Source organism: Lathyrus oleraceus, chromosome 7, assembly GCF_024323335.1.
Source record: "Lathyrus oleraceus cultivar Zhongwan6 chromosome 7, CAAS_Psat_ZW6_1.0, whole genome shotgun sequence".
In the NCBI taxonomy this organism is placed as follows: domain Eukaryota; kingdom Viridiplantae; phylum Streptophyta; class Magnoliopsida; order Fabales; family Fabaceae; genus Lathyrus; species Lathyrus oleraceus.
The window spans coordinates 322,859,693-322,931,781 of record NC_066585.1 but is presented as its reverse complement, the minus strand read 5'-3'; the positions used below and the strand labels follow the sequence as shown (position 1 = coordinate 322,931,781).

At 39.9% G+C, this 72,089-nt stretch overlaps 1 non-coding gene across 1 annotated transcript; it reads left to right on the top strand.

Moving 5' to 3' along the window:
- Window positions 1-37,538: 37,538 nt before the first annotated feature.
- On the top strand, window positions 37,539-37,645 carry LOC127109959 (small nucleolar RNA R71). The gene has a single exon (XR_007797200.1). It is a non-coding gene; the product is annotated as a small nucleolar RNA R71 (small nucleolar RNA).
- Window positions 37,646-72,089: the final 34,444 nt, after the last annotated feature.

The following is a 72,089-nucleotide window of genomic DNA, read 5'->3' as shown; positions in this document are numbered from 1 at the left end:
ATTGCCATTTTTATTTTTTTGAAAAAATGAAAACAAAAACAGAAAGACAGGGATCACAAAATTGTTTGCAAAACGTCCTTTATTAATGATAATCATTGAAAACATGATGAGGCCCTACAATGAACCACTACGTCTTGGGCAGAACATAGGGTTTTGTGCAAAATGAAAAAACAAAAGAAAATTACTCTGTTTGAAGAGTAACTTGGACCACATCTTCTGCTGTCCAATTGTTGATCGTCTCCCCTGGTGCACACGGGCGAACCCAGTTGTCGAGATCACAATCACTGTCACCATTTTCACTACTGGCCGCGAAGATGTCACCGTGATTCATCAGCCCAGCGCTGGTAAAGGTACTCGGACCTGTCTGCATACCCTGCTCTGCCTGCAAGGGTTGATAGCCAATTCCGAACTTATCTTCTTTGATAGGCAAATCCACCATTTTGCCCTAGCCTTTAGCTCTGCCTGAGTCGACAACTTCCTTGGCCTGCTTATACGATGCAATTGAGGCACCTGGCTTCTTCTGCTCAGCAAAAGCCACCCTCTCAAGAGCAACAGTCTCGAATGCCTAAGCAACACGTTCAGCGACGAGCCCGTGTCTACCAACACGTGAGACAAAACCGCCCCCTTGCACTCCATGGTGATATGCAAGGCCTTATTATGATTACGTCCCTCAGGCGTCAAGTCCAGGTCTGTGAACCCCACACCATGCCTGGTACTCACATTGGCAATCACTCCTTCCAGTTGGTTGACAGATATCTCTTGAGGCACGTAAGCCAGATTCAGCATCTTCAACAGAGCATTACGGTGTGCCTCAGAGCACAGAAGCAATGAGAGGATAGAAATCTTGGACGGAGTCTGATTCAACTGATCTACAATCTTGTAGTCACTCTTCTTGATTATTTTCATGAACTCCTCCACGTCTTTCTCAAATGAACCCTCAGGCGCCTCCTTCTGAGCAGGTTCTTCATAAACCACAGCCTGTTTGCCTTTAGCCTTGGCAAGAGCCTCGGCATTGTTGTCTCTTAACGGTTGCGGAGCAAACAGACGTCCACTTCTGGTAAAACCTCCTGGTCCACCAACATTGTCCACAACTAGACTTACAACCACAGGAGCTCTTACCGGCACACCAATAGTCACAGGCGCTTGATTCACTGGCCTAACCTGATTCTCAGCCCTTCGGTTACTGCGGTAGGCGTTGTCATATCTCCATGGCACAGCCCTACTGTCAACAACCCTTCTGCCCGGAGCAACAATAGTAGTCGGGGTACTGACGGTTACAGGAGCAGAGATGGTAACAGGAGTACCACTAGCTGCAGGCGCATTAACAACCCTCTGGCCACGTCCTTTAGACGGTTTGAAGTAGATAGTGACAGTTGACACCATCCCACGATCCTTAACAGCCCGACTGAATTGCAAACAACCCTCATCCATCAAACCCTGGATACCAGCCCTCAACTGATCACAACCGTTCTCAGATTCAGCACAATCTATACAATTCTGATCACAGCCCGGGAAGACTCCCCCATTCAACAAATGGCCCTTTACAACCAACAAAGAAGTCTGAACATCATCAACATTGAACACCAGATCTTCAGCTTCTACCCCTTCAATGCTGTTCACTCTTTGTGCACCATGTGGCGGCATAGGGTTGTTTACAACATTCGGCACAGGAGCAAAATTGATAGTTTTAGCGTCAATTAGGTCTTGGACTTTATGATGAAAATCCCGGCAGTTCTCGATGTGGTGCCCTGGTGCACTAGAATGGAAATCACAACGCACGTTGGCATCATACCCAGGTGGTATTTTTGTCAACGGAGCCATAGTTCTCAACTCCACAAACCCTAGTCTGAGCAGCTCAGGTAGCAACTCAGCATAGGTCATCGGTAAAGGATCAAAACGTCGATCAAGCATCCTCTGTCTAGGCTGATACGGACGTTGCTGTTGTTGTTGTTGTTGTTGCGGCGGTTGTTGAACTCTCTGTTGTTGATGTTGTTGACGTTGTTGAGGTGCCGGAATGGTCACGGCAGCAACCTGACAATACTGATTTCTATTCACACCCCTCCTACCGTGTTGCACAACACTGGTTTCACCCTCTCTCCGACGAGGTGCCCCAGCAAACAGCTTCTTAGAAGACGAGGACCCCACATCTTCAATTTTACCAGCTTTAATCAGGCTCTCTGTCCTCTCTCCACAGATTACCACGTCTGAGAAACTACCGAATGGGCAACTTCCCATCCGGTCCATGAAAACACCCTGCAGAGTACCGATAAACATGTCAGTCAACTCCCTCTCCAGCATAGGGGGTTGTACTCTAGCAGCCAATTCACGCCACCTCTGGGCGTACTCCTTGAAGCTCTCACCAGATTTCTGACAAAGACTCTGCAACTGAGTCCGGCTCGGCGCCATGTCCATGTTGTGTTTGTACTGCCTCAAGAAGGCCTCACCCAGATCCCTCCAATAGCGGATATAATCTCTCTTCAGTTCCATATACCAATCCAAGGAAGCCCCAGATAAGCTGTCCTAGAAGAAATACATCCACATTTTCTCATCATCGGTGTAAGCAGAGATTTTCCGATAGTACGCCTGCACGTGGGTGCGAGGGCAAGAAGTACCGTTGTATTTGTCGAACGAGGGTGCCTTGAATTTATAGGGAATCCTCAACCCTTCCACTAGACCCATGTTGGTCACATCAAAACCCAGGGAATTCTGACATTCCATAGCTCTTATTTTCTCAGCAAGGGCATCAACTTTACGGTCCCTCTGTTCGACTCTCCCCACAACTTCATCGTCTTCACTCAGCAGAGTGAACATGTCCTCTTATCTATCAACAATCGGAGCAGGATGACGAACAGGAGCCCGGGTAGCTCTAGCATTGATAGTCTCTGCAGCAAGAGGCTGTCCGTTGATTCTGATCCCCCTTAACTCATCACCCACGGCATAGTCATTGGCGGGAGCAGCAGCATTAACATTCTCATGAGCAGGTACACCCACTGGTGACGCTCGGTTGGACTGCGGAATCACGGTCTCTTGTCTTTGGGCTAAGGCACGCAGCTCCTCTTGCCCTTGCACAACACCTTGCATCATCGTCATAAACTGGGCCATGTTTGCCCTCATCTCAGCTAATTCTGCCTGAACCTGGTCCATACTTCTCTGATGGTTGAGTCTGGTTGAGTAGCGATGCGGTCTCTGATCAGCTATCCTGCCTGACACAGGAACCAGAGTGAGAGTCTCGAGCAAGAACACCTGTTATGCAAATGATATGGGTATGATGCTAATGATGCATATGATGCACATGATATGTTCATTTCTCAGGCATTCAAAGAGCCTAATTCATCTTCAAGATGGTAACCTGCAACAAGAACAACACAGAAGCAACAGAAACAACATACACAAGAGTGATGAATACAAGGTGAAACCAACAACCTCCTCTATAGATAAGAGCAACAAGATCATACAACAAAGATTCAAAGATCCAAGTAAAGTACAACAAATGAATCCCATCCAACAAGCCTGGAGGTGATTCTCAAGATAAACATCAGAAATACAAGCTTAAGACAAACGACTTCCAGGAATGAGCGTCTTCAAGTAGTGACACTGGTCTATCAACAGGTCACACTCTGAACATTCTGGCAAAGGAGTGATCTTCTCCTTCAACTGTCTTCTGAGCTCCACAACTTCTCCTCCAAGTTGGTTCTCTGATGCATGTCTCAAGTCGACTTCCTTCTTCAACTGGATGTCTTTGTCTCTGAGTTGTTTCTCCAAATCTCTGATCTTCTTCTGATAACTGGCTTCAACTCTCTGCAGCCTCAAACACTCACGGTGTTATGCATTCAGCAAGTTCTCCATCTCTTCATAAGATCTCTTCTTGCTCCTTACTCCACCAGAATCTACACTCTGGATATCTCTGAGTTGATGAGTCAGGCTCAACCTATCAGCTTGGGCTTTGTACAACTCCATCTGGGCATCTTGCTCTTTCTCCTTCAGGCGGCGATTCTCCATCAGGGCTTGCTTGTACTGCTCAGCAGGTACACTCTCAGCAAGGATCAAAGGTGGTTGAACTTGCAAGGGATTCATCCTATCATAGGGCAGCAACAAAGTTTCCACTCTCTTCTTGACCCACTCAGTGTAGTCAGGCATAGCAATGGCAAACTTCTTCCCTAAGACAACTCCATTTTTGACACCAATGGTCTTCCAAGCTCTTCCTATCTGCTCCACTCTGACAGGGTAGCTCCGTTTCTCAAAATACACACTCTCAACTATCTCAGCGTCAAGTGGTCTTCCATTCATCACGAACCCCAACTGGCAAAGAGAAAGAACTGGATTGTAATTTATGCAACCCTTAGTCCCTATAAGTGGAACATTACGGAACTCTCCACAACTCATAATGACATTACGCACATCCATCCGATAAGACTGCCACCTGATATCATATGAGGTAAGAGACATAACCCTCTGAGTCCACTTATGAGTGCTCTGAGCATCCACAAAAGGTCCACTGACTGGTAGGAGAGACAAGAACCATCTGAGCAATAATGGGAGACAGCATCTGATGGCTCCACCCTTACCATGTCTGCTATGAATAGCATAGTAAGTGTTAGCTAACAAGGTAGGAACTGGGTTTCCTTCAATGAAGATAGTGACTGCAGCATAGTCCACAAAGTTTGGCATACTCGGAAACAATACAATCCCATAGATCATGATGGCTAACTGAGCATGAAAAGCTTCCCAATTTCCCTTCTCAGCTTCTTCTCTAGCAACCCTCAACAAGAACTTCAAAGGCAAACCCACAATATCCCCACTGGGCTTCCAATTATCACTGACTTCTTTGATACCCAAATGGAGAGCTCTAGCAACAACTCTGAAATCAACCTCCTTAGGCACGTCCAAGAAAGGAACCCGATACTGGATAGGAACATTCAGCGGGATGGAGTACTCCTCAAGAGTAGGTGCCAACTGATAATTCTGAAAGGTGAAGCAACGAAGCTCAGGGTCGTAAAACTGTAGAAGAATCTGCAACGGCACTGGATCTACCACCATCTTCAACAATGTCAGAATGTCCCCATACTGATCAACAAACCCCTTCTGATTACCACTAGTCACAAGGTTGCTCAACTCTATCAGAGACGTCAAAGGCTCACGGTGAAAGCTGTAGGAACAAGTCTTCCGCTTCAACTCTAGGACTGTTGCCATCTCTATCAGTGAATAGAACTCCTGAATGAACCTGAGAAATGATATGCATGCAGAGATTAGTTTTTTTCTTTTCTTTTTTTTTCAATCTTTTTTATTGCGTATTTTTTTTGAAAATAAACATGCTATGATGCAAATGATGCAGACAAGACTGGCAGGCTGTGCATCTCTGAACACAGGATCAAAGCTTCGGCTTGAACTCGGAACCACAATTCATCTGAAACCCAAAGTCATCTGATAAACTGTCATCTGAACCCATAGTCACCAACAGGACCACAAGTCACCAACAAGTCACCGACAAGTCGCCAACTGTACCTGTAATAATGATCATCCCCTCCCCACTCACGGGTGTTATCTAGGCCAGGGTAAGGTCGAAAGAAACGCAACATAAATAACCCTTTCAAGAATATCATCCTGTGCACACCCGATGTATGCACCGATAATACCCCATCAGAGTCTGAACTGCTCGTGATATCAATGTTCCGCTAAGTGGCGCAATACCACCCACTTCCCATGAATCACTCTATTCCTAGGTGTCCTAGATTTCACTCATAGCCTGGGTATTGGGCCTTTTACCTCGAGTAACTCCCACCCCAACAGAGAGACAACACAACACAGCCAGATGAATAGATGAAAATGATGAATGCAAACATAAATGCAAACAATAATAAATGAATGCAATAAATGAAACAGCAAAAGCAACCAAACTCTAACCTAGAGAGCGCTAGGAGAGACTCGCTTAGGGAAGATGGACCAGCAAGAGGTCAACTTCTCTTTATCCCCAGCAGAGTCGCCAGCTGTCGCATTACGCGAAAAACCGGCGGGAAAACAAAACAACAGAGCCGCCACCGTGCGTTATTTATCCCAAAAGAGGGAAAGGAAACGCTCGAAGTAAACCTGGAAAAGACATGGTCTCACGACCAGAGAGAGATGGGATCGGGAGTCGGTTATGCGAAGGGAAGGTATTAGCACCCCTACGCATCTGTCGTACTCGACGGGATCCACGCTCAAAAGAAAGGATAAAGGTTGCTAAACACTGCTCACAAACATCACACACTGGCTGGAAAGAGACACATAAACGACAAAAGAAACTAACTCGGCAGGATATCGCATCCTGGGCCTACGTAGCCTGTCAGGCACAGACATCAGAGTCGACGTAATTCGGGACAGGGGGAAACGTGCTCGCTAGGATGTCGCATCCTATGCATACGTATCTTCTCTGACAGGAGAAGAATCAGAGCACTCGTAGCTCGGCTAACGCACGCCAAACAAAACCACACAGGAAATCGACTGCCAATCGCCGGACTTACGTCAAACTCCACACAAACAGGCAAACATGGAAACCGAATGCCAATCGCTGGACTTACATAAGACTCCGAACCAACAAACACACACTGGAAACCAATTGCCAATCGCTGGGCTTACGTCAGACTCCAACAAAGAAAATGGAAACCGAATGCCAATCGCTGGACTTACATCAGACTCCAACCAGAAAAGGAGAAACAACTCACACAAACAAAAAAAAGGGCGCCCGGAGAGATCAGCTCATCTCCTGCCTACGTACCTCATCTGGTATGAGGATCAGGGCGACGTAGTTCCCCTACGCAGGGAAAAAGGACTAGCCTAACCAGATACAAAGGGAGACACAAACTACTAGGGAGACTACGACTCGAGCCTAGAAGTTGTCATGCATACGATCCCTATGTTAAGGTTGCTATCTAACTTGCACAGGGAGCAAGCTATCCTAAACAGCACAGGCAAAGCAATCATACACACAATTAGCACACACTATATACAAACAAAGTGGGCTCACACAAGGTTAGGCTGTGAAACACAAGCCAACTGGAATCGGGTGAAGTTAGCTCTTAACCCTAACATTGAGAGTTAGGGTGAAGCAGATGAAATGGGAAGTGAGGGTAAGACCTCACAGCTCTTATCCCTGGCCTGGGAGAGCTTCAGACAAATGAAAGTGTGGGAGTTCAGAAAGTTGGAACTCTTCTCCACATATGACTGACTCAACAACGATCTTGGGTTAATATCCCCAATGCATCAACACAAGGTGTGTGAGCAAAGTGGACGACACACAGAATAGCAGGAGATGGATTGCACATCTCTTTTATCTGCCAATTGCCTCATAGAGGTCTTTTCCTGCTTGGCACAAAAGTAAACAAACACAAGCATTGCCTCTTAAGGAGGGCTTCAGACAGGTGCCTGCCCAAGTAACAGGACAGGTCTTCCAGACTACATGGAGTCAGAGAGTTATACCTCAAATGGTTAAGCAACCAAGCAAAAGAAAATGCAAGTTCAAAAGAACTTAAGCAACTTATGTACCTGAAAAAAATCTAACTCAATTAGTATATAAGTCAAAAAGTCAAACAGACAATCATAATCAATCAGACAGATAAGCAAGCAATGCAACAAGGTGCAAGGCACCAGCTCAACTCAAATGAGCTAAAAGCCACCTACAAAAAACTCAAGATTTGTCAACATTAACCAATTAGTCAACTCAAGCAAGTGAATCAATCCCATTATGGCCATGTACTCCTTAACCTAAAAACAAAGCTCAAACATGAGAGGCAAACCACTAGTTCAAGGCCTAGGGTCAAAGAGGGATAAAAAATTCAAAACAGAACATGAAATTCAACATGAATCAACCTCAATCAATTAAGAACACAATCCAAAAGGTCTCATGTCAATAGCATCAACCAAATTCATTTCATAAATCAATCATGGCAAGGCATGCAAGTTGAAAGCACATTGAAGCAACAGAATGAACAAATGCACATTAATTCAAAAATGATTCAATTAATCTCAAGAAAATTCATGGTTAAACAAAACACATGACATGATCAACACACAAAAAATTAGAGCAATTGAGCAACATTAGGCATGGTAATCAAATTCATAAGGCAAGGCAACCAAAACAAGCTCAAATGTGACACAATTTGGTACACCAATTTAGTACAAGCCTAAAACAGGAATGACAAAGGGTAAAGACTTCAAACCAAAGCCACAATAAACTTTAATATGTCTAGAAACCATGTGCAAAATTTCACATTCATATGATAAAGCACAAGCATTTCACAAATGATTGAAGTTCAAGACTATTCAAAAGCTCACAAATGATCATCCAGAAAGAAAAATCTCAAACAAATCAGAAATGATTCCAAAAATTCCAAGAAGATTCATGAGCATTCATAACATTCACAAGAAGCATCATACAGAAAATCACATCATTTGGAATTCATTTGGCATGGCAAAGAAATTCATCAAGTTGAGCAAGCAAAGGTGTGACACACATTGTCACATCTACATTCACATGATCATATCTCAGCAACCACAAATGATAAAAATGCAAACTCAACACTAAAATGTCCAGCATGATGTCTAGTTTAAGCATGTCAAATTTCAAAAGCATTGGATTAAAAATCATCATTTCACAAATGAAATAGTAGGGCAAGGTCAATAAAACATACATGTGAACTAACCCTAGGTCAAAACAAAATCCAGCCAAGCACAAATTGTGGAAAAATGCTCAAAAAAAACTAGAAACCATAAGGAGCATGATGCAAAAATTCCCACATTATTTGGATTATTATTTATTTAGTTATGAATTTTTAAAATGAAAGGAAAAATAAAAAATGCATGAAAAGTATGTATAGAATATCATGGAGGGAAAATGCAAAAATGAAATGCAATTTGAAAAAGTGCTGGAGTCAGGATTCGAAGCGAGGCTAAGTTCAAAATGAGGCGCGCTCGCACGTGAAACTCTACGTTTCACTTATCCTATGTGACCAAGCGCATCAACCGTGACCAATCAATATGCCATGCAACTGCTACGTGGACCAACACATGTCCAGCATTACCACAAACACATGCACAACAACGAAAATGCGCTAGGCAAGATCAAACTGAGTTCTGGAAGCATAACCCTAGCATCTTCATCATATTCATCATATTCTTCATGCTCAAGAACAAAAGTGCACAGAAATTCAAAATAATCACATCAATGCGTTCATCTCTCAACATACATCACTAATCCAGGCCTGGTTTGTTCTAATTCAACATGTATCAAGCAAATCGAACACATACATTTTCATACATCAAACTTAAATCTAACATATCTAACTCGTTTCTACGTGGAATTCAGTGATCTAAAGCTCAGTTTACTCAGTGATGCAAGATCTACAACAATCATATAACTAATTTAGGAATATAGGAGATCGATTTTTGACCTAGATGAAGATGCAGAAGTGGAACAGAGTGATTCAGGCCATGAGAAGCTCAAACAGATGCTCCAAAGCTCTTGTATGATTGAATGGATGGAGGTTTGATGTTTACTTGAGCTTGTTTCCAACAGAATTCTCAACTGCCGTGGATGAGCTTCAAGTTCCAAACAGCTTCCAATTGCACGATTTCCACTGAATCTTGCTTCAATAATGCTCCTCAATGCTTATGGATGATGAATGAATCAAGAACAAAGCAATGTGTGTGGAGAAAATTGATGAAAAGTTTGAGAGAAGAATTTGTGAAAATGGATCTAGATCTGAAAAAGTGATGTGTTAGCAGCAAAACAGTTATGCTTAGCTATATATATGCCCTCCTAATCATGTTGTTAATCACACTTAAGCCAATTGCCAATGGATTAGTGAGAATGGAGTGTTTTGGCAAATTTGATAATTCACCTTATGCATGAGATTACCAATGGAACAGTGCACGAATTCCCTTGGAAATTCACTTGAAATGTTGTGTGGAAGCCAAATGCAATGCTAGAATGTGAAAACAATGCATTATTTTTAAATTTGAATTTTTTCTCCAAAATTCAAATGAAAAACCAAGAAAATATGTGATGAGAATGCATGGCTTGTGATGCATGTTTTGGATAGTAGAGATCAAGAGAAAAATGTTGCAAAAAGAGCCATCTCATTTGGCCTTATGGTTTGAAAGTTATGCATGTTTGAAGTTCCAATTCACTTGGCCATGTTTGATCCATATCTTTTCAACCATACATGCGAAATTCATGATTTTGGACTTTTTGGAAAGGGGAGAAAAAGATCTTCAACTTTCATGTTGGACAAAATTTCATTTGAAGCTTTCTTGATGATGTAATCTTGAGGAGAAAACCTTTCCATTTTTGGCAATTTCAAATTACAGGTCACTTACTATTTTTGGAAAGTTTTGATCTGACCTCAAATTCTTCAATGTTGATGTTTGAAATGTCAAATGAGACATGTATGGACATGAATGAGGCCTCTCTAACCATCTCCCATCTTCAAATCCATGGTTGAACTGACAATTGACTTTGGTTGACTTTCTAGGGTTTAAGATGAATTGCATCTTGACTGATGAGCTTTGAACATCCAATCTTTGGCCAAATCACTTCAAAATGATCCTTGAATCATATGAACTCCTTGAACCAACCCTAGGGCTTTGATTCCATAGGAAATGCCCTTGCTTGCTTGCACAACTAAATCTCCTGACCAGTCTTGACTGATGACTTGGTAGACTATGCAATGGACAATGCAAATGTTAATGACCTAAAATGAAAATGTATATACAAAATGGGAGGTGCAAATTTGAGGTGCTACACCTGTGATTGACTGTTTCAAAATGCATATTGTGTCCGCGTGACGCTCGTCATAGGCTTGTGACGGCCGTCACAGTCTGGGTCGTGACGAGCGTCATGAATCTGTGACGGTTATCACATCAACAAATTCTGCATAATCTGGTTTTCTGCTCTTTGCTGTGCTTTCTCATCTGTTTCTTCTTCTCTTTCTTCCTTTTCTTCATTTTTCTCATTAATGCATGGAGATTTAAACATCTGCAAAAATAACACGAATACTTGCGCAATAATTGGGATATTAATAAAAATGGTATGATCTTTGAGTGTAAATCAAGGCAAATATCTGATGTGTTTTCGCGTTATCAAACTCCCCTAAACTTGAATCTTTGCTTGCCCTCAAGCAAATACAATTTGAAAACAAAGTTAAACGCGAATACATCACCCATTCCTACGTGGTTGTCAGGTTGATGGTTAAGATGGTCGATATTCGAGTAAAACACCAAGGGTACTGTGACGACACGAGCTTTCAGCTTTAGCGTAGATCTCTCCTTTGCACAAGCCGGTTCGAATCATGCTATTATAGCTCAACCTAGTGTCTCTGTTTCTATTTCACCCAGTTTCATTCTAGCGCAATCACATTAAGCCCTTTGCCTCCGCACACACTTAGTGAAGTAGCCGGTTAGTGACTTTGATCCTTTTCTTAGCACGGGGGTCTGGTAACTGGTGTGGTACCCCTTTTTATATCCTCTTTTTGAAGGTTGTGGGGGATCGAACCGTAGTTCTCCTTACCGAGTCCAGTACCAGGTACCTCTGGACTAACCAACTGGGGTTTCTGTTCCTTCTTTTTGTATATCTTTGCAACCTTTTGTATGGTTCGTTTATCAATTTCTTGATAGCAACAATATGAAGGAATTTCTTAATTTGTAGGCATCAAACACTTATATTCACCGGCTCTCCACGTGGTTTGCGCTCGAGACGGTGCTGACTGCTAGTATAAACTACTAGAGGTTAGTCTAGAATGGAGACTTAAGGTGTCGGTATAATGGTTATTCAAACTGATCTCGTAGAAGTGAGGGATCCAGGGTGTCGGAACGATATCAATCTTGTTAGATCTTTCTCAGTTTTCCTAACAAAGCCTCCGCAAGACAACCTATGTACTCGTAGGGTATGCATTTAATCTTAAGGAAAAAATTTTGTTATGCCAAAATATGTAAAAATGATTGATAAGGACAAGCAAAAAAAATTGTACTGCCTGAAAATATTAGCAATAGAAACAAGTAGAGGAGTGATAAGGATTTCCTCCCACATTTCAATAATGCATTGTCCTCAACGCAACAGTATACAGAAATAAAAAAAAATTCACTGCTCGTCGTTACGCGGCTGGCTTCTGCGTGCTTTGGCTCTTGCTCTTGCTCGCTCACCCCTTCCTCGTTGGGTAGGATCCAATCCTACATGCTGAGCGTACTCCTAGATGGCATCTACGCGATAAGTCAGGGCACTCATCTGGTATGAACGTTCCGCCATCCCCTGATCATGCCAGTTAGCATAATCGTGTTGATCCCGCTGCATTTGCTGGATCGCTTGCATCATTTCTGTTTGGCGGTCTTCCATTATTTGGTTATGTCGTAACATCTCGGCATAGATGTTTTCCATGGAGGCGGGTCTTCGTTTGCTTCTCCGTTGTCCTCGGGAAGAAGTCTCTACAGCGTGCTCTTGAGGTGGCTAAGGCATGCCTCTGTCAAGCTCCTCCTCGACTTCATCTGCACCATTACCAGGATTTCCATCATTTGGCTCAGGGGCATCCAGATCAAAAATCCAATTTGCCATTTCTCTCGGGTTTGTGCGGTTCCTGTTGGGCATGATGATGCTTCTAACTACTTTGTTTCTGACAACAGGATGATATTTCCCGTCATCTCTTGCTTTGATCAGGTGTGAAGCACGACAGTAGTCGATGTCGAGGAATTCTGCCTCCAGGGCTGGTAAGTTGGCTAGCTTATCTCCCAGGTTCAAGCCTAATGCTATGGAGGTGATGATTCCCCCACAACAAAACGCCTGGATGCCTCTCATGCATGCAACCTGGATGTTGGCTAGTAGAAAAAGAGTAACATTGAACGCAATTTAGGAAAACACACAGTGAAGAAGGAAAAGTTCCTTGGAGTTTACCTTATGGTTGCAGACTCTTCCAAAGACTGTGTGCCCCAGGACTCGGTGAAAGTATCTAATGGCTAGGTTGTGGGATGCAGCAGTGGATTCCTTCTCCATGTCGGAAACCAAGCATTCTCGCTATCTGGGTTTGATTTAGGGAATACTCGGTGCCGAACATTCTAAATATGGCGACACCGGTGAGATATTGGGTAGCGCCAGGGGGTGTGATGCAGGAGTAGGAACTCAGAAATTCCAGGGTCAGTGCTTCGTAGGTTGGCTGCGGCGTGGTACAGAGTTGCGTCAAGCTGGAGTTTGCTAGCATCCACTCCACGCCCTCCAAATGTCCTAACTCCGTCAGGCATTCATGATCAACATACCTCGTAGCTTGAACGGAGCGTTGGTAGAACTTGAGGTAGTTGCTTCTTTGGCGTTCACCGGCTTCTCCATTTCGGAAGGCGACAATTGATAGGTCGGGAGTAGCTCTTTCTTGACAGGCCATTTGTGAGGTGTATGGAACTTTTGGTATTGGTGGGTGGGATGGAATATTTGTGTGTTACGCACTTGAAGAAAATTGATAGAATTGAATAGATGGAGAGCAGAATGGTAATTGATGAGGAAGAAGAAAGAAAGAGCGTCTGCATTTATAGGCAAGCTTTCTGGAATTCGTGACGGTCGTCATAGGGGTGTGACGGTCGTCATGCGCAACGGATGCGTAACGGTCGTCTGTAACAGTCAGATGCTCGTAACGGTCATTTGCATGCCGTGTGACGATCGTGGCCGATGCGTGACGGTCGTCACGTCTGTGAGACGGGCGTCACCCTATATGTGACGGTCGTCACACTCTGATTTTCAATTTTTAACACAGGTTGCAGCAACATATGATAATGGCATTATGATAACTTTAACAATTTAATTAAAAAGAAGAGATGCAAAAATAGATAAATAAATAAATAAATAAATAAATAAATAAGCAGAAATAAATGAATAGCAATTGAATTGCTAAATTTAAATTAAATGTAACATAGAAAAATAATAGTAACGATAACATAGCAAACAAAAGTAATAAAGTAATTAAACAAAAGTAATGAAATAAATATGCTCCCTCCCCACACAAAACAAAGTAGTGTCCTCATTGCTTAGTGCGAGTAGGAGAAATCAGTGGTCAGTAGTATTAGCCACGGTTTTGTCCCAATGTAGCTACAACTTCGTTCAGGTAATGAAACTGCTCAATGGCTATATCCATCAGGCCTAAGACATCAAAGCGTATGAGCTTTATCTCTTCTTTCACAATTGTGATGTCAGCTTGAAAACCATTCAGTCGGGTAATGAGCATGGCATGATTATCAGCGTATGATGGAGGGACCGTTTCATCAATGTTATAATAGTTCAGAGGTGTTTCAGGGTCAGATTCTTCCATATGGATATGGTCATTGATACACTCATGTTTAGGCGGAGTCTCGGGAGGTGAAGGTGGATCAATAGGGTGTTCCTCTAAGTCATAAAGCCAATTATTACGGTTGTGAACACTCGTTTTCTCATGGTTAGGCAAGGTAAATAGTCGAACCACTTCGTTAGTGATTAGATAATCAAAGGTATCCGTTCGAATGTTTCCTATGATTCTATGGTTAAAGCAAAATTCGATATCCATGGGTCAGATGTTTCCAAATGATACAAGCTCATAAAGTGGGCGTACAAGTCCTATGGCATCTGCTATCATGGTTACTAGGCCACCTATTATTATTGGGGTATGTTTTTCTTAGCAAGGTGGACAAATTTTTCCATCATAAATGTCACGATATTGACATGTCGACCTTGATCGACATAGAGCAAGATGAAGAGCTCATCGCGGGACACTAAGGTGTTATTCTCTTCCTTACCAAATAAGGTGTGGGCTAGAATTTTATGAAAGTATCGGATAGCAGGGTTATGGATCTGTTGTGAATGCATCTCATTCGAGTTTGGGTTTGATTATCCAGTTATGCTACCCCAAAAGTCATCTAGGTCGATGTCATCGATTAGGTCCTCCTGGCGGGTAGTAAAGACGAAGGGCCACTAGGGAATCCTAGGAGGTCAGCAAGGTCTCGACTAGTATAGGTGAAATCTGTAACACCCCAAAATTTGCCCTCCTCATTCATGCATTCATTTAGCATTTCATATTGCATTTCATCATGTCAATCAGAATTAGATCCGAAAAAAAAAATGAAAAAAAAACGAAAAAAAAAAAAAATTTACAAAAAAAAAATAAAAATAAAAATAATAATAAAAAAATAAATAAAATATAATAAAAAAATTTTGGACTTGGGTCTCTCTCATTTGAGCCCACAAAAACCATGAAATTCAGTCTATAAATACCAAGGCTTCACTTGAGAAAAAGGAAGAGAAGCAAAATACTCTGAGGTTTCCTTGGAACAAAACCCTGGACAAAACCTGAAGAGAAACCTGACAGAGAACTCAGAGCAGCCTCCAAACCCTGAAGGGCCTCACGGGTGCAACTCAATTTCAATCAAGCACTCCAATCAGGTTTGCCTCATTCCCATGATTTTATGCTCTTAATTTGGATCATCTGAATGTATGAGGTATGATGGATGAATTTCATTATGTTTTTGCCCACGGGTTTAATTATGCATGAATGGGTGAAACCTATGCCTTGAATGTTTAATCACATGATTTCTGAAATGTATGCCACAGGGTTTGAGGTTTTTGAAACCATACTGTTATTCATGAAAAAAAATGCTTATCGTGTTTCACTAACCCTTTTGTTGAGTTTTTTGTGAGGGCTCACAGAGTCTTGCAGAGATGGTTTGCGTGGGTTTCCCACTTTATTTGTGAGATAACCCCTGGAGGTTCATTCCGATTACCTGTACTGACTCACTTTTCTTTGATGGCATTAGCTTGGGAGATCCCTGGGTTTCTTACTCCTTTGATTGCTGTTACTTCGGATCTTTATCCCTGTGGTACTTTTACCTCTTTTCCGCATTTTATCGCTTTCTTAGCTGGAAGACCTCGATAGGAGGCAATGTTTTTGTGTTTACTTTATGCAGGTTCCTTTGTCCAGGGTTAAGAGCTATGAGGTCTTATCCTCATTACCCTTTTGCATGCGCGTTCCTACAATGCAAACAAACCCTTCATTGATTTTTCTTCTCCATAACACACGTTTACTCCTTCTACTACAGGCGAGTAAGTCTCCAAAGGTCGAGCATCCGGTAGATTGCGTAGTGACGTCGTTCGTCCAAAACCCAATCCATAACCCCATAGTTAGCCGAACTACGTTTTGCTCTGATTCTCAGGCCAGATGAAATACGTAGGCATAAGACGCGATGTATTAGCGAGCTCACATCCCCCCAACCCATAGGTAGCCGAGCTACGAAGACTCTGATTCTCATATTCAGATGAGATACGTATGCAGTGGATGCGACATCCGCGCGAGTCATTTTCATTTAACCCTTTTTTTTTGGTAAACAGCACAAGATAAACTCACACCCTTTAGACGAAAACTACAAAAGTGGATCCCGTAGAGTACTACGGATGCGTAGGGGTGCTAATACCTTCCCTTCGCATAACCGACTCCCGAACCCAAGATTTGGTCTCGAGACCCCGTCTTGTCCTTTCCTTTTTCAGGTTTACTTCGAGCGTTTCTTTTCCCTCCTTTGGGATGAATAACGCACGGTGGCGACTCTTCTGTCTTTTTCTTTCGCCGGTTGTTTTTTTTGCGCACTGTATTTTTCAGGTTGCGACAGCTGGCGACTCTGCTGGGGAGAGAAGAAGTTGACCTTTTGCTGGTCCATCTTCCCTAAGCGTGTCCCTCCTAGCTTGTGTGATTTCTTGTTTATTGGGTGTTCATGCTTTTGTACATCTATTTGCTTACCTGCTTGCATGCATCTGTTGTATCTATTGGATCTGTTTGTTTGTTTGTTGGGATGGGATGTTCTATGAGAGATAAGCCCATTACCCAGGCTTGAGTGTACACACAGGTTTTAGAGTGGATGATCATGAGGCTTGCGTGGCATGTTGCTATGTTAAGTCGTTCGTGAAGAACCACACCCAGACGAGGTTTCTTTTGGATATATTATGTCCTACGGATGTTCCGTAACGACATGGTGTTCCTTTAGAAATCGTCGACTCTGGTGACCATTTCCCGAGAACTCAATCGAGGCCTCTCCTCTGAGACGTGATTATGTTAGCTCTGGTGGGCGCATTCTCGCTGATCAATCCGAGGACCCCGAGACTGAGAACTTGCTTTAGGATGTCCTGTTGAGGGGAGTCAGTGGAGGTCTTTTATCCCGTAATAATGCCAAACCTTCAGTGGTAAACGTATTATTCGCGACTGAAGGGCTGAAGCTGACGAACTTCTGTTTTTAGAACCTACCAGTGAGGGGTGGGCTAAATTCAGGAAACCTTAACCTCCAACCAACCCGGTTTTCTGGAGCAGAGTTTTGGTCTTGTATTATATTCCTCAGTGAATTTCTCTCCAGGAAGTGCAACCTGACAGATGTTCAAGCGGATCCATCAATTCTGATTGACATGCCTTTGCATTGCATAACATCATCTGCATATTTGCATCCAACATCTCATGCTTATTCATTTGCAGGGTATTCCCTTTCAAAACGGGGGTGCCTTAAAACTGAACAAGCAGTGCATCGCATACCATGCATATTAACCCTTGTCTGTTTTTCAGGTGTCACCGCAGTGTCTAATGTTTGTTCCTTGTATCAGGCAGTTATTGGTCCCAAGCGAGTTCACAGATACCCGACAAAGGAAAACCGTCCACGACTAGCGATGGACCAAGTACAGAAAGAGCTGGCTGATATGCGTGAAAGGATGGATCAGTTCATGACATTGATGACTGGTATGGCAGTAGGTCAAGAAAAGCTGAGGGAATTGGTTGGGCAACCGAGGCCTGAGGTGGAGATACTAAATGCTGAGGGAAACCCTGGTAACCCTGGGAACGCTGATAACCCTATGAACACTGGTAACGCGGGTAACGCAAATGCTGATGGAAACCCGGGTAATGTTGGCAACACAGGGAATGTTGGAAATGGTATTGGCGGAAGGTACAATGTGAATCAAGGAATTCGGATTAACGGGCACCCCGTTACTGAAGATTATCAGTGTGATCAATTTTCTTTGCACGACGAGGCCCTCGAGACCACTCGCCGTATGGATGAGCTTGCTGAGAAGCTCAAATCTTTGGAGTCTCAAAATTCCTTAGGCTTTGATGTCACAAATCTTGGTCTGGTTCAGGGAGTAAGGATTCCTCACAAGTTCAAACCCCCTACTTTTGAGAAATACAACGGGGCTTCTTGCCCACGCACTCATCTCCAATCTTATTTGGGAAGGTTGGGAGCCCACACGGAAGATGAAAAGTTGTGGATGTACTATTTTGAAGACAGTCTAACTAGAGCTTCTCGTGAGTGGTATTCTCATTTGTCTCGTACTACCATCAAGAGCTGGAAAGACTTGGCAAAGGCTTTTGTCAAGCAATATCAATACAACTTGGACATGGCTCCAAATCGGACCTTGTTGCAAGGTATGTCCCAGACTGCCAAGGAGACCTTTAAAGAATATGCTCAGTGTTGGAGACAGATTGCTGCGTCCGTCCAACCCCCTAAGTCTGAAAGGGAGATGGCGGACATGTTCATGAACACTCTCCAAGGCAATTATATTGAGAGATTGGCTGCTTGTCCGTCAATCAGCTTTACAGAGATAGTAATTGCTGGAGAAAGAATCGAGAGTCTGTTGAAGATGGGCCGAATTCAAGACAATAGTGTTTCCAACCCATCAGGTCCCAAGAGACCGTTTGCTGGTAACGGTCAGCGAAGAAAAGAAGGCGAGGCAAGCGTTGTGTATGCCGGCAGAAGCAGGGGTAGAGGACACCCTAATTATTATCAAGATCAAGTGGCCTCAGTCACTATTCCAACACTTGTTCCTCAACCGCAATATCATCCGCAACAACAACCCAGGTACAACAATCAACAACAAGGAGGTAATCCGGGTCAGTAGAGACACTATCAACAACGTCCAAGGCAGACGGACCTGGTCATCGAGCCAATCCCAATGCCTTATTCAGTATTACTTCCCAAGCTGATTGACATGAATCTGGTTACATTGAGAACTCTGGCCCCACCAATCAATCCCAATAATTTTCCTAGAGGTTATGATGTCAACGCCAGATGCGCTTTTCACTCCAACGCACCTGGCCATACTATAGATAATTGCAAGGCTCTCCAGTTAAAGGTACAGGATTTGAGAGATGCCCAGGCTATCAATTTTGCTCCGGTGCCTAATGTTATCCAGAACCCGTTGCCGGCTCACGGCGGGTAGAGGATTAATGCTGTTGATAGTGGGGAAACTTTGAATTTGGTTTCTGATGTGACTAAGGTGAAGACTTCACTATCGGTGGTTAAAGACCGACTTCTGAAAGGACAGATTTTCCCGGGCTGTGGGGAAGAATGCAGAAATTGTCAAGCTGCCGAAAACGGATGTGACAGTTTGAGAAGGGGTATTCAGCAGCTGATAGATGAAGGTTGTCTTCAGTTCGATCAGGCCCGTCCGGTGAAGAATGATGTATCGACGGTGACGTTTTATTTCACTCCTGAAGAAATATATGTTCCCGAGAGACTCGCTCCGACAATAATATATTTCCCAGAAAGTACAGAACCAGCAGCGGTGAACATCGAAAGTTCAGCACCAGTCGCAATTTACTCTGACAGCCCTCAACCGACTTTGGTTGGTCCAATCACCATCACGGTATCAGGACCTGTTCCGTATGAGAAAGACAGTGCTATCCCGTGGCACTATGGGGCTGATATCTACTGCCAGGGGCAAAAAGTTAACGAAGAAGACATTGACATTGGTAGCTCCGCTGTAGACAATGTTGGAGGGGTTGGTGGCTTCACTCGCAGTGGACGCCTATTTGCACCATCAACATTACGCGCGAATACTGAAGCCGAGGCAGCTGCCAAGGCTAAAGGGAAACAGGTATCCACCGAAGAGGTTACTACTGAGGAAGATCCTCCTAAGACCGCATTCGAGAAGGAAGTGGATGAGTTTATGAGGATTATCAAGAAAAGTGACTACAAGGTAGTCGACCAGCTAAATCAGACACCCTCAAAGATCTCCATTCTCTCACTATTGCTGTGCTCTGAGGCGCACAGAGCAGCCTTGTTGAAAGTACTGAATATGGCCTATGTTCCACCGGAGATAACTGTTAACCAGCTGGAGTCAGTAGTTTCCAATGTAAACGCTAGCCGGGGGCTAGGTTTCACCGATAATGACCTGACACCTGAGGGCAGGAATCACAACAAAGCCTTGCATATCACAATGGAGTGCAAAGGGGTGGTGCTTTCCCATGTTTTGGTTGATACAGGCTCTTCTCTGAATGTTCTTCCAAAGAAAGCCTTAACGAAGTTGGATTGCAATGACACCATCCTGAGGCCAAGTAACTTAGTTGTGAGGGCTTTTGATGGCTCTAAGAGAGCTGTTTTTGGCGAAGTTGAGTTGCCAGTTAAGATTGGACCGCGGGTGTTCAAGAGCACCTTTTATGTGATGGATATCCAGCCTGCCTACAGCTGTCTGCTAGGTCGGCCTTGGATTCATGCTGCCGGTGTTATTACTTCTACATCGTCACTGTATGTGGTGAAGAGGATATTTTTGTTAGCCACCTGTCTACATTTAAGTATGTAGAGATGGACGGCGAGATGCATGAGATGCTGTGTCAGGGCTTCGAAACTACAAACATCAATGAGGTTGCGCCCGAAGCTGTCTTTTCACCTGAGTTTGAGAAGGTCGGGACTTCTATCTCTTCATACAAGCAAGCTGTCGAAGTGGTTAAAGCTGGTAATGCCCAAGGCTGGGGCAAATTTGTGGAGCCAGTCATCAAAGAAGACAAGTTTGGATTGGGGTATGCTCCGGGATCTCAGAAGGATGAAACCGGTACTCTCTCCAGCAGGGGTTTGGTTTCCCCCCACATCGTCAATGCTACAAATGAAGACAAGGCTGACAGCGACTGTGACTTAGATAGCTGGATTCGCCCGTGTGTCCCGGAAGAAAAGCTCGACAATTAGTCGTCTGAAAAAACCGTCCGGGTTACTCTGCTGAAAGAGTGATTTTTATTGTTTTCCTTTATTACATGTATAATAAAGTCTTACACTTTTCCCAAGGTGTAACGGCTCATTTGTAGGGCCATCCATTTAGTTACATTTCACAATTATTTTTATCATCAATAAAGGACAGCTTTTGCAAACAATTTTGTGTTCTCTTTCTTTCAGTTTTTTTTTTACTGTTTACAAAAAAAAATGGCAATGTTTCTTTTTTCGTTTTTTCTTTCTTTCCAAAAAAAAATCTCTCATTCTAAGGAAAAGCATGATCCTCCATCATGCAGAGCCGACCACTCGGATCTCACTGCTAACGACACTGCTATGGCCAAGTATGACTTCGACAATCCTATCTATCAAGCCGAAGAAGGGGCTGAGGAAGATTGTGAATTGCCTGAAGGGTTAGCCAGATTGTTGAAACAAGAGGACCGAGCTATTACACCTTATCAGGAGGTGGTTGAGACCATCAACGTTGGTACCGAAGACGACAAGAAAGAGATTAAGATCGGGGCCAGTCTACAGGCCGAGAGGAAAGACCGTTGATCATGTACTTGACTATGTTAGAAAGGTCAATGGGTTGTGTGCTCGGTCAGCATGCAATATACTACCTTAGCAAAAGTTTACCGACTGTGAACAAAGATACTCATTGCTCGAGAAAACTTGCCGCGCTTTGGCATGGGCTGCTCGCCGACTAAGACAGTATATGTTGACTCACACGACTCTATTGATATCAAAAATGGATCCAGTCAAGTATATTTTTGAAAAGCCATCACTTACCGGAAAGGTTACTAGGTGACAAATGATACTGACAGAGTATGACATCCAATACACTTCACAAAAAGCCATCAAGGAAGTGTCTTGTCAGACTATCTTGCAGAGCAACCGATTGATGATTACCAACCTATGAGGTTTGACTTTCCTGATGAGGACATCATGTTTCTCAAATCGAAAGATTGAGAGGAACCACTCCCGGAGGAGGGGCCTGACCCTGAATCCAAATGGGTTATGATGTTTGATGGGGCGGTCCACGTCAATGGTCGCGGAGTTGGTATAGTGTTGATCACACCGGAAGGGGGTTCATATGCCATTTGGTTCCAGAATAACTTTTCCCTGCACCAACAATGAAGCCGAATACGAAGCTTGTATCCTAAGACTTGAGGAAGCCGTCAATATACAGATTAAAACCCTGGATGTATACGGGGATTCAACTTTGGTCATCAATCAAACCAACGGGAAATGGTATACACCTCAGCCTCATCTGGCTCCTTACAGAGACTACACGGGAAGATTGTTGACTTTCTTTTGAAGAAAACCAATTTGCTAATGCTTTGCTTACCTTGTCTTCGATGATTAAGGTGCTATGCTGGAACTACGTACCCAGAATTGACGTATCTCGGTCAGAGACGAATGAAGAAAGCATTTGGTCAGAAAGTGCGCCCTCGGGGGTATCAAGTCGGTGAATTGGTACTCAAAAGATTTCTTCCTCCCAACACAGATCACAGGGGCAAATGGACACCGAACTATGAGGGTCCGTACGTGGTTAAAAGGATTTTCTATGGCAGAGCTTTGATGCTAACAACCATGGATGGTGAAGACTTCCCATCCCCTGTTAACTCAGACGCAGTTAAAAAAAAATACTTCGCATAAAATAGACCCGCTGGACGATAAAAAGAATAGTCCAGGCAAAAAGAAGGGCATCCCGACGAACCAAAAAAAAAGAGAATAAAAAGGTTCGGGCAAAAATTAGGGATATAAAAAAAGAGTACACCCGGTGAGTCGAAAACCCAAAAGGGCGGCTCAGGCAAAAATGGGTATCCCGATGGATTGAAAACCCGAAAAGGGGGCGATCCAGGCAAAAGTTAGGGAATAAGCGAATGACTGTGATCTGAGTTCATCAGTGTTATATCACCGTTTCATTCAATCCGGCAATCTTCGAAGGTTAAAGATCGACTAATCATCCACTTCAGAAAGCAAGATGAGCAGAGCGTCTTGAGGACATACGAGTCATAGCAGAGTCGAAACTCAGTGGGACCCCGTATCCCCGTTGTCATTAGGATAGTTCTCTTTTTATAGCGATCACCTCTTTTCAGGGATCAGCTTCCTGATACCCTCGCCTATTCCTGGCATAAATTTTCTCCCCAGTAAGAGTCGAATAATTCAATTAAAGAGCCTCTTTATTTTTCATTTATCAGTGTTTGCAAAAATGTCCGAATTTTTGATAAAACATATTGCATATGAACATAATGGTGGCTTTTGCAGATGATTTGCACAGGAAAACATTTAAAATTGCTTTGAATGTGCTTAATCCCGAACGGTGAATTCAAACCGAGTAATTCCCCCGAGGCGTACGTGTAGTTTTGGTTGCAGGTCATAGGAACCGGATGCCAAGTCATGAATCCTCATCCCCAAGCGGTTAATAAAGGCTCTCCTCAGCAGAGCATGTTCCCCAACAGAGTTGACAGTATCCAGACTGTCTATCCCCAGTAGAGTTGGCAGTATCCAGACTATATATCCCCAGTGGAGTTGACAGTGTCAGACTGTATCTTCCTAGCAACAGCGGAGTGGTTGCATAACCAACAGATGAGAGGGTGGCGTTCCCAGTGTTCATCTCATTCCCCAGCAGATTATTTTTAACAGATTTGTTAATCCCCAGCTTGAGGGCGATTAGCAAGTTCATATCCCCAGTAAAGGCCGTTTCCTACGACATTTCCCCAAGAAGTGTTTTCCCCACAGACTCTCCTCACAGAGCCTCGCCGAACAAAGTTTCCATAGTTGATACTCCCCCCGCAAGGTCAACTTTTCAAGCAGCCAATTTATTTTTGGTGGCTCATTGGTCCCGGCAGACGAATCATTCCCCACAGAGCATTCAAGGATTGATACAGCGATTTGTTCCCTACCGGAGTTTGCTTCCCCAAGCAGATTTCTTTTTACACCTTGCATAACATTTGCATTTGCATGCATATCATATCAAGCATACATATAAGCTGATAAACAGGTTCTTCCAAGCAGACTGAAGAATTACTTTACAACCAAGGTCATGAGATCCAGCCAGAGGATCAAGCGTGAGTGATCCAGCCTGAGGGTCGTTTTGAAGATTCAGCTTGAGAATCGTTTTCCAATGATCCAGGTTGAGGGTCGTTTTGAAGATTCAGCCTGAGAATCGTTTTCTAGTGATCCAGCCTGAGGGTCATTTCGAAGATTCAGCCTGAGAATCGTTTTCCAGTGATCCAGCCTGAGGGTCATTTCGAAGATTCAGCCTGAGAATCGTTTTCCAGTGATCCGGCCTGAGGTTCATTTTGAAGATTCAGCCTGAGAATCGTGTTCCAGTGATCTAGCCTGAGGGTCATTTCGAAGATTCAGCCTGAGAATCGTGTTCCAGTGTTCCCGCCTGAGGTTCATTTTGAAGATTCAGCCTGAGAATCGTGTTCCAGTGATCCAGCCTGAGGGTCAGTTCGAAGATTCAGCCTGAGAATCGTGTTCCAGTGTTCCAGCCTGAGGGTCATTTCGAAGATTCAGCCTGAGAATCGTGTTCCAGTAAGCCAGCCTAAGGCTCAATTTGAAGATTCCCCAGTGAAGTCGCCTACAAGCTTTATTTCCCCAGCAAGCCCAAGTCTAATTGAGGAGTCGTTACAACATGTTCTAGCCCGAAGAATATGTACAAAGCCCAAAAGTGGAATATTCTCGAAGCTGCATATCTAATATGAAGGTTGGGTGTAGATTTCAAAAGAGGGTCAACCAGCGCATGCCTCAGATGCGGGATCCTAATGAAGGGAATTTATCATCAAAACAATCCAGATCTAGCCAGAAGATCGAAGTAGATTCAGCCAGAGAATCGAAACAAAGAAGATCTAGCCAGAAGATCGAAAATCGCAACAATTCAGATCTAGCCAGAAGATCGAAGTAGATTCAGCCAGAGAATCAAAGGAAATAGATTCAGCCAGAGAATCGAAACGGAGGAGATCTAGCCAGAAGATCGAAGAAGATCTAGCCAGAAGATCAAAATCGTATCCAGCCCGAGGATCAAAATTAATATCCAACCAGAGGACTAAATTGAGTATAGGTTCAGCCAGAGGATCGAAACTCCAGATTAAGCCAGAGGATCGGAAGAAAAATAAACAGCACGGTGTATTTCCGCGTTTTCGTGGTGTTCTTGGAGCGCAAATTTTCGGTCTGTCTTTGGTATTCAATCACAGCTCACCCCGTTTGTCTGATAAGCTGTTCGCTTTCATCCTACTCGGTTTAGCTGATGATTGAATAGGGGCAGCTGTAACACCCCCAAAATTTGCCCTCCTCATTCATGCATTCATTTAGCATTTCATATTGCATTTCATCATGTCAATCAGAATTAGATCCGAAAAAAAAAACAAAAAAAAAAAACAAAAAAAAATTACAAAAAAAAAAAAATGAAAAAAAAATATACAAAAAAAAATAATAATAATAATAAAAAAATAAATAAAATATAATAAAAAATTTTTGGACTTGGGGTCTCTCTCATTTGAGCCCACAAAACCATGAAATTCAGTCTATAAATACCAAGGCTTCACTTGAGAAAAAGGAAGAGAAGCAAAATACTCTGAGGTTTCCTTGGAACAAAACCCTGGACAAAACCTGAAGAGAAACCTGACAGAGAACTCAGAGCAGCCTCCAAACCCTGAAGGGCCTCACGGGTGCAACTCAATTTCAATCAAGCTCTCCAATCAGGTTTGCCTCATTCCCATGATTTTATGCTCTTAATTTAGATCATTTGAATGTATGAGGTATGATGGATGAATTTCATTCTGTTTTTGCCCACGGGTTTAATTATGCATGAATGGGTGAAACCTATGCCTTGAATGTTTAATAACATGATTTCTGAAATGTATGCCACAGGGTTTGAGGTTTCTGAAACCATACTGTTATTCACGAAAAAAAATGCTTATCGTGTTTCACTAACCCTTTTGTTGAGTTTTTTGTGAGGGCTCACAGACTCTTGCAGAGATGGTTTGCGTGGGTTTCCCACTTTATTTGTGAGATAACCCCTGGAGGTTCATTCCGATTACCTGTACTGACTCACTTTTCTTTGATGGCATTAGCTTGGGAGATCCCTGGGTTTCTTACTCCTTTGATTGCTGTTACTTCGGATCTTTATCCCTGTGGTACTTTTACCTCTTTTCCGCATTTTATCGCTTTCTTAGCTGGAGACCTCGATAGGAGGCAATGTTTTTGTGTTTACTTTATGCAGGTTCCTTTGTCCAGGGTTAAGAGCTATGAGGTCTTATCCTCATTACCCTTTTGCATGCGCGTTCCTACAATGCAAACAAACCCTTCATTGATTTTTCTTCTCCATAACACACGTTTACTCCTTCTACTACAGGCGAGTAAGTCTCCAAAGGTCGAGCATCCGGTAGATTGCGTAGTGACGTCGTTCGTCCAAAACCCAATCCATAACCCCATAGTTAGCCGAACTCTGTTTTGCTCTGATTCTCAGGCTAGATGAGATACGTAGGCATAAGACGCGATGTCTTAGCGAGCACACATCCCCCCAACCCATAGGTAGCCGAGCTACGAAGACTCTGATTCTCATATTCAGATGAGATACGTATGCAGTGGATGCGACATCCGCGCGAGTCATTTTCATTTAACCGTTTTTTTTTGGTAAACAGCACAAGATAAACTCACACCCTTTAGACGAAAACTACAAAAGTGGATCCCGTAGAGTACTACGGATGCGTAGGGGTGCTAATACCTTCCCTTTGCATAACCGACTCCCGAACCCAAGATTTGGTCTCGAGACCCCGTCTTGTCCTTTCCTTTTTCAGGTTTACTTCGAGCGTTTCTTTTCCCTCCTTTGGGATGAATAACGCACGGTGGCGACTCTTCTGTCTTTTTCTTTCGCCGGTTGTTTTTTTTGCGCACTGTATTTTTCAGGTTGCGACAAAATCCATGCTAAACAACCTAAAGGATATCAACCATTTGTTAAGTCCGTAACCATGTTCAGGGTTGTATACAAGGGAGCTAAGGAATTCTAAGGTTAGTTCACGGTACGTGACAAACCGTCTCTTAATGGCTGCATTCTCCCACCCAAGCTGGTTAAACATAAATAGGATGCTATCTCGGATGCCTAATTTATCCATGGTTGGTCCATCATAATATATGGTCAATGCCATATCCTTCCGGGCTAGATAATCATACCGCCTTCGTTGAACTCTGCCTCTGAAAACTGTCTCTATTTGTTGCATGATGAAAGTAATTAACTAACTAGTTAGTAATTTTTCTGTTTATCAGTATCCAATATGTCTAAGTTAGTTACTAGTAGCAACAAGAATGACTGCAAATAATTAAGAAGAGGGGAGAAAACAAATAAAGAAAGAAAAGCAAAGAAAGAAAATAGTTTGTAACAAAGATAACAGAAAAGGTGGGTTGTCTCCCACTAAGCACTTTGTTTAATGTCGTAAGTTCGACAGTAGCGTCGCGGTGTACTAGGTGTTGGGTTGAGCGGGCAGCTCTATGAGTCTGAGACTGTTCGAATAGTCTCTATTTTCGATATTATGATAATGCTTAAGTCGCTGCCCGTTTACTATGAAAGGGTCACTATTCCTACCTTTTATTTCTATCGCACCACTATTTAGGACTTTGGTGATCTCGAAAGGGGCGGATCACCGAGATTTAAGTTTTCCTGGAAAAAGTTTAAGTCTTGAATTGAATAGTAGCACTACGTCGCCGACTTAAAACTCCTTCCTAGAAATGCGTTTGTCATGCCATCTTTTGGTTCGTTCTTTGTAGATCCTGGCATTTTCGTAAGCATCCTGTAAGACCCCAATTTTGTCCCTAAGATCCCTCATGGCATCATAATATTGCATTGCATAGCCTCAAGGATCATTGAGCATCTTGGTTCCTTTTCCCTTTGGGTGGGACTTCTTGAGTGGTTTGAGATCACCAAGCATGCTTGAATTGTATATCATTGCTTTTCTTATTTTTTTACTAACCAAAAGCACAAAATATGTCACTAACATCTTTTGTTTGTAGCTTGAGCAATCACAAGGCCAAAAGCTTCAAGGAGGTCATTGGTACAAAGACATTGGTCAAGAGGAGATGAAGGCAAGCATGGTAATGGTTCCCAAGGCTCTCATCCATCAAATATGCCTCCCTAACATCTCAATTCATCATGTTTGATCAAAACAAGTCAAAGGGTTTGAGGTTTGTTCCCCAGAGAAGCCTTAATTCATCTGTGCACGACAATGCCTTGCTCATGAAGCAACTTCAGCCCATGGTCAAATACAATCAAGGGAAGTTCTTTAACTCTTCATTTCATGCATATTTGAACTTATTTGAGTATTCTCAATCATCAATTCATCAAGATATGAGTTGTGGACTTGGAAAGTTGATCAGTCAGTTCATCAGACTATTTTGAAATGCACCGAGACTTAACTTTTCGTGTGTTAATCAAATGGATATGGTTCCAAAAGAAACAATGTTCTTAAGGATAATATGAACAACTTTCATGTTCATCAAAATTTGATTTGAAACTTGGAAGACCATCTGCCATTCCAATACATTATAGGTCATTTTGACTGAAACCCTAATTTTGGGTCAACTTCCCAAGGACATAACTCATTCATTTTTTATGATTTTGAGGTTGAATTAAATTAATTGGAAAGCTTAAGATGTCTACTTAAAATGTTATTTTGAACAAAATTTCAAAATCTCAAAGGAAATACATGTGATAATGCAAGACATTATAGGTCCTTTTGGGACAAAGGCATTAAAAGTAAAAAAAGTCCAACTTCAAGTGCCCATAACTTCTTTATCAAAAATCCAAATGATGCAAAATTTAATTCCATTTTGATTTTATTGAAAAGTTCTACAACTTTGATGTTGGAGGTTTTTCCATTTGAAGCTTACATCATCAAAACAGAAGGGCTTGAAAGTTGCCCAATTTTGGAAACCTTGCCTTGACATGTTTTGCACATCACACTTTAAACTCAAATTTCATGAATTTCCACACTCAAAATGAATTTTTGCCCATCATAACAATTGTTCCTTACATCAAGACCTTTCCAACCATTACTCACATGATCATGTTTGGATTTGGCAAGTGGTAGTTTCGAAGAGGAGAAGTTTTAGGCATGATTATGCATAACATGTTGAAAGTCATCACACAAGCCAATTCACTCCAAGCTACACGTCCAAACCATCTCATATTCACTTAAGATTGCATTTGCACCAAGTTTTGGGCCTCACATGCGCCTGTACAGGCCCATGCATGGAGGATCCAATTCACATGCACACGAGTTTGATCATGCATTGCATCAACTCTTGCTATAAATACACTTGCTTGCTTCACTTGAAATTCAACCTGAAGGCGCCTGAACCTCTGCTGGATTGAATCCCCACCCTGACACCAAAGGAACTCTCTCTTTTCTCTAAAAAAATTCAGATCTAGAATTCAGTTTCCTCGACTGTTTTCTTTGATCAAAAAGTTCCTAGACCTTCCTCATATGATCAATTGAACTTCTGTTTTGCTAAAGGAAGCAAGGAGAGGAGCTTAGATCTTCACAATTCAAAGGTTTACTTCAACTGTTTTTTTCTTCGAAACTCCTTATTCCTTGATCTATTTTCTTGGCTATTGTGTTGTCTGAAGTCCTCTCTATAGAGGCACCATTGATGTATGCTCAATTTTCAAAATCAAGCAAGTTCATGATGAACACCATCAAGTTTCAACCTCTGATTTCTCTCACTATGGAGATCTAGAGTAGAAATAGATGGCATAGGGGTGATGTACATCACCCCAGCTTTAATTTGGTACCTGGATCGTGAGTTTTGGTTGAGTTTGGAGGACCTGCAACTCTGGCAGGAGCTTTAGAGCTCGCCGGAGAAGACGGTGGCGCTGCCCACCGTCCACCATGCCAGATTTAATCTGGATCGTTGGATGCATCTCCCACGTTTTAATCTCAGCCATGCATTTGGTTTACTTTTAATAATGCTGGATGTTTCTCATTAACTTGGACTTACCATGAGCGCGCGCCTGAGGACCTTAGGATTGGCCACGCCAATTAATGAGATTCAATCCAACGTTCCCTGATTTTTGCTATTTTCTAATTTCTGATTTAATTTCTTTTATTTCCATTATTTTCAAAAATTCATATCTTCTTCATTTTAAATCCAAAAATTATGGAACCAATTGCATTATTTCCCAAATAATTTCTAGTTTCTATTTCTGATTTTTAATATTTTTTATTTTGTCATTTGATATTTTTTGTGAATTTTCTCTTTTCTGGTCATTTTTAATTCATTTTAAATAGTTTTTGATATTCAAAAAATACAAAAATATTTTCCTAATCTACTTGAATGATGATGGCTCTATGAAAAATATTCTCATCAATTTTTGAATTGATTTGAGATTTATTTGAGATTTTAGTTCAATTAGGTTATTTTTATTCATTTTAATTGATTAAAAATAGTTTCTGACTTTTAAAAATGCTGAATTTTTTTGTCAAACTTGGTTTGACCTTGTTGAACTTAGGATAAATCACTTGGACCTTTCAAGGTTGATTTGAAGTGATTTTGAAGTTTGACCTTTCTTTAATATTTTAATTCAAGTTTATTTTAATATTAAAAATGCCAAAAATATTTCATTCATTTCTTGACTTCCAATCTTCATCTCACTTCTGTTTTTGATTGTTTGACCTTGACTTTCAATGTTATTGGTCAACATATGATGATTGGTACATGGTAATTCATTTAATGCATTCATATTTCTTTACTTTTGTCATCTCCTTTTCTCTTATTCATCTCTTTCTTCATCTTCTTCTTCTTTTCCTTTTTGATCAATTAGTTGAAGGTTGATAAGTTAGCATTGATTAGAGAGATTTAACATTCCTTAATTCAAATCTAATTCATCTTGATCCATTGATCAAGTGAATGACTTTGCGTTAAGGATATGTTGTCTTTTAAATCATGCAAATGACGTAAACCAATACAAGATCAATTCTCATTTTCTTTTTGGCATGGCAAGTTGTTGGAACTTGGTTCACTAATCAAGATTTCTAACTTGTGTTGTTGCCTACATTATTATTGACCGGCCTCAGATAGTTGTGACTTCTACATAAGTCCAATTACGATTGCTTAACATAGCGCTAAATTTGCCTTATGGCACACTAACTACTAACACTAACTATTGACAATTAACATTTACTTTATGCAATTTACTTTATGCAATTTACTTTATGCAATTTACTTTTATGCAACTTACTATTCTTGCACATATTATCCATTTATTTTTCTCTTTGCTCACTTGAGCACATGTTTATGTTAATGCCATTTGCCTTTTGCTCACTTGAGCATATAATTGTGTATATATTTTTGTGCTTGTGTTTTGTTTTGCTTGTTGTGGACCAAAATGCAAAGAAATTGACTTAGTTTCTAGGACCTTCCCTATGCAAAGAAATGGAGAATTGGACTTAGATCTTAGGACCTTTCCTTATGCAAAATTGGAGTGAAAGGATCTTAATGATGAAGATGGATTAAAAGGACCAAATCTCTAAAATCACTCTTGTCCATTCTTATTTTACTTCATGGAACTTTTGATGTGTGTGCTTTTGTGCTAGGAGTTCCCATTTGAGCTTAATTGAAGGACCATTGCCATGTTCATCTAAAGAAAGAGATGCCAAAGCCATTGAAGGATCCCTAGAAGCATGACCTTGTGCTTGATTGCTTGAAATATTTGCTTTGTGGTTGCTTTGTTCCAAAGGATGGGAACTACTTGGATCATCAATATGATCTCAAGAGAGGAACTCCTAGTGTGGTTTCATTTCTTATCCCTTCTTTTTATTTTCCTTAGGACTTAGCTCTTCTTCTTCATCTCTCCACTCCAACCCAAGCCAAAACCTTTTGTGCAAACATTTAACTATTGTTTTCAAACATTAGAAACCTAAGCCTTATGCTTTTGATTTTCAAACTTTCTTTTCATAACACTTATTTTGAATTGAACTTTTAAGTCAACTTTGACCATTTTGTATATACTTCTAATTGGTAAATATAACCCATTCAAATTTCTTTTGTGGTTCCAATGGCCACTTTCTTAAATCAATTTTTCCATAACCTTTAGCTATTATGTTTGAGTTATCCTTGTGGTAGGTGTATTACTCACCTATATCCTTAGTGATGGACAATGAGTCTTCCATGCTTATTATAAGGTTAACCCCTCACTAGCATGTTGAAGCTATCCTCACATGGTGGATTTGTGGTTTGGTTGAGTTTTCTCCCTTTGATAACAAAAGACCTTAAGGCTTTTGGACCAATCAATTTTCACCAACTCATTTTTGAGATTTTTACCCCGAACTACGAGGTTTTGATCCTAATCTTTTTATAAGATGGTACGTAGGCAATGGGTTTATCCATCCAAACACAAAATGTAAATAACTTGTATATTTCTCTTCTCACCTCTTTAATCCTGTTTGCACAAACAAATTTTCACAAAACAAAAACCTTACAACAAATGTGAAAAGGGCTCCCTAGGAGTACCTAGGATGTTTTGGGTGCCTAACACCTTCCCATTGCATAACCAACCCCCTTACCCAGATCTCTGTTTCTTTTACTAGTTTTTGTTAAAACTTTTAGGTTTTTGTTCTCTTTCTAACCATTCCTTTGGATAAATAGAAGTGCGGTGGCGACTCGACTTGTATGGTTTACCTTTGATTTAGTCAATATCTCTAATGGCAACGAATACCCCGCTACAGAAAAGTGGCGACTCTGCTGGGGTGTAAAGTTTGCCTAGTGGGTTTTGCCAACTTTTCATGCTTGTTGTATTTGAATTGTTTTGTGACATATTTTTGTGCAATTTGGGATTGCTGTATTATATGTAATGATTGATTTGCTTGATATTGATTCCTTGTATGCTTGGTGATCTTTGTGAGATGAGTTCTATACCCAGACTCGAGTGCACTTAGGATAGGAGAATGGCATAGTCTTGTTGACTTGTGTGGAGTTATTCCTTAGCAAGTTGACTTGCAAGTCCATTCACTTGGTGGAGGTCATGTTGGGATCAATAATGTCACACAAGTCGTCCAATCTCAGCTCTTCTAATTCGTGGATGTCCAGAATCCGTTTCTCGCCTGCGGAAGTGTAGTTTATACTTAGTGTTGTAATTGCCCAATATGCTTTGTGTTCTAATTCCACAGGGAGGTGGCATGATTTACCATAAACTAGTTTGAAGGGTGTGGTTCCTATCGGGGTTTTGTAATCCGTCCTGTAGGCCCACAAAGCTTCGTTTAGTTTGGATGACCAGTCCTTTCTGGATATTCCTATGGTCTTCTCAAGAATTTGTTTTATTTCTCGATTTGAGACTTCGACTTGCCCGCCAGTTTGTGGATGATACGGCGTTGCTACTCGGTGTCGGACTCCATACTTCAGAAGAAGTTTTCCAAATATATTTGATATGAAGTGGGATCCACCGTCAATAACTACGAGTTTTGGCACACCGAATCTAGGAAAGATAATGTTTTTGAATAACTTGATGACTACTCGTGTGTCATTTGTCAGAGAGGCTACAACCTCGATCCATTTTGAAACATAGTCGACAACAACGAGTATGTATTTGTTACCAAAAGAAGCTGGGAATGGTCCCATGAAGTCAATCCCCCATACATCGAAGACTTCTACTTCTAAGATTCCCGTTTGTGGCATTTCATCGTGTCTTGAGATGTTGCCAGTGCGTTGTCATCGGTCGCATTTTATAACCGCGTTATGGACGTCTTTCCATAGGGTAGGCCAAAAGAGGCCTGATTGTAGGATCTTAGTGCAGGTCTTCGAGGTACTTGCGTGCCCTCCATAGGGAGCGGAATGGCAATGAGAGATTATATCATCTATTTCGTCCTCCGGAACACATCGACGGAAGATACCGTCGGTACCTCTTTTGAAAAGTAGAGGTTCATCCCAGTAATACTGTTTTAGGTCATGGAAGAATTTCTTCTTCTGTTGGTAAGATAGGTCCGGTGGAAGTACTCCGACGGCTAGGTAGTTGACAAAATCAGCATACCATGGAAGAGTTGCATTCGCATGTATTTCTTCCACGGATTCTTCTATTTCTGTATCATTTAATGTTAGTTCAGACATATCACTTTCCATTTGGGCTATGAGTCGTTCGTAAGGGAAATCATCGTTAATTGGGATTTGTTCAGGTTTATTCCCTTTGACACGTGATAAGTGGTCTGCTACTACGTTTCAGTACCTTTTTTTTTATCTTTTATCTCTAAATCAAATTCTTGTAAGAGCAGGATCCATCTTAAAAGTCTTGGTTTTGCATCCTTCTTACTTAACAGATATCTAATAGCGGCATGGTCGGTATAGATGATAATTTTCGCCCCCACTAGGTAGGAACGGAATTTGTCCAAAGCGAACACGACGACTAGAAGTTCTTTTTCAGTGGTGGCGTAGTTCATTTGGGCTGGATCTAATATTCTGCTTGCATAGTAAATAACATGAAGCTTCTTATCCTTCCTTTGTCCTAGTACTGTGCCTACTGCGTAATCACTCACATCGCACATGATTTCAAAAGGTAATCTCCAGTCGGGTGGTTGCATTATGGGCGCGGTGATTAAAGATGTTTTCAGTTGGTTGAACACTGTTAAGCATTTTTCATCAAATATGAAATCAGCGTCTTTCATTAATAATCCTGTAAGTGGCTTGGTAATTTTCGAGAAATCTTTAATAAAACGTCGGTAGAAACCGACGAATCCTAGAAAGCTTCTTATTTCTCGTGCGGTTTTCGGAGGTTGAAGGTTCTCTATGATTTCGATCTTGGCTTTGTCTACTTCAATTCCTCTGTCAGATACCACGTGACCTAACTCAATTCCTTGTTGAACCATGAAATGGCATTTCTCCCAGTTTAAAACAAGGTTTACTTTCACGCATCTTTCGAGTACCATTTCGAGGTTAGATAGACATCCTTCAAAACTCTGCCCACAAACAGAAAAATTGTCCATAAAGACTTCCATGATGTCGTCTATAAAATCGGCGAAGATTGCCATCATGCATCTTTGAAATGTTGCGGGAGCGTTACATAATCCAAATGGCATTCGTCGGTAGGCGAATATACCATAAGGGCATGTGAAGGTAGTCTTTTCTTGGTCGTCAAGATGGATTGGGATTTGAAAGAATCCTGAATAGCCGTCTAGATAGAAAAAGTGAGAATGCTTAGCCAATCGTTCAACCATTTGGTCAATGAAAGGCAGAGGGAAATGATCTTTTCGAGTGGCTTTGTTTAGTTTTCTATAGTCTATGCACATTCTACTTCCGGTCACAACTCTTTGTGCTATGGATTCACCCTTCTCGTTCTTAACAACTGTAATGCCTCCTTTCTTGGGTACTACATGAACGGGGCTAACCCATTGACTATCGGAGATCGGGTATATGATTCCAGCATCTAGAAGTTTCTTTATTTCATCCTTGACTACTGTACTTAGGATTGGGTTGATCCTTCTCTGGTGTTCTCTAGAGGTTTTACAATCTTCCTCCAGCATAATGCGATGCATACAGATAGAATGACTTATTCCTTTTAGATCGGCGATGTTATATCCTAACGCTGTTGGGTATTTTCTTAGGACATCTAGTAATTTCTAAGTTTCCATCAATCCTAAGTCAGCGTTGATTATCACTGGTCTTTTCAGTTTAGTGTCTAGGAATTCGTATCTTAGGTTCTTTGGTAGTGCTTTTAATTCCAAGTCAGGTTTATTTGGGCATGGCATGTGGTCGGGTGTAAGTGCTAAGCATTCGCTTAGACTTTCGTTTTCGTATGGTTCATGCCAATTATCGTCTTCAAAGATTGGTGGGATTTGAATTTTCATTATATCAGAATATGTGGTTTCTTGCATCTCCATCTCTCTCACGCACTTGTGTATGACATCAAGTAGATAACAGGCGTCGTCTATAGCTGGAGCTTGTAAGAGTTGGGTTAAGATGAATTCAACCTTTTCCTCTCCAACTTCGAATGTCAGCTTACCTCTCTTTACGTCTATTATGGCTCTGGCGGTAGCCAAGAATGGCCTTCCTAGTATGATAGGTGTACTGGCATATTCTTTGATGTCCATGATTATAAAGTCTGTAGGAATGTAAAATTGTCCTACACGTACTGGGACATTCTCTAGTATACCGACAGGATATTTGATTGAGCAGTCAGCTAATTGAACAGACATCTTGGTCGGTCTTAATTCTCCCATACTGAGCCTTTTGCAGATGTTTAAGGGCATTACACTAATGCTGGCTCCTAGATCGCATAGAGCTTTGTCTATGATGAATTTTCCAATGACACAGGGTATAAAGAAACTACCTGGGTCTTTTAGTTTGGGAGGCATGTTATTTTGGATTATGGCACTACACTCGGCAGTAAGTGTGACTGTCTCGTCATCCTCAATCTTTTTCTTATTGGATAGGATTTCCTTAAGAAATTTGGCATAGGAGGGCATTTGTGTGATGGCTTCTGTAAAGGGTATCATAATGTTTAGTTGCTTCAGAAGTTCAACAAATTTCCTAAATTGACTCGCAGTTTTAGAGCTTTTGAGTCTTTGAGGATACAGAATGGGTGGTTTATAAGGAGGTGGAGGCACGTAAGGTTTCTCTTTCTCTTCGGCCTATTGGGTATTATCTTCTGCTTCCTTTGGTCATTTACCTGCTCAGTTGAGGTTTTATCTGGTTTTTGGTACATGGCAGGGTTTTGGAGTCTTGGATCTACGGGTTCGTCTACTTCTTTTCCACTCCTTAGTATAACGACATTTGCATGTCCCTTTGGATTAGGTTGCGGTTGTCTAGGAAATGTTCCAGCTGGCGCGGCTGTAAATGCCTGATGTTGAGCCACTTGTGAAATCTATGTTTCAAGCATTTTATTGTGGGTGGCTAAGGCGTCTACTTTGTTCGCTAGTTGTTTAAGTTGCTCGCTAGAATGTATGTTTTGGTTCAAGAAGTCTTTGTTTGTCTGAGCTTGGGTAGCTATAAAGCTTTCCATCATTAATTCGAGATTTGACTTCCTAGGCATGTTAGGAGCATTATTAGCTAACTTTTGATATCCAGGCGGAACAGCTGGTGCTTGGCCAGGTGCATACAGGGCATTGTTATTCTTATACGAGAAATTAGGATGGTTTTTCCACCCTGGGTTGTAGGTATTCGAATAGGGATTTCCTTGTGTGTAATTCACTTGATCGGTTGGGACTCCTGCTAATATTTGACATTCTTGTGCAGTGTGTCCAGGGTTTCCAAATAACTCATAGTTTGGAGTTACAGCAGCCACGGTGGCTGCGGGTGGTATGGTCAAGTTATCTAATTTTTGAACAAGGGCATCCACCTTTGCATGAACATGGTCAAGGCTACTAATTTCGTACATTCCACCCTTTGTCTGGGACTTTTTCACTGGAGTTCTTTCACCTCCCCATTGGCAATGGTTTTGGGCCATGTTTTGAATGAGTTGATAGGCTTCGTTGTATGGCTTGTCCATAAGTGCACCGCCCGCGGCAACGTCTACTGTAAGTCTTGTGTTATACAGAAGCCCATTGTAAAATGTGTGAATGATAACCCAGTCTTCGAGACCGTGATGTGGACATATCCTCATCATGTCCTTGTATCTCTCCCACGCTTCGTAGAGAGATTCTACATCTTTTTGCCTGAATCCGTTGATCTGAGCTCTTAGCATAGCAGTTTTGCTCGGCGGATAATATCGGGATAAGAAGATGTTCTTCAGTTCTTCCCATGTCGTAACGGAGTTTGAGGGAAAGGATTGCAACCAAGCCCAAGGTCTGTCTCTTAGTGAGAAAGGAAAGAGGCGCAGTCTTATCGCATCTTAAGATACACCATTTGCCTTTACAGTATCTGTGTACTGCACAAACTTGGTCTGGTGTTCATTAGGATAGTCCGTAGGATTTCCAGCAAATTGATGTTGTTGGGCGGCTGATAATAGTGAGGGTTTCAGCTCAAAATTGTTTCGATTTATAGCGGGGGCAGCAATGCTGTTCTGAGGTTCTTGTTGGGACGGGGTAGCGTAGAATTTAAGAGGACGATTTTGTGGGCCTTCTTCAACCATGGTTGGTTTTTCTTCTGGTTTAGGAGGAGAGAAGATATTGGGAATATCGTACTTTTGTTGATATTCGTGTATTCGGCGTCTCACGTATAAGAAACGCTCTAATTCTGGGACTGGTGGTGCTAAGTTATCGCCTTGTGAGCGAGTACTTGGCATACAATCGGGGAAAGAAGGGAGAGAAGATTAGTTTTTATTTATACCTTAGTCTATACCGTGCAACGAAAGAATCGCACTATTCGACTAAAATAGGTCCCCGGCAACGGCGCCAAAAACTTGATGCTCGATCTGGCTATATATAAAATATAGTCTGTCGGGTACTTGACTGCAAGTGCACAGTCCAGTCGCTTTAGTTTTAAAAGATATCGATCCCACAGGGACCTATGGTCAAACTAGTGTTACTAACGTCACTATGTTTAGCTAAGGGAATGATTAGTAGAAGTTCGGGGGAAATATAGTAAATCTAAGGGAAATGTAGTTTTAAGAAAGAATTTATGGAAGGAATCAGTATGCAGCGCATTAATTGTCAGGGATTCGATAAGTCACTGGTGAATAGTTTAAATGCCAAATATCTCTCAGTAGAAAATATTTATTTAAAAAGCTTTATCTCACACTCTCGTGGTTGTTGATTCGGCTTGTAGCTTTAAGTCAGAATGTACGCTCTCACTGTCCCATTTGAAATTAAAATTACTTTTTGAAAATAAATAAGTTCTAATTGCTTTTAAAGTGCTCTCGCTGTTTTTAAATTCAATGCCTAATTTTTACTATCCAGCTCGAGCCTCACGCTCTCGCGATTGTTGGTTCTCACCTTAGTTAATTTCCCACTCTCGTGGCAAACCCGTATTAAATAGCTTTTTCACACTTTTGTGATAAAGTTAATTAAATTTAAATTAAAAACTTCATCCTAAAAGATTGTTTGAGAAAAAGGGTTTTCACCGATTATTATTAAATCCCATCAAATTAAATTGCTACATACCGATACCGGTAATTTAGCCGGACATGTTAAATAAAGCAAACACAACGCATATACAGATCAACATTGCGGCAAACATGACTATAATAATAATTGGGCAATAATAATAATAATCCAATAAAAACCTAGCAATCAAAGTAACAGAGTATAGCGATTCTTGGAGCACTTGAGCAGTCCTCCACAAGTCGGTAGGCTTTTGTTTCTTCAATACAAATTGCTTACAAAAATTAAATAAAGTGTAGTAGTCCCCCAGTGTAGGAAACTACTACTATGGCTAACTAGAAAATGGAAAGAAAAGGGAAAAAACGGAATTCTAAAAAGAATGGCGAATAAACTAAGGCAACGGAAACAAGGTTGCTGAAAAGAAAATACTAAAAGCTAGAAAGCTGAAAAACTAAATTGCAGAGCGTGAGTGTAAATTGTAGTCGTCCCCAAGTTTTCCCATTTTGGTCCTTTATATAGTGCTCCTTTAGGTCTTGGTGGTTGAGATATTCAAGTAAGACTTGGTTTGAATGAGGAATCCGTGGGAGTAAGTTTGTTGGAGGGAATTTAGGCACGTTTGGGTGCCTGTGATTGACTGTTTCAAAGCGCATATTGTGGTCGCGTGACGCTCGTCATGGGCTTGTGATGCTCGTCATGGGCTTGTGACGGTCGTCACAGTCTGGGTCGTGACGAGCGTCATGAATCTGTGACGGTCGTCACATCAACAAATTCTGCATAATCTGGTTTTCTACTCTTTGTTGTGCTTTCTCATCTGTTTCTTCTTCTTTTTCTTCCTTTTCTTCATTTTTCTCATTAATCCATGGAGATTTAAACACCTGCAAAAACAACACGAATACTTGCATAATAATTGGGATATTAATAAAAATGGTATGATCTTTGAATGTAAATCAAGGCAAATATCTGATGTGTTTTTGCGTTATCATCCACACACATCCAAAATTTACTAAATTTAGCAATTTGCATTGCATGCTTACATGGGCGTGTGATAGGCCCACCAAATGATGTATTCAGATCTAAAATTGCTTGTGCATCATGTTAAAATCATGTCATGTGGCCATGCAATTGAATTTGAAATGTGAAGGTGAAATTCATCCAAATGGCCCTCTGAAAAGAACCCATGCGCAAGTCCTTCATTCCTTGTCCAAATCAGATGATCTTGGACTTTTTAGAAAGGTGAGATAAAGGGGAACAACTTTCATGTTAAACACTTTTCATTTGAAGCTTGGATCATGATTAATTTTGATTTGGAAGTTTGGAAAATCAAACATATTTGAAAAGTTTCTATGGACTTAAAATTAAAAAAATTCCTTCATCAAAGTTATATCCCTTTCAAACCTATTAAATTTGGTCATAAATTTGACCTCATTTGGATTTGGCATGAAGGAGTTATGCATTTTAGAAGTTGAGGAAAATTACTTGTTCAATGGTAATAACCCAAAATGACCTATAATCTTTCCTATTGGTACATGCATTTGCAAGTTAAATTTGAACTTATTCCAAACATACAAGTTTAAAAGGACATCTTTAGTTGTATCATGGAACTTGAATGGCTTTAATATCATAAAAATTGAGCAAGTTATGGTCCTTTGAAGTTGACCTCCTAACTAGGGTTTAGACAAAATGACCTATAATCTTTCACCATAAAAAGACTTTCCAAGAAAAAATAGGTCTTGACTTCAACATGAAAGTTTTTCTGAATGTCATAAGGAGTAACGTTTCTCTTGAAATATTGTAGAAGATAGGGTCTAGCGAACCCCAATTTTGACAAGTTGACTTTCTTTGGTCAACCACCATGAACCATCTTGCAAACTTGACATTCTCTTGATATTTGGGACTCATGGAGGATCATATATATGTAAGATGATGTAATATGAGTTATCCCTTGAAATATTTGATTAAATGATGAAGAAATTTGTTGAGGAAGTCACACAAGATACCCAGATGAATTAGGGCTTCCAAGGGAAACAAGCTTCAAACTCTTGATGAATTATTGATCAAAATGACATGTGAAGACCATAGGGATCCATATATGATGTCTAGAATCTTTTTGAACTATATCTTCATTATTCTCATTGCATTGAGGGTCTCAAACCCTAGATATGAGCCTGATGAGGCATTGGTGGACACACACACTACCTACAAAAGCCACAACTATACATTGACATATTTTTGGTATTTTGGTTAGTAAATAATGAAAAACAAAGTATGATACAATCAAATGCGCTTGGTGATCTCTTCCAATGCAAACCCAATGAATGAGGGGTAAGGAGGATGCTAAGGTGTGATCCCAAAGCCACTGCACATGATGAGATAGCATGAGGGATCTTAGGGTCAAAATTGGGGTCTTACAACTGCCCCTATTTAAGGACATTCTAATTGAGGATGTGAAGGTTAAAATCTTAATATCAACTCAGTAGAATGGAGTTAAATACAACATATAGAAACAAATTTTGGTCCCTAAGAGACCTCATGATGCATATGATATGAATGTTAAAAATAATCTCTTTGGGAAAAAATTGCCACAAAGAAAAGGAATCCGGAGAGACTGAAAGTCCACAGGAGCATAATGCATTCCATAAGGAAAACTCACTGGGGAGACAGAGACTTTGGGGATAAATTATTGTGCGTATGTCAGGCTACGACTTGAAAACTACTGAAGACATGAGAGGGATTTTATGAAAATAAATCAATGGAAAGACTCGGTTGGGGAAAAAGAGAAAATATGCAGCGGAAACGGGTAAATCAGAACAAAACTAAAATACTCGTACCAAACAGGGTACTAGCGACTTCATTGAGGAAATACGCGCTCAAACTCAACTAGGGAAGAATGAAATTCAACACAAGAGTACCAGAGATATATTATCTATTACCGGTTACTGGGTAGAAAGATAATATACTCTAACAGAGGGACTTCCGTTACCGGTTAGGATAATCATATCAAGGATGACTTATTGAGGAAAAAGAGGTGTATTCGTTACCGGTCACTGGGTAAGAATAACCTGCTGGGGAGAATATTAAATAGGGTTTACAACTACCGGTTACTGGGCAGAAGACCAAGAAAGAGAATATCAGTTACTGGCTAAAGTGAATATATGAAGGATAGACTCAGAGGAAGAATATCCGTCATCGGTTAGGATGAACATATCAAGGATAGACTGCCGAGAAAAAGTAGGAATTATATCAATCAATTACTGGATAGAATATGAAAAGAGAATATTTATCACCGTTTAAGATGAACATATCAAGGATAGACTCAACAGGGGAAAACAGGATTTACAACTACTTGTTACTGGGCAGAAGACCGCAAAAAGGAGAAAATCCGTCATCGGTTAAGATGAACATATCAAGGATTAACTCTCTGGGGAATGAAATAGGGATTACAACTATCTTTTTACTAGGTAGAAAACCACAAAGGGAGAGTATCTGTCATCGGTCAGGATGAACATATCAAGGATAGACTGCCCGGGGAAACGTAAAAATAAATCCACTGGAGAAAGCAAAGGAAGTAGATTACCTTTTACCGGGTATTGGGCAAAAGTAAAGTACTCAAAAATCGAGAAGAATATTGCCAGTTACTGGGTAATAGACTCTCAAGGGACCAAAAGTATCTATCTTGGTAAGAGCTAGAAAGAAACGGTCAAACAAGGACTCAACCCAAATGAGGATATAAGTCAAGGGGAGTGGTTCCATCCAGATAATTAACTAGGGTGGAAACTGAAATAATAATCATCCACGAGGAAATAACTTAGTGGGGAATGAGAAAGGTTAAACTCTTTCTGCTTAAGGGGTTGACGCTCTACGATTGAAAGATGACAGACGCACCAAATCTGCATGGAGAAATAATATCACCAAAACAACGAATAAGAATAATTAAATGCAATAAAAATGTATAATGAAATATCTGATGTATGAATATGTATGTATATGATTGATGATTATGCTGACAAAATAATCACAAAGGATACATATATCACAGATTTGAATCACTACTGCAACACTCGACTAATCTCAACAAGATGGAAACACCGACTGGAGAAAAATGTTGGGGATTAACATAAATAATCTGGAATTGAATATCTCAATCTTGGCTGGGGAAAGAGAAAAGATATGTTGAGGATCCAAGCTGTCAACTCTGCGGGGAATTTTAGGTCAACACTATATCAAATGAGAGACAACCTCATAGGGTACCAAATCAAATACTGCTCAGAATCAACATTGTCGTATCTAAGGGTGAACTCCATCGGGGAGTACAAGAGATAAAACTCTGCACAGAGCAACTAGGCAAATTGCTGAGGTTGTGAGCCTACAACTTAGCTGGGGAAAAAGTTTTGCAAAAGGGACTCATCACCAACTCAACTCTACTAGGGATAAATGATAAATTATTTGGAAAAAAAACCAAACCAACTGCTTGGGGAAGACCAACAAGACTTCGCACTTCAAGACTTACCTATTCTCAGACTGCTATTGATATTCCTTACTGAAATCGTTTTCTTTTAAAGTAATTTCTTTCATTATTTAAAAAAATGATTTTTATTTATTAATTTATTTCAAAGTTATCATCATAAAAATTCAATTTTATTTAGCAGAAGTAAATAAGAGTAGAAACAATTGGATAAAAAGCTCAACTTTATTTAATAGAATGGTAGTCTGTAAATGACAAGACTCCATAGATCTTTACAAAAGTTGAAAATTGTAACTTACATGGAAAAGGGATACATTAAATACAATGATCACTACTTTTCCTACAAACTTCAATAGCCATTGTGCTCTTGGCTTTGGTTGAGAATGATGAATCAGAATAAAATGACCTGCTCAAAACTGCTCAAATGATCAGGACCAACCAAATGCAGTTACTTGCCATAATCCCTAATTTTTGCATAGATTTCCCCAAGGTGGGGTACTCAATCTATTAGGATTTTTTTTCTGTTTTATGTCTCTAACTTTTGCCTGGATCGCCCTTTCGGGTTTTCAATCCACCAAGATGCTCGTTTTTGCCTAAGCCGCCATTTCGGGTTTTCAACTTAGCGAGTTGTTCTTTTATTTTTAGGCTAAGTATTTCTTGACTTCATCGACATTCACAAGACGAGTGAACTCTTCACCATCCATAGTTGTAAGAATCAAAGCACCGCCTAAAAAGGCTCTCTTAACAACATATGGGCCTTCATAATTAGGAGTCCATTTACCCCTAGCATCAGGTTTGAAAGATAGAATCTTCTTGAGCACAAGGTCACCTTCTCTGAACACATGAGGCCTGACCTTCTTATCAATTTTTTTTTCATTCTCTGCTGATATAACTGACTATGACACATGGCAGTCAATCTCTTCTCTTCAATCAAATTCAGCTGATCATATCTGGTCTTGCACCATTCAACTTCTGTCAACTTGGCTTCCATCAAGACACACAATGACGGGATCTCAACCTCCACTGGGAGCATAACTTCCATACCATAAACGAGAGAGAAAGGGGTTGCCCCTGTTGAAGTACGGATGGATGTACGGTACCCATGCAAATAAAATGGGAACATCTCATGCCAATCTTTATACGTCACAACCATCTTTTGAATGATATTCTTGATGTTCTTATTCGCAGCTTCAACAACCCCATTCATCTTGCGTATGTAAGGAAAAGAATTATGGTGTGCAATCTTGAAGTATTTACAAAGAGCTTCCACCATATTATTATTCAAGTTCGATTCATTATCAGTAATGATCTTACTTGGAACACCATAACGACATATAATTTGATTCTTGATAAACCTTACAACAACTTGCTTTGTTACATTTGTGTACGATGTCGCTTCCACCCATTTTGTGAAGTAGTCGATAGCCACCAGAATGAAATGATGCCCGTTTGATGCTTTGGGCTCAATCATACCAATCATATCAATTACCCACATGGAGAATGTCCATGGAGAGGAAATGACATTCAACAGTGTCAAAGGAACACAAACTTTATCTGCATAAATTTGACACTTGTGGCATTTCTTCACAAACTTGCAACAGTCAGATTCCATTGTTAGCCAATAGTAACCTGCTCTCAACATCTTCCTTTCCATAGCATGTCCATTGGAATGAATACCAAAGGAACCTTCATAGACTTCAGTCATCAATAAGTCTGCTTCATCTCTATCCACGCATCTGAGCAAAACCATATCGAAATTTCTCTTGTAAAGCACATCACCATTAAGGTTGAAGTTTCCAACTAATCTCCTCAAAGTCTTCTTATCTTTCCAAGATGCCCTAGACGGGTAAATATGGCTTTGGAGGAAACCTTTGATATCAAAATACCATGGGTTTTCTTCATTGACTTCTTCAACAGCAAGTACATGAGCTGACATATCAAGACTCATCACATTCAAATTGGGAACCTCATTCAAAAATTTCACCCTAATCATTGAAGCCAACGTTGCAAGAGCATCTTCCATCCGATTTTCATCTCGAGGGATATGATGAAACTGAACCTTTGTAAAGAAAATTGAAATCCTCCTCGCATAGTCTCTATATGGTATCAAACCGGGTTGATTCGTCTTCCATTCGCCTTTGATCTGGTTCACAACCAAAGTCGAATCTCTATAGACATCAAGATATTTAATTATGAGATTAATGACCTCCTCAAGCCCCATAGTGAAAGCTTCATACTCAGCCATATTGTTTATACACTTGAAAGTTAATCTAGCTGTGAACGGAAAATGAGTGCCTTGAGGAGTAATAATCACTGCCCCAATGCCATTACCATATGAATTAACAGCTCCATCAAATACCATGCCCCAACGGGAACCAAGTTTTGTCCCTTCTTCAACCAATGGTTCATCACAATCTTTCATTTTTAGGTACAAGATCTCTTCATCAAGAAAATCGTATTGCACTGACTGGTAAGCTTCATTTGGTTTGTGATCCAGATGGTCAACCAAGACACTACCTTTGATAGCTTTTTGAGATTGGTATTCGATATCATACTCGGATAACAACATCTACCAACGGGAAACTCTCCCAGTTAAAGTAGGCTTCTAAAAAATGTACTTGATTGGATCCATTTTTTATATCAACCAAGTAGTATGATTCAACATATACAGGCACAAACGCTTAGCAGCCCAAGCCAATGCACAACATGTCTTCTCAAGTATAGAATACCGAGTCTCACAGTCGGTGAACTTCTTACTGAGGTAGTAAATTGCATACTCCTTCTTCCCAGATTCATCTTGCTAGAATACAGTTCATACTCTCATCAAGCACAGTCAATCACAAGACTGATCTTTCTGAAGAAGCTTGAAAATAGACGCACATGTGGCAGTCATATGCGATATAAATCTTGAGATATAATTCAAACGGCCGAGAAAACCTCTGACTTTCTTCTCAGTTTTGGGCGCAGGCATTTCTTGTATTGCTTTGACCTTGGCAGGATCAACTTCAATAGCCTCCTCGCTGACAATAAATCCCAACAGCTTACCAGAGCGAACACCAAAAGTAGACTTATTGGGATTCAAGCGGAGTTTGTACTTCCTCAAATGCTGGAATAACTTCAACAAATGCTCAACATGTCCTTCTTCATCACTTGATTTGGAAATCATATCATCAATATAAACTTCAATCTCTTTATGCATCATATCATGAAAAAGAGTGGTCATAGCTCTCTGGTATGTTGCACCAGCATTCTTTAAGCCGAAAGGCATCATTCTATAACAGCATGTTCCCTAGGGTGTAATGAATGTGGTCTTCTCCATATCTTCAGGTACCATCTTGATCTGATTATAAACGGAAAATACGTCCATAAACGAAAAGACTTTGTATTTAGTTGTATTGTCTACCAACATATCAATGTGTGGCATAGGAAAATCATCTTTTAGACTAGCTTTGTTCAAATCTCTATAATCAACACACATACGAACTTTTCCATCTTTCTTCGGAACATGCGTAATATTGGCCACCCACAGCGGATATTCAAAGGTAACAAGAAAACCAACATCAATCTGCTTTTGCACTTCCTCTTTGATCTTAATTTCCATGTCAGGATGAATCCTTCTCAACTTCTGCTTGACCGACGGGCATTCTGGCTTCAACGAGAATCTATACTCCACAATCTCAGAATCCAAACCAGGCTTGTCTTGATAGGACCAACCAAACACATCGGAATACTCTGGAAGAAGATCAATCAATCCCTTCTTAGCCTCTGGACACAGTTGAGACCCAATCTTGACTTCCTTCACATCATCTTCGAAACCCAAGTTGACTAATTCAATCTGCTCTTCGAACGGCTGAATAGATTTTTCTTTATGCTCAAGTAAACGAGATAAATCATCAGATACCTCTTCATCATCAGTCTCTTCCTCAGCTTCGAACACAGGGAAATCAAAGTTTGGAGAGGGAGTATGATCATTGTATTCAATAGGTTTGAGAACCAACCTGCATAATGATTTGATATTTTGATTTTAGAGAATTGAATTGTGACCAAATATTATACAGATGGAAGATTGTTACTTATTCATGTTTTTTATGATTACCATTTTCAGAAAAGCGAAAAGTAAAAACAAAACATCATAGATGTGGATGAATAAAATTGTATTTTATTGATGATAATAGAAATGCCCAACAATGTTCACTTCTCCCTTAGGCATAGGAGAAGGATTTTTCTTAAAAATGAAAAACAAATTACTTAGAGCGATGAATAATAGTAGGAACACCAACAACAACCCAATTGTTGCAAGTCTGGCCATGCATCACAAAGTTGGCGCAAGCTTCATCTTCATCTTCATTGTCCTCAATCACAACAACTGAGTGTTGATCATTCCCATGAATGAACCCTCCTTTATGAAAACTCGATTTCAGATCATCAGGTTTGACGTTGAGCGACCCTGGTTGAAATCCCAATCTGGCCCTATTCTTTTTCTCAACAATCTCCACCACACGACCCCACTGATCAACGTTTCCAGCCTCAATAGCCCTTCGTTCATCTTTTACAGAAGACATGGGTGCCCTAGTTTTCTTCTCCTCAGCAATAGACAAGGCTTGGAACGGTGTTCCAACCTCCTCCTCAGCATCAACATATGAAAAATATGACAAATGGCTTACCAATAGTTCCTTCTCTCCACCAACAACGATAAGCTTGTCGTTCTTCACAAATTTTAGCTTCTGGTGTAGAGTAGACGTTACAACCCCTACTTCATGAATCCATGGATTTCCCAATAAACAACTGTAGGCCGAGTGGATATCCATTACCTGGAAAGTAATTTGGAAATCACTCTGACCTATCTTAATTAGAAGATCCACTTCACCAATGACAACTTTACGAGAACCATCAAACAGTTTGACAACTACGTCGCTATACCTCATTAGGGCTCCTTGATAAGAAGGTCTTGACAAAGTTGATTCTGAAAGCACATTAAATGATGAACTAGTATCAACCAAAACATTGGACAGAGCATCCTCCTTGCAATTCATAGAAATATGGAGCGCCAAATTATGATTTCTGCCTTCTTCAGGAAGTTTTTCATCACAAAAGCTCAAATTATTGCAAGAAGTAATATTTGCAACAATGTGGTCAAACTGATCCACAGTCACATCATGGTCAACGAAAACCTGCTCTAGCACTTTCTACAACGCCTCCCTATGTGCTTCAGAGTTCATTAGCAATGACAGCATGACGATCTTTGACGGAGTTTGGAGCAGCTGCTCCACAACATTGAACTCACTTTTCTTAATGAATTTCAACACTTCATCATCATCATTAGGCTTTAGTTTGTTGGATTCACCAGACTGACACACTGAAGTACTAACTACATTTTCTACTGGAATCTCTGCCTTCTTACTGGCTGCAGCATCTTCTACCTCTCTTGGAAAAACCAGACCAAACATACAACCACTACGGATCACCTTTTCAATATCAGTAATATTCACCACAGAATCTGCAACTCATAGAGGAACATCTTGACCGTTCTCTATCATTGTGGCGTTCTACTAATAAGGCATATCTGTATCGGATGCATACGGAACAAGGCCCGCTAACCGTATAACCAACAACGATACCGATCTATCGACATTGTTGTTGTTGCTGCTATCAAACTGGATAACTACCCGCTCGAGGGTCTTGAATACTGGCACGATCACATTCACATCATATATATATCTCGACTGGCAAATCTGAATAAGTCATTCATCCATCAACCTCTGAATATCCCTCTTGATAATAACACATCCTCGAGGGTTCACACTGCATATCACACAACCATCATGGTCATGCTCACAGTCACTGACCAAACAAATATCTTTATGAATTGCCACCAACGATTGTCTGATATGGAGGACATCATAAACCTTGTACTCACAAGGACAACCATCTACCATGTTGACAGAAGCATTACCATTAGCAGGCAACAAATTAGATTTCACATTACGCCATCGGTCTTCAAAGGACAGCACCCCACTCTTCACAAGCTTTTGTACTTCATACTTCAACGGATAACATCAGCTTGCGTCGACATCTTTCTAGCATACATAACGAGATGACTGAGGGGACAAGTATTCCCTTTATACTTTTCAAATTCAAGAACTTTGAACTTCATCGGGACCTTAACATTGGGAACCAAGCAAAATTCCGCAACACTCTGACCAAACAAATCCTTTCCGCTCAAGGTCTTCAACTCCTTTCGCAGCTTAAGGAATTGGTCTTTCATTTCATCCATCTTCTCATAGATATCCGGACCCTTAGACGACTCAGAATGGTAATTGGTATCCTCAACATGAGGCAGGGTATGAACAACCGGGGGCGGCATAGACATGACCGGGCTAGATGCCGACATGGAAGCAAAAGTAGGCGCAAAACCCTCGAGCATAAAGTTTGGCGGCATTCCCAACGGGAATCTGGAAGGCATGGCAGGAGAAAACTTAGTAGTAGCAACAGGAATGATTAAGGTAGCAACCTTTGAAGTGACAGTCCTTTGACGAGGAGGAGTTGCAGGCGTTGGATAATATTGACTCTGAGAAGCTAGAACTGACTCCATCATGGCAGTTAGGCGGGCGATCTCGTCCTTTAGTTCTCTGTTCTCTTATTCCAAGTGCTCCATGATTCTCGGATGATTGGCACGGGTATTGTATCGATGAGTCAGTTTGGCTGAAGCGCAAAAGAATAACCAATGAGACATCTGGCAGAAGAAAACCTGATATGCAAATGATGCATGAAATATAATGCTTTGATTGTTTTTATTTTCAAGGAACATTCTTTTTTATTTGCAAAATAAATAATAATAACAATTGCACAATCTAGATTGACCATAAAAATCTCTTTTATTTATATAATTGGAAGGATTACACTGAGTATAATTTCAGAAACCAAAATACAAAATACAAGAGAAAAGGAAACTAATAATCCTAAGGATACCCTAACAATAGTGGTGTCGGATGATCTGGTTGCAGGCGCATACTTCCTTCAAATGCGTTGGATCTCGGACTAAAAAGAAGTCTTCATCTGAGCCTTCTTAAGGACAAACTGATCAACAATCTTCTTCCAAGCACCGGAAGGATGAGGCATACTAGAGGAAGATGAAACATTTGGCTCTCTTTGTCTCTTCACTACTCGGTCTTCAAGAAGCTTAATAAGTGCATCCTTATCCTTAGACTCAAGCTGCAACTCCTCATGCTTTCTGCTCAAAGCATGGAACCACTCTTCACACATATCCTTCTCTTGCTTCATCTTGGAGGGTGCATCTTCCAACTCCTCTACATCTTGGTGAAGGAGAGTTGATGGTTCAACCACAACCATAGACATAGGTCTCTCAGAATCATACAACATCTTCAATTCCAAAGCTCTCTTCTTCACCCAAGTAGTGTAAGCTTCCAAAGCTCCACAGTTGCACGGACCAAGCTTGGATCTTGCTTTCCTATGCACATTATGCCAAGCACGTATCATCTTCTGCTTCAAATGTTGGGGATCTTTACCCTATTGATAGAAAATACCTTCTAACCGAGTGTTATTAGGTTTGTCTCTCAAGGGGAACCCAAGTTGATGGAGAGCTAAAGCAGGGTTGTAGTTGATTCCTCCTTGTGTACCAATGAGAGGCACATTAGATAATTCACCACAACAATCAATAATACCCAAGCTACTCATTGAATAATCATACCAAACTATATCATCATTAGTGAGAGACATAAGTCTCTGAGACCACCGTAGACATTGTTTGTTCTCCACAAAAGTAGGCGTCTGATGCAAGTGTGAAATAAACCACTTGTACAGAAGAGGAACACAACATACAATTGTTCCACCACCTTTAGAATTCCTCAAATGCAAAGATAAGTACATATCACCTAACAGAGTGGGCATAGGATTCCCAATCAAGAAAATTCTAATGGTGTTAACATCAACAAAATCGTCAATGTTAGGGAATAAAGCTAAACCATAGATGAGAAACACAAAGATAGCTTCAAAAGAATCCACACTACTGGCTTGAGCAAAGGCAGTAGCTTCCTTGATGAGGAACTCAGAAGTCAACCCAAACATTCCTCCTTTCTTCACCCAATGAGCCACAATTTCATACTTCTTCAGATGAAGAGCTTCGGCTATAAGATGAGATATGGGAATCTCCTCCAATCCACTAAAAGGCACTTTGTTAGAAACAAGTGTTCCCAAGAGATGGGTATACTCCTCTAACGTATGTGTAGCGGGAAATTCATGATCATCAAGCTATGGACAAGCTAGACATAAAATAAACAAGAGTCGCCACCGCGCTTTTATTGTTTCCAAGGGAAAGGGGAAAATTACGAACAAAACCCAAAAAGAAGAAGTTTTCAAATCAAAACTAATAAAATGCCAGAGATTACAGGTAAGGCGGTTGGTTACATAGAGGGAAGGTGTTAGCATCCAAAGTGTCCTAGGTACGCCTAGGGAGCCCTTTTTTTGTGTGCATATGTGTTTTTGTACAAATGATGTTTGCAAACAAATAGAATGGGGGGATGAGAAAAGAATCCATTAATTATATTATTGTGTTTAACAAGACCTTCAGACTTGTGCCTACGTATCAACAGAAAAATGAAGGATCAAAACCTCATAGTTCGTGGTATCAATTTCAAAATGGATGCATTGTTTTTTAATGATGTATTAGATGAAGTTTCAAATCATAAGCACTTGGTTACATGAAAGTATGCATTGGCCAAGTCCTTTGCATAGGGAATTTTGCCTAAATTTTAAGTCTAATTGTCTCAGATTAAACCAACAGTCCACACAAGATATTTTTTAGGATTTTTGTTCTTATTATGTACATTAATGGTCAAAGATCACACAAACAACACAATATACACAAACAAAATCTATCACACAATATGGTCCAAGTGGACAAAGTCAAAGGACATTAACATAAACAAATAGAATGGTATGAATAATGGCAAATGAATAAAGCTAAAAAATAAAGTGCATTAAAATAAAGGACTTGAAATTTAATGTTAGTTGTTAATAAGTTAGAAGTTAGTATTGCTTTTGCTTGTTCTCTTTTGTTTAAGTCATTCTTTGGAGAACACTCAACCCACTTATCACAAGCATGGATCCTTGAACCAAGACATCTTCCAAAGGAAGGAAAAAAGGCCAAGTTTCCACACAATACCATGAAAGAAGGGAGACTTACAATCTCACTAACTAGAAAGTTATGCCTTTGTGTCAAAACTTAGCGTTATGTTAAGCATTCGTAATTGGACTTATGTAGAAGTCACAACTATTTGAGGTCGGGCAATAGAATTTTGGTGTTAGTGCATGTTAGAGACATAGTATGATGAACTATGCTCATGAAACATACCACACACAAAAAGAATATGCAAAGTGGGGGACCTAATCTCATCCATACTTATGTTGATTTTGGAATCAACTAGCCTTAGGATATTGAGATATCATAGGTCCATGACATGAATGCATAAAGAAGGGGAATGAGATGAAGAAGGAGGGGAAATGGATCAAACACAAATTGGACAAAGGAGGACTTTTACCAAGTTAAGATAATTCATTCATTTTGGGAGATGGAATGCACATTCCATCAATCCCCTAAATCCAATGATCTTAACCTAGGTCAAATCAACCTTGACCAAGGCCCAACAACACAAGTCAAACTTATAAAGTCAATTAAAATGGCTCTACACAATTAATTGGGCATTTAATCAATTAAAAATAGTAAAAATAATGCATTAAATTAAATATGGTTGGTCAATTTCCTAAAACCTCATCAAAACACCAAGAAATGGCCATGAGATTTATCATAGGTCAAACAAGGTCAAAGGACCTTGGAGAAAAAATTTCAGAATTTTTGGAAAATTGAAAGTATTTTTAAACAATTAAAAATATTCACAAAATCAATTAAATTATGAAAAATATTAATAATGATCCAAAAAATAATTTTAATTCAGAAAATGAAAGAGGATTTTATTTTTAAAAAACTGGTGAAACTCTCATATTATTTGGATCAATATTAAAATTAATATGAATTAATGATAATCAAAGGAATAAAAATGAAAATCAGATAATCAAAAAAACGTGGACCACTTGATCTGCCTAATTAATTGAGGTGGCAGATCAAGTGGTGGTGAGTGTGCGTTCCATGGTACGCTTGAGTCAAATGTCCACATGCCTGGTAATCACAATGTACGCTCCTGATTAAAACATTTTAAAACAGATCAATGGTTCTGATCACTTCCAGCTCATCGTCGGAGCTAAAGGTCGGTCATCTTCTCCGATGACCTTGGCCGGACTGGTTCAATCATCACCACATCATACATGAAAAAAAGGACATGATCTTAAAGATAAAATGGCGTAGATCACGAATATCACCTAAAACTTAACTAACTCTAAATATATAGAGAGATACGTGGAGTTGAATTTTGAGGTGTGTCAACTGAGTTGCTTCGATTTGACCTTAAAGCAACTCAATCTTCTTGCCTACATTGGTAGGACTTCAGACAACTAAGGATCCAAGAGAATTGATGAATATTAAGAGAGAATCGAAGAAAGAAAAATCTGGAAAATTACCTTCAATGTTGTGCAGAAATGGATCTCTCTTGCTTCAATTCGTGCTTGATCTTTCTTATGGAGCTTGTGGAAGTGGCTTAAGAGTAATGCAAAGCTTTGGATCCTGGAGTTTTGAATCTTGAAATAGTGAGATTCAAACTCAAATTTCAGTTGAAATTTCTCAGGTTTTCCTTTGAATTAAGAGGGTTTGGAAGATTTGGGGAAAAGTTGGCGCGCAAGGTCCTTTGAACTGAGGCCTTGGACCTCTATTTATAGCAATGATAAGTGTTATTTGCACACTTGAAAAATTCTCCAAATTTGGTAATGCAACGCACATACTTGCATGGGCATGTGCAGACCCAAGAGGCAATCCATTTAGGTCCACAATCAACTGAAATGAGGTCTGCATGAAGCTTGGATGGCAAGGCAAAGTTGTTTGAACATTGGAAGCATTGATCTTTCCAAATGATACATTCATGTTTAATCCATGTGCAAACCTATCAAACTTTGTTCATAATGAACGAATTAGGACTCTTTGGAAAGCTTATATCAAGAGGAACAACTATTATGTTAAACACTTTTCCATTTCGAACTTGTATCATGGGCAATTTTGATGTGGAAGTTTGGAAATTTCAACATGTCAAAATATTTTCTAAGTGTCAAGCCACATATTCAATTATTCCACCTTGCTTAACTTCTTATTTGAGCTCCAAATGAGAAAAGTGTATTCATAAAAGTTGTATACCATTAAAAAAACCTTCAAAATGGTCACCAATTTGACATCATTTGGATTTAGGATGAGTGATTTATGCATTTTTGAAGTTGAGGAAAATCACTTGTTCAATGGTATTGGTCCAAAATGACCTATAATGTATCCTCATGTCACTTGCTCATAAAAGTTGATTTAGCTCTCACTCCAAACATAAAAGTTAAAGTAGACATCTTGAATTTGATTGTGCAACTTGGAAATATTTCATCTCATAAAAATTTAGCAAGTTATGGCCTTGGGAAGTTGACTTTCAAATTAGGGTTTAGACAAAATGACCTATAATGTTTCGACATAGAAAATGACTTTCCAAGCAATGTTAGCTCTATACCCCAACATGAAAGTTGTTTGGAATGTCATTTATAGTAACGTTTCTCTTGGAAACATTTCCATAAGATGAAAATTGGTTAGTAAAAAAGGATAATATACAAGTATGATACAATCACATGGTGCTTGGTGATCTCTCCCAAAACAAACCCAATGAAAGAGGGGTAAGGAGGATACCAAGGTATGATCCCAATGCTAATTCATATGATGAGATTGCATGAGGAATATTAGGGTCAAAATTGGGGTCTTACAGCTGTCCCTATTTAAGGACATTCTTACTGAGGAGGTGAAGGTTAAAATCTTCATATCGGCTCAATTGAATGGGCTGAAATAACAACATATAGAAACAAATTTTGGTCCCTAAGAGAACTCTTGATGCATATGATATGAATGCAAAATAAAATTCTCTGTGGGGAAATGTTGCCATAAAGGAAAAGAAATCAGAGAGACCGAAGGTCTGCAGAAGCATAATGCATTCCGTAAGGAAAACTCACTAGGGAGACAGAGACTCTGAGGGGATAGAAGAGGTTGTGCGTAGGCCAGGATACGACTTAGAAAATCCTGGGAGACTAGAGGAATTCCATAAAAATGGAAAGACTCAACCGAAGGAACAAAGGAACATCTGCTGGGGAAACGAGTAGATCGGAATAAAACTGAAATACTCGAATCATGCAGGAAAAGCAATTTCACTACGGAAATATGCACTCAACTCAACTGGGGAAGAAATAAAATTCAATGCAGGAAGAGCAGAAATCTATTATCCACTACCTGTTACTGGGTAAGGAGATATATAAGGACTCTATCTCAGACTCGCTCGGACCGGGCTCTCTCTTTTCTTCTAGTTTTCAATCTACGGATTATTTTTTTATTAGTCAGAATTAATTTTTTTATTAACTTTGTAAAACTAATAGTTCTCTGTGAGCAAATTCTTTACTTTGAATAAATTTTGAATGATAGCAAATTGTGTGATCATCATCCAAATGTTGGCTGTGCATTATCTTACATGATTCATCTGTGTTTTTATCCCATTCTATTGTTGCATGACTGTACATAAAGACCCACATTGATAAATCTCTTAAAAGAACTCATAAAATCTATTTTGTGTCAGTATGTATCAACACAGAATCCTATGCATCGATCCATGCAGTATGTTGTAAACCATAAAATTCTTTTGTTCAGTATGTATCGATCCATACGAGTCATGTATCGATACATGGACAGGAAAAATGCTCTATGGATCGATCCATACGAGCCTTGCATCAATCCATGTTAGTTGAAATGTCCTATGTATCAATACATACGAATTATGCATCGATCCATGTTAGTTGAAAAGTCCTGTGTATCAATACATACGAATTATGCATCGATCCATGCTTACTTAATTTCCCCAAAAACTCATTAATCTTACAGTATGTATCGATGCATAACCTCATGTATCAATACATAAGTCTGTTTTATGTTCTAACAGCTTCTGTTTTGCATATATAAGAAATGTTGTGACAGTAGTGAAGAGAACGAATTCTTAGAGGGAAAAACAGTTGAGACACCAATCAAAGGAGTGTGTAGCAGCAATTGTTTGAGCAATTAGAAACCTGAAAGAGACTTCATCTTCTCCATCTTCTCAATCTCTTTTCTTCAAGAACATCAACACATAATCATTCTTGTTCTTTGGATTTAAAGGATCAACGAGATTACGTTCAGTGGTACGATTAAGGATCTAGCTGAGGTTTTCAGTGGAACGATCGAGGATCTAGCTGAGTTGAAGATTGAAGGGGGTTTCGAGGAAAAACCTACTGGTTTGTCCTTCAAGAACTGGAGTGTTCTTGCGGGTTTGTTAGTCACGTTTGCAGAACAGATTCAGCCGCAGCGTTGCGTTTGGAAATCAGGGGATTTCGCAAACAGGTCATGGAACCGGTGAATTGTTTGCAATTTCTTGCAGGAAATTCTTGATCGAGCTCAGATCAAGTGAAGGTTTTATACAAGAAGAAGATCTTGGGATTTAGAATTCTGTCTGTGTATTGAAACCTTGTATCAACGAATTCGGCATTATTGATAATTACAGTTCTCAATTTCATTTGAAATTGAGAGGGAGACGTACCCACACGCGAGGACGACATGGGGAACTTCCTTACCAAATCTCTGCGTATCGTATTCTTTCCTTATCTCTCTTTACGTTTTCAACAGTTTCGCAATTTCAGATAGTGTGTTGTGGCTGCACTTTTTGCGATACAATAGTGGCAAGAAAACTTCTTTAACCAAAGTCCACTATTGTTCATTATTGATCACATACACACCAACTGTTTGACAAAACTGTTAGCTGAATTTTATTCATTGGAATTAGGATTTAGTGATAAGTGCATTCAATTTGATAAGATTCTAGTGTTAATAATTTCTGTCTTTCTAATTCAAAATCCAGCAATAAATTCGCGTGTCCGGTTTTCTAGTAGCGGTTCAGAATAGATGGAAGTCGATTCGGGACTAAAATTTTCCGCTAAGTATCAATAGCTCTGATGAAATTTTAAATCCGTTTATTTTCAAAGAGGTGATCTATTCACCCCCCTCTCGATCACTAGCCACACCGTCTAACAAGTGGTATCAGAGCGCCGGTTCGCTGGTGCTCTGTGGCTGCCTGTAACAGTATGGATTCTGAACCAAAGGGGGCGTATAATAGAGCGCCTATTTTCAACGGTGAAAATTACGGCTACTGGAAAGACTGCATGCGAGTTCATATAAATTCTATGGATAGGCTAGTATGGGCTGCCATTGAAAATGGTCCTTTTCAAATTACTATGACAAATGCGGCTGGCGCCATAGTTCCTAAACCAGAAGCTGATTGGAATGAGAAAGATGAGAAAAAGTGGTCGTGTGATTGGAAAGCTCGAAATATGCTAATTTCAGCACTTGGCGTTGATGAGTATTATCGAGTATCTCATTGCACGACAGCTAAAGAAATGTGGGATGCTTTAGAAGTTGCCCATGAGGGTACTACTGAAGTAAAACAGTCCCGCATTAACACACTAAATCAAGAGTTTGAGCTCTTTCGCATGAAACAAGGAGAATCTATCTCCGACATGCAAAAGAGATTCACTCATCTCACTAATAGGTTGAATGCACTTGGAAAACCTGTTTCAAATGAAATTGCTACTAATAAAATTCTCAGGTGTCTTAGCAGGGAATGGCAACCTAAAGTAACAGCTATTAAGGAAGCCAACGATCTAACGAGACTTACGATTACAACTCTGTTTGGAAAGCTGGAAGAACATCAGCAAGCATTGGAAAGTCTTGAAAAATATGAGAACAAAAGTAAGAAGGAAAAGGAGAAGAAAAGAGACAAAGAGGGAGAGAAGAAGCCAATAGCTCTTGTGGCCTCTAGCTCTAAGTCCTCACGAAAAGAGCAAAGTGACAATGATTCTAGTAGTGACAAAGATTCGGATGATGAGGAAATGGGACTGTTTGTAAGGAGATATAATAGATTCATTCGAGAGAATGGAGTCAAGCATTCCGACAAAAACCTCATGAAGTTTCGAAGACAATCTACAGATGCGAAACAGGAAGAGAATAAGAAGAGTAGAGGAAGAGGATCTTGTTTTAATTGTGGTAAATCTGGACATTACAAAACAGACTGTCCTATGAAATATAAGGATCAAAGAAAAGCTTCACCAAAAGGGTACAACAAACAAAGAAGAGCTTACATTGCATGGGAAAGTGATAGTGATTCATCAAGCACACAAAGCTCAAGTGATAGTGATGAAACCGCAAATCTGTGCCTTATGGCTCAAACCAAAAATCTGTCCTACCACAAGAAGAAAAGCAATGACAAAAAGGTAAAACAAGCCTATTATAATAATTTCTCTTCTATGTCTTTTTCTGAACTGAAAATAGCTTTTGAAAAACTGCATAACGAAGCTGTAGATGCTTTTAAAAGACTATCTTCCGATAAACAAATTTTTTCATTTCTGGAAGGTAAAGTATACAAAGCTGAAAATGATTTAGAAGCGTTAAAAGCTAGTATTGCAGAAAATTCAAAAGATATTGACATTGATGGATGTAGTAAAGTTAGGTACTGTGACGCTTGTCATATTTGGCAAAAAGAGGTAAACACTCTCAAGGTCAAATTAGAAAAAGCGTTACAACCTAAGGTTACTTATGCCGTTGACTCTAGGTTGTTTAAGAAGTCGTTAAATCCACCATATGCAAAATACTCTTTCATTCCAAAGGATTTAATGAACAAGAATAAACAACCACATCATCATGGTTTATGTCATTATTGTTGTCGTGCTGGCCATACCATTGAGAAATGCAAGTTTAGGAGATTTCTTGTTCCTAAAGGTATTTATCAATGGAAGCCAAAAGGCAACCATGTTAGCACTTACCCACTTGGACCCAATGAAAATTGGGTACCAACTTCTCTCTTTTGATATTGTAGGATGAGTGCCTTGCTTCCGTAGATAGAAGGTGGTTTCTTGACAGCGGTTGCTCAAGGCACATGACCGGTAACATATCGCTTTTTATAGACTTCAAGGAAAAGAACAAGGGATATGTTACTTATGGAGACAATAACAAAGGAGCCATACTCGGCAAAGGTAGTGTAGGTAATCCCTCTACCACTACTATTTCTAATGTCCATCTAGTAGAGGGACTTAAACACAATTTGTTAAGCATAAGTCAATTGTGTGACAAGGGCTATAAAGTATCTTTCACAAAAACTTGTTGCATAATTGAACATGCTGAACAGAACGTTGTGTTTAAGGGTGTAAGAGTAAACAATATCTATATGCTTGATCTTTTTTATGTATCTTTAACAAGTACTAAATGTCTAGTTACCTTGAATGATGATTCTTGGCTTTGGCATAGACGTTTAGCGCATGTTAATTTCGATTTGCTTAATAAGGTTGTATCTAAGGATCTAGTAGTCGGTCTTCCAAAAATAAAATTTTCAAAAGACCACCTATGTGACGCGTGCCAAATGGGAAAACAAACAAGGGTCTCTTTCAAATCTAAAAATGTAATTTCAACTTCACGACCCCTTGAGCTTCTCCATATGGATCTCTTTGGACCTTCTAGGACAAAGAGCTTAGGTGGAAATTATTATGGTTTTGTAATTGTTGACGACTATTCTAGATTTACTTGGACTATATTCCTTCATAGCAAAGATGAAACTTTTTCTGCTTTTAAGAATTTTGCAAATCTGTCCCAAAACAAAATGAATTCCAAAATAGTTACAATCCGTAGCGATCATGGTGGTGAATTTCAAAACTATCACTTTGATAAGTACTGTGACAAGTATGGTATTGAGCATAACTTTTCAGCCCCTCGAACTCCACAACAAAATGGCGTTGTGGAGCGTAAAAATCGTGTTTTAGAGGAGTTGGCAAGAACAATGCTAAATGAGGGTGGATTACCAAAATACTTTTGGGCTGATGCAGTTAGCACAGCTTGTTATGTTTTAAACAGGATCTTAATTCGTCCTATTTTAAACAAAACCCCTTATGAGCTTTTAAAAGGAAGAAAGCCAAACTTGTCACATCTTCACGTGTTCGGTTGTAAATGTTTTGTTTTGAATAATGGTAAGGAAAATATTGGGAAGTTTGATGCAAAAGCGGATGAAGGTATCTTTCTTGGATACTCACTATCAAGTAAAGCATATAGAGTGTATAATAAGCGTTTACTTACTATAGAAGAATCTGTCCATGTTTCTTTTGATGAGTCTTATCCGAAAAGTGTCAGAAAAGGTATTTCTTTTGATGACGAAGGTGTATCTACAGAAGACATACTCAAGGAAGCTGTTGCGGAAACTGATCAGTCCAGAACAGCTGCCCTTGAGAAGGAGGAAGATACTAGTCATGAAGAAGATGAGGAAGAAAGGACAGCTGAAGTAAATGACCTTCCACCAGCTTGGAAATCTTCAAAAGACCATCCTATCGACAACATCTTGGGAGATATTTCAAAGGGAGTAATGACTCGTTCTAAGATAAGTAACTTTTGTTCTCACTTCGCTTTTGTTTCCCAAGTAGAACCTAAAAATACCAAAGAGGCCTTGATTGATGAATTTTGGCTAATGGCCATGCAAGAAGAGCTTAATCAATTTAAAAGAAATGACGTTTGGGAATTTGTCCCTCGTCCGCGAGATCATCATATCATAGGTACTAAATGGGTTTTTAGAAATAAGCTTGATGAAAACGGAGTGATAACTAGGAACAAGGCACGGTTAGTAGCACAAGGATATAATCAAGAGGAGGGCATAGACTATGAGGAAACTTATGCTCCTGTTGCTCGCCTTGAAGCTATACGTCTTTTGCTTGCCTATGCTTGTTCTCACAATTTTAAGCTTTACCAAATGGACGTAAAGAGTGCTTTCCTAAATGGTGTCATAAATGAAGAGGTATATGTCTCACAACCTCCTTGTTTTGAGAATGCTGAAAATCCAGACTATGTTTACAAATTAAAACGAGCTTTGTATGGTCTTAAACAAGCCCCTCGGGTTTGGTATGAAAGGCCTAGCAAATTTCTAATTGATCATGGATATTCAAGAGGTAAAGTGGATAATACTCTCTTTATTAAACATAAGGGAAAGCACATCCTTTTAGTTCAAGTTTATGTAGACGATATAATTTTTGGTTCAACTAACATACACTTGGTCGAAGAATTTTCTAAGGTTATGCAGGGTGAATTTGAGATGAGTCTCATGGGGGAGTTGAACTACTTCCTAGGACTGCAGATAAAGCAACTTGATGAGGGTACAACAGTATGTCAAACAAAATACTGCAGAGAACTACTCAAGCGCTTTGGAATGAATGACTCAAAATAAATTGACACCCCTATGCCTACCAACGGAAATCTGGATAAGGATGAGCATGGTAAGTGCGTAGATGTCAAAAAGTTCAGAGGTATGATTGGATCTCTTCTGTATCTTTCTGCTTCTAGACCGGACATCATGTTTAGTGTTTGTATGTGTGCACGATATCAATCAAATCCTAAGGAATCACACCTAAAAGCTGTTAAGCGCATATTTAGATATCTTCATGGAACACCTAAATATGGGCTGTGGTATTCCAAAGGAAGTGATTGTAGTTTAGTGGGTTACTCCGATTCTGATTTTGCTGGCTGCAAATCAGATAGGAAAAGCACGAGTGGTACATGTCACCTGTTTTCAAACTCCTTGGTAAGTTGGCATAGCAAAAAGCAGGTATCTGTGGCTTTGTCAACTGCAGAGGCTGAATACGTTGCAGCCGGTAGTTGTTGCACTCAGATTTTGTGGCTAAAGCAACAACTACAAGACTTTAACATTCAACTCAAACGTATTCCAACAAAATGTGACAACACTAGTGCCATAAACCTTACTAAAAACCCTGTTTTACACTCACGCACTAAACACATAGAGATTAGACATCACTTTCTTCGCGACCATGTTGAAAAAGAAGACGTTGTATTTGAGCATGTTGACTCCAAAAATCAGCTTGCTGATATATTCACTAAACCTTTGGCAACTGAACCGTTCTTCAACATTCGTCGTGAATTAGGGATCTTAGATCTTTCTCAATTGATGTCCTAAGCATGTTGGTTCTTATTTATATTATGCCTCACCTTGGTTGATGAGATTTGTTTTAGCTATCATGTATACGTCACAAGATTTCACCAACAGAGGTAATATCACTCCTTTCTACACTTCTTTTACAACTATGTGTATGTTAGAACAAAATTCCTTACTCTCGTTTATGTAAATTTCTTTGCATATATTGTTTGAACATTAAGAAACTGACTTATGAATCATACTTGGGCATAACTACCATGACATACTTCATAATGCATATCCATACTGCATAAAAATTCATTAAAATCTAGTTTGGCATCAGTATGTATCGATCCAAACATGTATGCATCGATTCATATCTTCTGCATTTCAAAATTTTCAAAACTGGTTCAGGATGCATCGATCCATCCGTCGCATGTATCGATACATAGACCTGTTAAAAACATAAATGCATGATATGGATCGATCCATGGCCATATGCATCGACACATACTGATGCTATTTGAATTAAATGCATTTTTTTCTCTCTCATGGATCGACACATCAGCCACACTTATCACATCCTATCTCAAGACTTCATATCAGTAGTACCCATACCTCCCAAAACCAGCGGCTAACCCTAATCTCCCTCATCATCACTCAATCTAAAACCCTAAACTCATTCCACTTTCCCTCACCCTTTCATCACAATGCCTCCTCCTCCTCCTCCGCCAAGCTTCAGAGATCTTGATAGAGATGATGAGGAGTCCTGTGGTGGCCACAATCCCCATTAACCAATCATCATTTCATTTCACTGCATTTCATCTCATGCTGCTCAAGTTTTATTTGAATTGTTGCACAATATATGGTTTAGCTTATGTAATTCTTAAACTCGTTCTACTCCTTAAATGCTTTTCACTTTTTGTTTACCTCTATTGTTATTGCCCTTATTTGTCATTCTTTGTGAGTGATTCTTTACTTTGAAGCTTCCTTCTTTGTGATTGCTAGCTTTTTTTTATCAATTTTTTCTATGTCCTACTACAACATGTTGCCTTGATAAACCTATTTCTTCCTCTTTTTGATGTTGACAAAGGGGGAGAAATGCAGATATGCACAAACTCAGGGGGAGTATCACAGATCTTGCCAAAAAATTGCCATCATCAAAAAGGGGAAGTTTGTGAGAAAATTCTTTACTTTGAATAAATTTTGAATGATAGAAAATTGTGTGATCATCATCCAAATGTTGGTTGTGCATTATCTTACATGATTCATCTGTGTTTTTATCCCATTCTATTGTTGCATGACTGTACATAAAGACCCACATTGATACATCTCTTAAAAGAACTCATAAAATCTATTTTGTGTCAGTATGTATCAACACATAATCCTATGCATCGATCCATACAGTATGTGGTAAACCATAAAATTCTTTTGTTCAGTATGTATCGATCCATACGAGTCATGTATCGATACATGGACAGGCAAAATGCTCTATGGATCGATCCATACGAGCCTTGCATCGATCCATGTTAGTTGAAATGTCATATGTATCAATACATACGAATTATGCATCGATCCATGTTAGTTGAAAAGTCCTGTGTATCAATACATACGAATTATGCATCGATCCATGCTTACTTAATTTCCCCAAAAACTCATTAATCTTACAGTATGTATCGATGCATAACCTCATGTATCAATACATAAGTCTGTTTTATGTTCTAACAGCTTCTGTTTTGCATATATAAGAAATGTTGTGACAGTAGTGAAGAGAACGAATTGTAAGAGGGAAAAACAGTTGAGACACCAATCAAATGAGTGTGTAGCAGCAATTGTTTGAGCAATTAGAAACCTGAAAGAGACTTCATCTTCTCTATCTTCTCAATCTCTTTTCTTCAAGAACATCAACACATAATCATTCTTGTTCTTTGGATTAAAGGATCAACGAGATTACGTTCAGTGGTACGATCAAGGATCTAGCTGAGGTTTTCAGTGGAACGATCGAGGATCTAGCTGAGTTGAAGATTGAAGGGGGTTTCAAGGAAAAACCTACTGGTTTGTCCTTCAAGAACTGGAGTGTTCTGGCGGGTTTGTTAGTCACGTTTGCAGAACAGATTCAGCCGCAGCGGTGAATTGTTTGCAATTTCTTGCAGGAAATTCTTGATCGAGCTCAGATCAAGTGAAGGTTTTATACAAGAAGAAGATCTTGGGATTTAGAATTCTGTCTGTGTATTGAAACCTTGTATCAACGAATTCGGCATTATTGATAATTACAATTCTCAATTTCATTTGAAATTGAGAGGGAGACGTACCCACACGCGAGGACGACATGGGGAACTTCCTTACCAAATCTCTGCGTATCGTATTCTTTCCTTATCTCTCTTTACGTTTTCAACAGTTTCGCAATTTCAGATAGTGTGTTGTGGCTGCACTTTTTGCGATACAATAGTGGCAAGAAAACTTCCTTAACCAAAGTCCACTGTTGTTCATTATTGATCACATACACACCAACTGTTTGACAAAACTGTTAGCTGAATTTTATTCATTGGAATTAGGATTTAGTGATAAGTGAATTCAATTTGATAAGATTCTAGTGTTAATAATTTCTGTCTTTCTAATTCAAAATCCAGCAATAAATTCGCGTGTCCGGTTTTCTAGTAGCGGTTCAGAATAGACGGAAGTCGATTCGGGACTAAAATTTTCCGCTAAGTATCAATAGCTCTGATAAAATTTTAAATCCGTTTATTTTCAAAGAGGTGATCTATTCACCCCCCCTCTCGATCACTAGCCACACCGTCTAACATTCTCCATATCGGGGAATATTGCGATTTATTATTTACGCATTTGAATTCAATTATAATGGTTACTCATTGCCAAAACCTGCTGAAATGATTTTAATCGAAAAATCAAGATTCATTTCCAGTTCTCAATTTGTAATCCAGGTTTTATTTTGATTATTGTTTTATTTATTTATGCCTTATTGTATGTTTGAATTTCCAAATATCATGTCTGTTACCGGATCCATGTCCGGCTAAACCCATAGGTATCGGTATGTAAAGACCGTCGAAACGACGAGATTCATAAATAATTGGTGTTAGTTTTTATAAAACATATTTTTCCGATTTTTAGTTTCTTATTTTAATCAAACTGTTTTTCATACGAAAGTATAAAACAAACTAAGGTTATGGTCAACAAGAACGAGAGTTTGAGATTTTAACCAGATAGCTGAAACTAGGCATTAATCCTAAACACAACGAGAGCGCTTTAGGATTAATTGGACTTTATTTATATTCAAAAATTACTTTTAAATTCAAAATGAGACCGCGAGAGCCAAGCATTCTGGTTTAGGAGTATGGTCAGAGTCAATAAAAACGAGAGTGTGAGACTAAGTCCTTTCTATAAATAATTTCTACTGAAGAATATTTTGACCAATAAGATTACACCAACTATCTATCGAATCCCCGAAGTTTGATGCGTTACATACCAATATTCCTTTATCGCATATCTTTATTAATCTTCTATTTACGTTATAGTTATTTCTCTTCATCCCTTTAATCTTAAAACAATCACTAGCCTTAGATTTGCATAGCAACATTAGACCATGATACGTTCGATTATTAGTCCTTGTGGGTTCTATAATCTTTAAAACTACGCGATATGACAGTGCAGTTGTAGTCACGATTTCCATAGACTTACTAAGTCACGATCAAGTTTTTGGCGCCGTTGCCGAGGACTAATTTAGTCGATATCGTAATTCCAGTGTTGCCCAGTATAGACTAAGGCACTTTTTTCTCTATTATTATGTATCACCCAAATTTTCTCTACGATTATCACTCCCAGTATTTTGAGGAATCACAAGATTCCTATAAATCCAACCTGGAAATATTAATGGAGGATTTCATTGCAACGCAAACTCACTCTAAGATAGAATCTATGATGGAATGCTTTGTGGCTACACAAACTCTTCAGAATGAAGAATTTAGAAAACAAAGTCTTTATACTAATGAAACCCTTACACAACTGAACACTGTGGTCGAGTCCCTTATTACTCACAATAGGGCATTGGAGACTTAAATCTCCCTGCTGATGCAGACACCTCTAGAACCATTCTCTGAGAAACATGTGGATGTTGTAACAATCACCAGTGAAAAATCTACCGAAAATCCTAAGGAGAATGATAATGAGGAAGGTTCAGGTGAGAAAAGAGTAGAGATTGAGAAATATCCACCGACACCACCCAAAAGGGAGGTTGTCGAAGAGGTAGAGAAGGAAGCATTATGTGTTGTTCCTCCTCCCTATAAATCACCAATTCCTTTCCAGCAAAGGTCTGTGGAAGTTAAGGTAGACCCCAAATCCGAAAGGTATGAGGAGCTATTGAAAAATATCCACACCAATGCACCTTTATTTGAGATCCTGAATAAGAAGAGAAAATTAGAAGACCGTGAAACTAGGAAACTGATTAGTATAAAAAGGGGAAAGTTAGAATTTGAGGTGGGGGATGAAAAAATTGAACCCGAACCTGAAAAGCTAGCTCTCAGGATAGAGCCAGAACCACCACCACAAGTTCAGAAGGATAAACTACCTCGCAGAAGAAAAAGAAGAAAAGTTGACGGATATGAGAGATGGATTGATAAGTGGCCATGGAAGTCGACGATAATTAAAAGTTTGACCTAGGATTCATCCTCGAAAGAACCACAGTGAGTACTTACACTCCTGAGTCGCCACGCTATCGACGTAAAACATAGGGAATATTTCCTGTTTTATTAATCTCATTTTTTATCTATCCATTTTTTCTTCTTTCTTCTCTTTCATAAAGTCAATCGGTATTTTTCTTTATTATTAACCATTACTAACTTAATGTCAGTATCTACTTAAATTTATCGAGCTATTGACCATCACAATGTAACAAGTAGATTACATGGATTTAGTCTTCAGAGGCAGAGCTCAAAGGAGATGTTTTGAGGCTCTAGTTCGGAGACAAATGAAACTAACCTTATACCCAGATGGACACACTATGACCAAATTAGGTATAAGAGAAAGTGTTACGTTCCTAATTAACCAACAAGGCTGGGATACCTTTTCTATCAAAAGAAAATTTAGTTCCTACCATAGGTTAACCTTATAATTCCTAAACTCCCTAGTTTACCTGCCAACCCATGGTATGGGATTTAACAAAGGCCTCATCACCTTTAGGTTGTTCGATATTGAGTACCACTACACCTATAGAGAAATAGCTGAACTCCTAGGATGCTCTAATGGTCCTGATACCTTCACCATTACCCAGGAAGACAAGCTTGTAGACCATGAATTAGATCACTTTTGGGGTAGCATCACAAGAAACGACCATCCCGAGCCAGATCTTATGCATTCTGAGAACATACATAACCCTGCCATTTGTCACTTTCATAAGATCCTAGCTCACGCCCTATTCGGAAAGGAAAAGAACAGAACCCTTTTGTTCAAAGATAAACTCTATTTAATGTACTATGAATCACATGTTGGTGTAAGCCCTAGAGGCCAATACTTTTGGTACTTGTATCGAATTATTTAAAGGCATTTTCTTTATTATGGTTGATTAATAAAGTCCCTGGAATAGATAGTCCGTTTAATGTATTAAGTGTGACTTAATCATGAGAACACATTAAACATAAGGACACTATTCTTAAAGTATCCGTAGTCGAGCTTTAGTGTGAAGTGGGATAACATTAAAGCATTAAGACTATTATGTTTGTAGACTGATGATCACATATCATGGATCATGGATAAAGAGTTATCAAGTCTTAAACATAGGTATGAATATTAGGAGTAATATTTATACCGGATTGACCCGCTATCAGAATACTATATAGAAAGTTATGCAAAGTGTCATAAGTTATTCTCATGGTGATAATAGTGTATACCACTCTTCGACCTGAAACCACTATGGATCCTAGATGTAGAGTCGAGTGCTTTGCTGCTGATCCAACGTTGTCCGTAACTGGATAACCATAAAGACAGTTGATGGGTACTCCACAAAGCATGCTGAGGGACATGAGTGTCCTAGATGGAATTTGCCCATCCTGCATAACAGGATAAATGTCTATGGGCCCAATATTGAACTGGACAAGGATGACACGGTCTATACCTTGTGTTCAATATAGACATAAGGGCAAAGGGGTAATTATACACATAATTATTATCACAGGAGGTTTTGTCAGATCACATGACATTTTTGTGACTTGGGTAGCAGTGATGTGTTGCTAGATACCGCTCACTGTTTATTATGTTAAATGCGTGATTTAATATAATTGCCAACGTCGCAAAAACCTATAGGGTCACGCACAAAGGACGGATTGATGAGAGATAGAATAATTAAGGAACATCGTAAGGTACGATGTACTTAAGTAGAATACGAAATATGGTAAGGTACCAAGTACTTAAGTGATTTTGGCATATTATGAGATATGGGCCAAAATGCACTTAAGTGGGCTTTTTGGCTTGAAGCCCACACAAGTGGTTCTATAAATAGAACCCCTTGGGTAGAAGCACAGTAACTCACTGAGACAGAAAACACAACTGAAGAGTTGGAATTTCGTATCTCTCTCTCACTCAAAGCCTTCATTCATAACAGCTAGCACTGCGATTGAAGGAATCCGTTCGTGTGGACTGAGTAGAGACGTTGTCATCGTTCAACGTTCGTGATCTCCCCGTGGATCTCTATCAAAGGTTTTGATCATTATCAGAGATCTGCACCAAAGGTTTGAATCGCCACAAGAGGTAACGATTCTATCACTGATCATGCCCATTCGTAAGGATCACTAAATGGAGAAATTTTTAAATTCCGCTGCGCCTTGGATGACAATTCTCCTTCATCACATGCCCGACCTATTAACTCCGTTACATTCATGATAGCTAATTTGTACCGTATAGCACAGGAAGACCATGGACCAATCTCAGTGGGAGGCTTAGTGACCATGATAGCAAATGCCATGGGACTGAAATACCCACTCCTCAGGGTTATACGACCTATGAACATCCGATTTTGTCTCAATACAAGTATCATTAGGAACCTAGGCCCGAATGTGTTTGAATTCCAAGTTAACAGCCAAGTAGTACACCTGTTTACCCTGCCAGACCCTAGGACGAGTGTACATGATAGGAACAATTGGCTCTATGATTTGGATGGACCCCCAGATGCACCACCTTCTCCTCCAGAGACACCCCAAATCTATGATCACTATGACAATTATCTCTCTGACGCTGAATCACATGCCCCAGTTATACCTGCTACACCTCTCACCGATCATGCTGCTGCAATCGAAGCTATTCAGACAGACGTCACCAATCTGACAAGCGAGATGAGCATCCTACGCATGGAGTTCCACGAATTTATGGATGTAGTGACAGAGAACCTGGATCACATTTACCAACACTTCTACTCGTTCGCTCCTCCTACCAGCAGCCGTTGTAATGGCTAATTTATTGGAGTATTACCGATTTACCGACATTTATTTTATTTTCTTGTTTGGAATTTTATTGTTATTTGCTTTTACACATGGGGATTTATTTAATCATTTGAGTTCTTTTTATTCCAGTAGACAAATTATTTCATCTTCTCCCGTCTACTCCATTCTTTTATTCGTCAATTTTGCGATTTAATTTCATTTAACTATATCATGTTATTATTCCTATATACTACATATTATGTTGGTAAACCAAAATTCCACTGAAAATTATGGTCAAAGCAACTATAAAGGCACACACATGGGGAAGACCACACTACATGTGACGCCTGCCACACACAGTTGTGGCGCCCATGTGAGGGCTGTGGCGCCCACCACAACGCCCATAGTGGCACCCGCCACAAACATCAAAAGTGGCGCCAGCCACTACACAAGCTTGCACGCGCGGGATGTGTAATATTGACACATCAAATCACTTAATGGTTTTGTCCCTTGCATGCTTGACAATGCCTTAAATCCATTAAACCATTTTCAAAAACTCTTTGACCAAGGCATTGAATACCGTAAATGAGATTTATTCCATCAATCAATTCCCAACCACCATCACCTCTATATAAACCACCAACATAACCTCAATAAACCACACCTCTCATAAGCATAATTCTCTTCTCTCTTGATCTATTGTCACTACATTACACAACAAGTGTGAAATTCATTATGGCACAGATGAGGGAATACGAAATAGTGTTCAGAAATGGCGAGCCAGAAGAATTACAAGAGGAGACGTACACGTCTCTAAGCGAAAGAAAGATCGAATCAACAAGGTACGCCGATGAACCCTGTTAATTTGCCTTAGGAATTCTAGATAGTGTTAACTATGTGCTAGACACTTTAAATTTAAATTATTTTCTAACTCTCAAGGACCCTGTCTATGCTCAATTAACACTAGAATTCCTAAGCTCGTTAATTTTTAGTCCCACACCCAACACAAACTGCTCTAGTGGGACTGTCCAGTTTCATTTATTCAACGTCGAATATGCCCTTACATTTTCCAAACTAGCGGACCTGCTACATTTCCCCCTTGGGGATGGCGTATTATGTGAGGTCCCAGATACTGAGGGTTGGAAACGTGCCTTCCAACCATTTTGGAGGGCAATAACCGGTACAGTAACCCGTAGCTTTGAGGGAAATAAAGTCACTTTAATTCACAACCCGGCTATTCGATATTTCCGCCAAATATTGGCGTCCACCATTTTTGGCCAAGCAAATTCTAACAAGGTGATCGAAAAAGAACTCTTTTATTTGTTCGCCACATTTTTGCCACAAAAGGTGAATACCGTCCCTTTTATGCTATCTCACATGCAGGCCATTGTCAATGTGAAGCGAGGGGCGATTATTTTTGCAGGTTTAATAACCTCCATAGCCAGAGTCCTAGGACTCGAAGAAATATTCTCCATGCTAACCCCGCTCCCGCATCATGCCATTGACATTGACATGGCAAGGAGTATGAAATTGGTAAAACGAAGGCCAGATAGAAAATTCAATTTAATAATTGCAAATAATGTCTTACAAGATTTCATCCTCCCAAATCCAAATCGCACAGATCTGCGTAACCCGGATAATTATTGTATAATAATGATCCGGTGCCTCACCAAGTCCCCACGCACATTCCTGAGAATGTAGCTATTGTCGGGTACACCGATGAGGATCACATTCCAGAGCAAACTGCTCCAGCTACTGACCCACACCCCACACACATGTCATTTAAAAATGTTGCAGGTACATCCTCCAGTAAAAGACCGAGAATAAATGCGGCACCAACCACTCTTGATGAGATCTAGCCGAACTGCCACGGCGTAGCGAATTAGACGCTCAACGAGACCTACAAATCCAAAACATGGAAACTCAACAAACTGAAATGATGCAAATCCTTTGCCAAATGCAGCATGATCAGCACGACTACGCTTTCAGAGCTGAACAGAACATGTCTTGCTTGATCGATGAAATGGCAACATTGACAATGCGTGTAGAAGATATCCAAAACTACACGCTACCTCACTAGCCAGGAAAC